At 45.1% G+C, this 69,472-nt stretch overlaps 4 protein-coding genes and 2 non-coding genes across 12 annotated transcripts in view; 3 read left to right on the plus strand and 3 right to left on the minus strand.

The window, feature by feature from the left end:
* Window positions 1–4,681: 4,681 nt before the first annotated feature.
* Window positions 4,682–8,294, minus strand: ITGB1BP2 (integrin subunit beta 1 binding protein 2). The gene is made up of 11 exons (XM_040265718.1): window positions 8,145–8,294; window positions 7,863–7,912; window positions 7,716–7,772; window positions 7,508–7,638; window positions 6,713–6,807; window positions 6,547–6,605; window positions 6,334–6,404; window positions 6,120–6,219; window positions 5,750–5,863; window positions 5,447–5,509; window positions 4,682–5,086 (listed from the first exon to the last, which is right to left on the minus strand). The coding sequence occupies exons 1-11, from the start codon at window positions 8,206–8,208 to the stop codon at window positions 4,859–4,861; spliced, it is 1,032 nt and encodes a 343-aa protein (XP_040121652.1). The 5' UTR covers window positions 8,209–8,294; the 3' UTR covers window positions 4,682–4,858.
* Window positions 8,295–8,815: 521 nt separating this feature from the next.
* On the minus strand, window positions 8,816–22,102 carry NONO (non-POU domain containing octamer binding). 2 transcript variants are annotated; one of them, XM_040265716.1, is made up of 11 exons: window positions 21,742–22,102; window positions 16,573–16,732; window positions 15,390–15,583; window positions 13,829–14,130; window positions 12,941–13,036; window positions 12,546–12,742; window positions 12,120–12,204; window positions 11,590–11,692; window positions 11,038–11,077; window positions 10,707–10,816; window positions 8,816–10,024 (listed from the first exon to the last, which is right to left on the minus strand). In XM_040265716.1, the coding sequence occupies exons 2-11, from the start codon at window positions 16,721–16,723 to the stop codon at window positions 9,890–9,892; spliced, it is 1,413 nt and encodes a 470-aa protein (XP_040121650.1). In that variant the 5' UTR covers window positions 16,724–16,732; window positions 21,742–22,102; the 3' UTR covers window positions 8,816–9,889. The 2 variants fall into 2 exon arrangements, with proteins under 2 accessions (XP_040121650.1, XP_040121651.1); XM_040265717.1 differs by having other exon boundaries at window positions 16,573–16,743; window positions 21,742–21,851.
* Window positions 22,103–31,211: 9,109 nt separating this feature from the next.
* TRNAC-ACA lies at window positions 31,212–31,283 on the plus strand. Its single transcript has one exon. It is a non-coding gene; the product is annotated as a tRNA-Cys (tRNA).
* Window positions 31,284–31,551: 268 nt separating this feature from the next.
* Window positions 31,552–31,658, plus strand: LOC120882738. Its single transcript, XR_005725591.1, has one exon. It is a non-coding gene; the product is annotated as a U6 spliceosomal RNA (small nuclear RNA).
* Window positions 31,659–36,061: 4,403 nt separating this feature from the next.
* Window positions 36,062–51,354, plus strand: ZMYM3 (zinc finger MYM-type containing 3). 4 transcript variants are annotated; one of them, XM_040265720.1, is made up of 25 exons: window positions 36,062–36,123; window positions 37,919–38,604; window positions 39,532–39,575; window positions 39,896–39,968; window positions 40,398–40,692; window positions 40,926–41,103; window positions 41,459–41,677; window positions 41,968–42,118; window positions 42,342–42,457; window positions 42,623–42,709; window positions 42,835–42,985; window positions 43,197–43,369; window positions 43,570–43,735; window positions 44,419–44,516; window positions 44,597–44,762; window positions 45,037–45,149; window positions 45,293–45,467; window positions 45,652–45,798; window positions 46,242–46,345; window positions 46,821–46,989; window positions 47,253–47,404; window positions 47,987–48,101; window positions 48,624–48,878; window positions 49,656–49,773; window positions 49,884–51,354. In XM_040265720.1, exons 2-25 carry the CDS (start codon window positions 37,938–37,940, stop codon window positions 50,074–50,076), a joined length of 4,125 nt encoding a protein of 1,374 aa, XP_040121654.1. In that variant the 5' UTR covers window positions 36,062–36,123; window positions 37,919–37,937; the 3' UTR covers window positions 50,077–51,354. The 4 variants fall into 4 exon arrangements, with proteins under 4 accessions (XP_040121654.1, XP_040121655.1, XP_040121653.1 ...); XM_040265721.1 differs by lacking the exon at window positions 36,062–36,123 and adding an exon at window positions 36,138–36,541; XM_040265719.1 differs by lacking the exon at window positions 36,062–36,123 and adding an exon at window positions 37,042–37,169.
* Window positions 51,355–63,168: 11,814 nt separating this feature from the next.
* Window positions 63,169–69,472, minus strand: part of GJB1 (gap junction protein beta 1) — a 7,079-nt gene continuing 775 nt past the window's right edge. Inside the window, exons 1-2 of one of the 3 annotated variants that reach the window (XM_040265725.1) lie at window positions 67,867–68,216; window positions 63,169–64,687 (exon numbers count right to left, since the gene is read on the minus strand). In XM_040265725.1, the coding sequence (XP_040121659.1) occupies window positions 63,817–64,671 (855 nt within the window). In that variant the 5' untranslated portion in view covers window positions 64,672–64,687; window positions 67,867–68,216 and the 3' untranslated portion in view covers window positions 63,169–63,816. Of the gene's footprint in view, window positions 64,688–65,061; window positions 65,306–67,866; window positions 68,217–69,472 lie in introns of those variants that run through there. The other 2 variants (XM_040265724.1, XM_040265723.1) reach the window with 2 other exon arrangements.

The raw sequence follows: 69,472 nt of genomic DNA on the forward strand, positions 1-69,472 counted from the left end.
TAATAATACAGTGTTCCCACTTAAAAAAAAATAGTAAACTTTTGAGCTCATTTTGCATGCTAGGAAGGTGATGCTCAAAATTCTTCAAGATAGGCTTTAGCAGTACATGAACCAAGAACTTCCAGATGTTCAAGCTGGATTTAGAAAAGGCAGAGGAACCAGAGATCAAATTGCCAGCATTTGCTGGATCACAGAGAAAGCAAGAGAATTCCAGAAGAACATCTACTTCTGCTTCATTGACTATGCCAAAGCCTTTGACTGTGTGGATCACAACAAACCATGGAAAATCCTTAGATGGAATACTAGACCACTTAACCTGTCTCCTGAGAAACTTATACATGGGTCAAGAAGCAACAGTTAGAACTGGACATGGAACAACTGACTGGTTCAAAACTGAGAAAGGAATATGACAAGGCTGTATACTGTCACTCTATTTAACTTACATGCAGAGTACCAAAATGCAGAGTATTTAACTTACATGCAAAGTATTCAAAAGGCCGGGCTGGATTAATCACAAGGTGGAATCAAGATTGCCGGGAGATAAGATGATTAGACAGCATCACAGACTCAATGGACATGAATTTGAGCAAACTCCTGGAAATAGTGAAGGACAGGGAAGCCTGATGTGCTACAGTCCATAGGGTCACAAAGAGTCGGACATGACAGCAACTGAACAACAACAAACTTCTGGGATTTCCCTGGTGGCGCAAGTGGATAAGAATTTGCCTGCCAATGCAGGGTTCGATCTCTGCTCCAGGAAGATTCCACATGCCTTAGAGCAACTAAGCCTGTGCACCACAAACACTGAGCCTGAGTTCTACAGCTACTAAGACCACGTGTTGCAACTACTGAAGTCCATGTGCCTAGAGCCTGTACAACAACAAAAGAAGCCACCTCAGTGAGAAGCCCACATACTGCAACAAAGAGTAGCCTCCACTTGCCACAACTAGAGAAAGCCCATGAACAGCAACAAAGACCCAGTGCAGACAAAAATAAATAATAATTATTTTAAAAGAATTTTTTTTTTAAAGTAAACTTCTAGACGTCCCTAGTGGTTGAGTGGTTAAGACTCCAAGCTTCCACAGCAGGGGGCACAGGTTTGATCCCTGGTTGGATAACTAAGATCCCGCATGGCACCTAGTTAGAAAGGATCTGAAAGGTTCAGTTCAAGGGGAAAACTTTATTTGCACTTGAATGAGAGCAGAGAGCTAAGCCAGAATTATTGAATATCCTGGAGGTCCAGGAATCCCCTTTATTTCTGCTCAAACTTTCCTGCAAGGTAGAGGAAAGCTAGAGGAAACTTTCTTGATGCATTCTCTAACATCCCCTAATCTTGCCTCAGTTTCTAAATCCTCAGCCATGCTATGCTGCAATCCCTCACCTTTGCTGCCCATGTCCATTCTCCCACCTCCATCTTACTCCTAGCTACTAATGAAACCTTATGTTCCTTGAATCTGAACTGAGATAAAAGGGTGCTATGAAAAATACTTGAGATCACCTGAGGTTTGGTAAGCTTCCTAGTTTGATGTTTCTAAGAATCTGAAATCCCAGATTCTTGGCCACGCTGTTGAGGGAGTAAATCTGATTGAAGAGAGACTCCAAAAAAGAGATATCATTCCTCTAATTAAGATCTACATTGAAGGGAATTCCCTGATGGTCCAGTGGTTAGTGCTTTCACTGCCATGGTTCTGGGTTCAATCCCTGGTCAGGGAACTAAGATCCCACAAGCTGTGAGGTGCAGCCAAAAAAAAAACCAAACAAACAAAAATAAACACTACATTTAAAAAGAAAAGGCTGAACTTCCCTGGTGGTACAGTGGATAAAAATCCACCTGCCAATGCAGGGGACACAGGTTTGATCCCTGGTCCCATGCTATGGGGCAACTAAGACTGTGCACCACAACCGAGCCCATGTGCACCTAGGGCCTGTGCTCCACAACAAGAGAAGCCACCACAACAAGAATAGCCCCCGCTCGCTGCAACTAGAGAAATCCTGCATGCAGCAGCTAGAGAAATCCTGCATGCAGCAACAAGGACCCAGTGTAACCAAATAAATAGAATAAAATTTTTTAAAAAGAAAATGTCTATAATGCCTTTTTAACTCTCTTTTAAAATCATATTCAAAATCCTTGATCTAGAATTTTAGGCTCTTCCCAATCTAGCCACACTTCACTTGACCCTTTTGTTCCCTTATTTAAACCTTCTGAGGGAATTACCGGGTGGTCCAGTGGTTAGGGCACCATGGTTTCACTCCAGGGAGCACAGGTTGGATCCCTGGTCAAGGAACTAAGATCCTGCATACCAAGTGGCAAAAAAAAAAAAAAATCCTCTGATATGTTAGCAGTGGTTACAAACAGCAAAAGGACTAAGTTTGGAGAGAATCCAAAGAGGAGTTCTTACTTCTTACTCTACACATTTTTGCGTTGTCTTTTACAATGACAATGTATTGCTTTACCTTCTGAGCCACCAGGGAAGCCCTTTAGAATTTATAATAAAACATAAAAAGAAAAATAGAACACCTTCTTACCCAAGCCTGGCTTCCCCTACTCTTCCATAGCTATCCAAATTTCTTATTCTTCAAATTTCCACTCAAAATATATTTCTTAACCCTCACATTTATGGTTAATTGATTTTCAACTAGGGTGCCAGGACAATTCAGTGGGGACAGAATAGTCTTTCCCACAAACAATGCTGGGACAACTGGATAGCTATAGGCAAAAATATAAAGTTGGACCCCTATCTCATACCACATACAAAAACTTTTAAGAATTCACCTGGCAACGCAGGGGATGCAGGTTTGATCCCTAGTGGGGGAAATAAGATCCCACGTGGCATGGAACAACTAAGCCCATGTGCCACAACTACTGAAGTCTCTGTGCTCTGGAGCCCACGTGCCATAACCAGAGTCTGTGCACTACAATGGAAGATCCCACAAAACACAATGAAGATCCCAAGTGTAGCCAAATAAATAAGTATTTTTTAAAAGATGGATCAAAGATCAAAATGAAAGAGCTGAAACTATAAAACTCTTAGAAAACACAGGAATGAATTTTCATGACCATGTATTAGGCAATGGTTTCTAGGATATGACCTCAAAAGCATAAGCGACCAAAGGAAAGATGGATAAATTAGAATTCCTAAGAATTTACAACTTTTGTGTATCAAAAGACACCAAGGAAGTAGAAAGACAACACAGGGAATGGAGAAAATATTTATAAATGTTTCTGACAAGAGATTTATCTCTAGAACGTATTTTTTAAAAACCTCACTAAAAAGACAAACAATCCTATTAACAAATGGGCAAAGGCTTGGTTTAAACATTTCTCCAAATAAGATACAAAAATGGTCAACAAGCACATGTAAAGATGCTCAGCATCATTAGCCATCAGGAAAAAGCAAATTAAAACCACAATGAGATTCCACTTCACACCCACTAGGATGGCTGTAATTTAAATAAAAGACAAGTAACAAGTGATATCTAAAATGTAGAGAACTGGAACTCTCATACACAGCTGATGGGAATGTAAAATGGTGCAGCCTCTTTGGAAAACAGTCTGGCAATTCCTCAAAAGGTTAAAAGTTATCATTTGACCCAGAAATTACACTCCAATTATATTTGGTATATATCTAAGAGAAATGAAAACATAGGTCCACATAAAAACTTGAACATGAATGCTCATGGGAGCATTATTACAGGAGCATTACTCATAATAGCTAAAAAGTAGAAACAACCCAAATATACCTCAAGTGATGAAGAGATAAACAAGTGTTATATCCACACAGTGAAATATCATTTGGTCATTAAAAGGAACAAAGTACTGATGTCGGATGAGCATTATGTTGGATGAACATGGATGAACCTTGAAAACATTATCCTAAGTGAAAGAAGTCTGTCACAAAAAACCACGTATTGTATGAAATATCCAGAATAGGTAAATCCATAGAGGCAGAAAGTAGATCAGTGGTTGTATCAGTGTGGGGGGAAATTGGGAGTGACTGCTAATGGGTATAGGGTTTCTTTTGGGAATGGCAAAAACTTTTAGAATTGATTGTGGTTGGGACTTCCCTGGTGGTCTAGTGGTTAACACTCTGCGCTCTACTACAGGGGCATGGGTTCAATGTCTGGTTGGGGAACTAAGATCCCACATGCTGCAGTGTGGCCAAAAAATAAAAATAAAATTGATTGTGGCTGCACAACTCTGAGTATACTAAAAAAAAAAAACCCTGAATTTTACACTTACGCTTGGGTAAATTGTATACGATGTGTACTATATTTAATTAAAGCTGTAAAAAATGTACTTGTTCCATGGTGTTTTTCCTTTCTACTACAGTCCACATTAATCACTCCATTCTCTCAACTCCTATAGCTTTTAAAATTGTACTGCACAATTTAGCACCCAGTTAAACTACTTGATAATGTTTATTATTATCTCATATAGATTAGCCTTGACCTGTCAACCACACTACAATTTTCCTAACAGGAATGAATAAGTCTACTGCTTCTCAGATACCTCTAAACCACCTAACATGTAACTGGGCACGTAGTAAGTACTCAGTAAATACTTGGTGGTTGTGAAGAATTGATTGCATGTGCTTGTATTCACACGTGTGTTACACACACACACAGAAGCTGGAGGGAATGAATGCAATCTTAGATAGTGAGGTGAGAGAACGACACTATGTGAAACTGCAGAATACAAGATTTATTTAAGGGAAAAAACAGCATGGTTTGGACACTTTTGTTCTCCCCTCCTTCTGCCTCCTGTTGCTCAGTGACACTCCATGGCCAACCATATCCTGGTCTCTGAAATTCTAAGGGAGTCACTGAGATCCTATCTAGACTTGACTGTCTGGTGTCACTATTCCCCCATTGCTTCCTCCTCTTCCTCCTCCTCTGTCCAGCTCAAGTCATCATCTGAATCCTCAGACTCTTCCTCATCCATCTCTAACCCAACCTCTGCCTTAGCCTTCTCAGCCAGTGCATCGGGGTGCTCCAGCTGGGCCCAGGATCCTGGGTCAGCCTTGACCAGGGAAATTTCAACCCGAGATGGCATCAAGGAGACAGAGCTCTGCTCCACGTCTATGACCTGAGGAGGAGGGAAAGATAGAGGAACACAGAAAGAGAAAATGAGGAAACCAAAGGGATTGGGGTCAGGGCAGGGTGGTGATGAATGACAGGGAGAAAAATAAAAAATGCAAGATGGGGAAAAATATAGGGAAGGAATAAGTAAGGGAGAGAGAGAAAGAGGAAAGAAAAGGGAGTTGGGGGGAAGGGGAGAAAATAGGGAGAAGAGGGAGAGAGAGAGAGAATATCAAAGCAAATGAAGAGAAAACCTCCACTTTCCCACTACAACTTCATCCCTCAAGACACCCTCTATTCATTCCAGTCCGGCCCTTCTTTTTACCCCATCTGCCTCCCCCTCTTGTGCCCCTTTCTCTTCACTTACCCCCCAGAGCTTCATCTGTGCTTGGAACACACGGTTACCATCAAAGACAATGTGGACATGAAGCTGAGAGAAAAGAATTACAGGGGTAGGAACAATCCCAGAAGGTCAGAACACATTATTATGACACAGAAGCAGGCCAGTGGTGTTTTTCCTACATCCACAGGCCAGTCAGATAACCCTGACCTTAGAGCTTTACCAGAGGACTATGGAGCCTACATATTAACTGCATACGACGACTCAGCCTGTAAGATGATAATATCACCCAATTCACTGGCCTCCCATCCAGCATCAGACATTCCTCACCTCAGTTTGACTGGCCTTCACCCAGTTGAATGCAGGAAGTGGAATCTGGCCATATATAGTCACCACTACTAAGGAATCTGTCTGATGCCAATCATGACGGCAAGATGCTGGCAGCTAAAAAGAAGATGTGAAATGTGGATGGTAAGAATGGACTCTTATCCCAAGGGGCGTTCTCATGGTGTATGTGGAGAAGAAACAAGAGAGGGTCAGAAAGATTAACACGACCTCATATCGCAAAACTACTGGGAGCAGAAATCTTATTTGGTCCATGCAAAAGGGAGAAGATACAGAGCTTGGCCATGAGGTACAAGGAGGAGAAATTATTTGGGAACTGGGTTCTAATCAAGGGTTCATTAAAGTCAGGACTTACCTGCTTTCCCCAATCATGTCTACCAACTCTGCATCCTGGCTGTGCCAGGAATGCCCCAAAATCCAGGGTCTGGATGCCACAACAGCTCCAAGATTTCACCCTGAGGTAGGAATAGAATTCACTTAATCTCCTTTCCCCTCCCCACGAGCACTCCAATCTTAAGGTTAATATTGGGAAAAACCTGTCTCACAGCCCACCCAGTCCCCTCCATCACCCTTCATGGAATTGAGGTGCTCCAGGGTGGTAGGTACATGGAGTAGTATCACTCTCTAGGCCTTGGTATACCTAAGAAAGATAAAGGAGAATCAGGAAAAGAATCAGATCAGAATGAATAAAAATGTATGCAGCCTCACATCTATACCCAGCCATCCCTCAGGCATCACATCTCTCAAACACACGCTTGAGTCCTCCAGAAACTCTCACTCACAGCATCACATCCTGGGTTCTGGCAGCTGGCCCCAATCCGGATCAGGCTACTGTCAACTCCTGGGCAAAGAAAACAAGAGTCAGGAACACTATTCATTTCTTCCACCCAACTGCAACTTTCACTAAATTCCAGCCTGTGAAACCTGTCCTACTAAGGACCCACTTACCTGCTCCAGGTTCTTGGTCTAATTCCTTCTGTTCCAGTGCCATTTCCAGAGCTTGGGATATATTTAGCGGAAGCAACTTTGGAAGCAACTCTGACCTAGGGGGTATGGGTGTGGTGATTTAGTCCTGACCCACTAACTGTGACCAACAGTGCCAACCTTCCCACCAATGGTATTGGAATTGAAGAAGTCTGGTAAAAGTAGGGCAGAGTTAGAGAAGATGGATAGCAATCCTATTGCCAATCTTCTTCTCTGTGGATATGCCAAATCCTTGAACCCTGGGGAATTCCCCAGGGCTTCTCTTGCCAATCTACTCAGTTGCTCTAAATCCATATTTTTCTATACAACTGCATCATTCCCTTTTCTCCATCTAATTAACTGTAGACTTTCTTCTGTTGCTCATATTGTTGCCACAAAATTGATTTATTCTTCTTGGCAACCTCCTGGCTGCCAATACTACTACATTCTTTATATATAAAACATATTTTAAAACTCTCCCAAAAAGAAAAAAAACCCAATTCATTCAACAATCACCCTTGTATTATAACTAAGTATGTATTTGTGAGAGGCTATCTACTCTGTTGATTCAAAATACCTACCCTATCATACCCCATACCACCTTAAGAGCAAAGGACGTTATTTCTGGACAAATTTCCCCTAAGGCACAAAACATACACCAAGCCCTGACACTTGGGTCTCCTCGTATCTCTGGTCTCTAGCTCCCAAACCTCAATGACCTATTAATCACTCCTAAAAAGCTCAATGAATGTACGAAAAACCCAGGGACCTCCTCTTTACTTGGGCCTCTCCCGACGCAAAGTCTCTGCTGACTTTGGAATCACATTTGGAGGTCTTTGCTCCTGAAGTGAACTGCTTGTACCAGGGCCCTCAGGGAGCTTCTCAGCACAGTGTGGTCCCACAGTACAGCCCTAGTATAGATAGGGAAAGAAGATTAGGGATGGAATCCTTCTATTGGGGGCAGAATACCCGAAAGTAAAGAATTTACCTTGATGTTTAGAAACTCAGAGAAATCTACAGTTCGCTTCCGGCAGCAGGACCAACCCTGATAACAAAAGACCCAGCTCAGCTTAGATTCCTGGCTGTATTTCTTTTGCAAAATGTTCTTGCTATTCCCCCCTTGCCTATTCCTCACCTTAAGTGCATCATGGAAGATTGGGACCCCAGGGTGATGGTAACAGGAATCTGTGGATACCAGTAACAAGATCAAGGAAGGAAAGGAATTCTTACTTTTCCAGGTTTATATGCTGACAATCTTTCCATATGGTATAAGAATATATATATATCAGTAAAGACTGAAGAACACCCAGACCAATTAAACTAATGCACACACTAAATTTCTGTTCCTTTAAGATTGCCTACAGCTGACAACCCCCTTAGCACCCACAGAGCTCCTGGCAAGGTCAGGCTTACTCACCAGGAAGGTTGGTTTGGGGGTCAAAATGCTGCCCACAGCCTTTGTTATGGCAGAGTAGAGACATGGAGGCGTTGGTAGAATTACTGAAAGGGTATTTCAAGGAGTCTGGCTGCTGAGTGGGGAACACCTCTTAGTCTGGAGGTTTTTAGCTGCCTGGAAAGGCCAGCTGTTTCTATCTTTAGTTCAGGAGGCGTACACCTCCTAACATGGGCAAGGGAACTTCAATTGGTCTTCCCAGCCAATAGGAAAGAACTCAGGAAGATTTCAGCTCTGAGGCTTAAGAAAAAAGTATCAGGCAGAGTAGGGTTTGGAACCTGGGTAAGGTCAGCTAACCATTGCTGAGACTTGTTTTAGATTTACCATGCCAAGTTCAAGCCTGCTCAGAAAGAACCAATTTTAAGCCCCCCTCCCAGTTTGCTGAAGGTACCCCAATTCCTCCAGCCCATTTTCTTCCTCTTTCAAAGCAGCAGCTTTCCTCCCATCCTCATTACTTCTGTGTACCACCAATAGCACCGGATCTTCAACCACTTTGACCATAATATACATCTAACTTTCCCATGTTTGCCTAGATAATATTTTAAGCAAAAGGTCATAAAGGATTATTCTTATAGCCTTGCACTCATCTGAGACAGAACTTCCCTTCCTCCCCCCTTCAAAAATAGCACAGAAAATTAAAAGGCTTAAAATGTATTTTAATAAGTTCATGTTGCATTATTTCATTTCTCAGAAAAACTTCAAAGGTATTAGGGACAAATCAAACATGGTACACCAATAAAAAATGCACAGCATAACTACCTAAGATAGGCAAAGCTAAGAGCTACCGTCTGACATTCAGCATACAGCAACCCTGTTCTCAAGATTGTACTAGGCCTATCAAGAAAAGCTGTGAATGGCAACATCACAGACACAAAAGGGCCATTTTTGGGTTGTCCTTACCCAAGAAAAAGATGGAGGCAAGTTTAACACAAGATTTTTTAAAGATACACTAAATGAAAATCTCTAAGAGAAAATGTCTTCCTTGGGACATGAAAGGGTAATATATGGGACATAACAGAACCGTATGTATGTTGTCTGTGACCTCTGTGGACATGTGCCTGAATTCCCACCTGGGAGTGATTGGAACAGTGGGGCCAAGGTCATTGGGGGATGTTTGGTTTTTGTGGTATATGTGGCAGGATCTCTGGGGTAAGACAGTGCACTAAGTCGTGTCCAACTCTTGTGACCCCATGGACTGTAGCCTGCCAGGCTCCTCTGTCTACAGGATTCTCCAGGCAAGAATACTGGAGTGGGTTGCCATTTCCTTCTCCAGGGGATCTTCCTGACCCAGGAATCGAAACCAGGTCTCCATCATTGCAGGCAGATTCTTTACCAACTGGGGTGGGGGGGGCTCAAGAAAGCAAATAGAACAGGGTGGACAAAGAGTGGAATGATTAAGATTAATGGGGGCTCTAACTGGATCCATTTTGCCATGGCTCCTGGCCCTCACAGGCTCTCAACAATCACATGAGATTTTAGGAATGCACCACACAGAATTGATTAGTGAAAGGATATACCACATAGAACTGATTTGTTAAATATCACCCCTCCCTTACCCTCTGCCTCCAACATACTCCCTAGAGTACTACAGGCAGGGAAGACCTAAACTATTGGGAGGAATCCCTAACACTTTTCCAGAGTAGAATTCGGCTAAGTCCAAAAAGGGTCCTTCTTTTAAGGGTTTTGGGAAACTAGACACTGCAATTTTATTAGTATCGGCGACGTTTGTTTGGAGCAAATTCAGCTCCAGGAGCTGCACGGTTGAATGCAGGAGGGGTTCCACCAATTGCTCCAATTCCTTCCATTGTAGCAGCTTGGCCAAAGCGTTCAGTTGTTGGTGGGGTCTTAAAGAGAAAAGAGAATGACGTTATAATAGAACCTGTGCCCTAGCTTCCCACCCATCCATAGTCCCTCCCCTGGAGGCCATTTCCATTCAACATTCCTGATGGTAGGGGAGACTAAGCCCATTTAGAACTATAGTGGATAACCCTAAAAAGGAAGTTGCTGACAGGTCCACCCAACCATCTTTAACTTTTTATCCTGATTCCTACAGGCTAAGTAACATTATATACTAAATTCCTGGACTGGATAAACGTTAGCCAAGTCCTTTTTCCTGAACTAGGTATATGGACAAGGGCAGGCCATCACTCTTCAGCAAATTTAACTCTATTCAAAGTAAACATTTTGACACTACAACTAAACCACTTCAGGATTGCATGAGCCATAAATCTTTTGACCTCACATGTATTTCATATAATGCCTAACCTTTGTTGCCTTCCCTCCAAAAAGGAACCTATTTACCCAGGGTAGCAAAAACTGTCAATCAAGACTAGCCAGTCAGAGGATAAAATATAATTTAAGATTGGGTTTGCACAAGACTCAAAGAGCTTGAGGTTAACATTTTATAGATAATAGTGATCCTAAAAACTATTTAATCTGTAGCAAAACTGTAGCAGACCCAAGGACCATGAAGGCAAAGTTCTTCCTCCTATCACCATTTAGCTACTATAAAGCTCTGCAGTTTACCAATCCCAAGGTTCCATCTGGCATCATAGTGGCTGGTCCTGGAGGAGCTGGGGTACCAGCTGGCACAGGAGCAGGGGGCATGGCACCTCTGTTGTTTATGCCCATAGCACCTAAAGCAGAATAGTGATCAGTAGAGGAGACAGACATTGACATTCTTTATGCCAAAGGAAACAAGCCAAGACTTCTGGGCTAAGACATGTTACCCTCCCACCAAAATTTGCTTCCAGAAATGTCAAGCCCCCTAAATTTGGACTAGGTAGGAGAAGCTACATAGTTCACCAGAGATGAGACAAAAAAAGAAATCTGTACCATTAATCTCCTAAGCCCTTACCTCCCATAGCCATCTGACCCATCCGTATCTCTTGCTCTCTCTGGAAAACAAAAAAACACTCAAGACAGTCCAAGACAGCACTGCATTCATTCTACCACAATCCACTAAGGACCACATACTAAAGAATATCTGCAACAGCTCCTTAAACTAACTCACTGTAGTTGTACAATGAACTCAAGTTTAGAGCTACTAGGACACAAGTCAGAGTTTCCTATTAGGAACAAATTGAGAGATGAAAGGAGACACATGATTTCTTTCAGGGCTCCAACCTGTACAACAACTGCTGAGGACATCAGAAGCCAGGCAAGGCTGCTACAGGACTGAATCTATCTGATCCTGCAGTCACTGAGATTAAACAGCATACACTAGCCTCAGCTTTTCATCCTAAATTGCCCGTGAGGCAAAAAGAGCTCCTCTTCAAACCTTACCTTTCCTTCCTATGACTGCTTCTTTCTAAAAGAAGTGTCACAGAATGGAAAAATTGGTCATAGCCTATTGTGCTTCCTAATCCTAGTGGTGAGTTTGTCGTATTATGGGCACAGAGAGATATACCGCATCAGGGAAGGTTCCCTTGAATCCTTCCTGCTGTCGTCGCATCATTTCTTCTTGTTGCCGCCGCATCTCTTCCTCTCGGCGCCTGCGCTCCTCCTCCTGCCTGCACAGAGTCACCAAGATATTTAAGCACAGGCATTCCAGAACTTGAACAGATTATCTATCTTAATAAGGGACTCAGCCAAGGAGATCCAAGAGCCCACTGAAAACTACCTTAGTTCTCCAGGCAACTGTTAAGTGGGCCCAGCCCTAAAACAACCCTGATGTGTCCTTTAGGGGAAAAACTTCTTTCCCAAAGGAGCCAGCCTCATGAGACCAATCACTCAGCTGCTTTCCTCTTTAGTGCAGTCCCAAGAATTCACAGACCCATGGGCAGTCAAAACATCTACCTAAAGGGAGAACTTGAGAAGCAGCCAGGAAATATTTGCCAACATATTTACATGCATGAGATAGCATGGTGGTTAAGAAGCAGGAGTAAGACATTACCTTTTAGAGTTGTCGGAGAAAAAGGGTTGGAGGAAAAAAGTTACCTGAGCTCCAGCTGCTTTCGTTTTTGCACTTCTTGATTGTGCAGCTCTTCCATCCTCCGAAGTTCTTCTTGGCGCCTCATCAAATCTAGAAAAACAGACTGATTCAGAGTATTCTTCACCCTCCTCATATAGGCCCATTAATTTTCCACAAATAAAGATCAAGAAAGCAAAGGGGATATTTAATCCCTGAGTGGCCATCTGAGGTATCCAGATTCCAAAAATGAAGTCAAACCTATTATTTCCTTCTCCACAGAATCCAGTATCCTCTGCCACATCTCCAAGCTCATTTGCCTACCAAGATCAACAAAATATTTCAGAGAATAAAAGCTGAAGTTTAGGCCTTTCTCTATTGATTGATACAAAGAAACTCCTGAAAAAAAGTTATTTTGTCCTTCTTCTAGTTTTAAGCCTTAGGTAGATACTCACCCTGCCTCATTAGCATGACCTGGTGCTCATGGCGAGCAGCCTCCATCTCCATCTCCAGCTTCTCACGAGCTTCCTTGATGTTTCGGTCCACTTGGTCCTGCTGCTGCTTTTCCATCTCAATAAGTGCCTTCCAGCGCATGGCATACTCATACTCAAAGGAGCCAGGCTGTGCAAATCTGGGTGGCTGTTCTCGCTCTCTATTGACAAGGTTTCTGGGTTACTAAAACTCTGTCCAAGATTCTCTCAACTAAACACTACATTCCTCCCAAGGGCCAAGACAATGGCTGCCACTGAACACATACAGCAAAGACTTGCCTCTTTTACACAACCCATTACAAGCTTCCTTAAGAATAAATAGGCAAACAACTAACAGGAAATCTGTCAGGATCACATACTTGTGAAATTGCTGATTCTTTATAACCAGCTTCTCTGGGAGTCCCTCTTCATCATCTAACTGGTCCATGGGCTCCACAGTCACAGGTCGAGGAAATCTGGGAGAAAGAAAAACACTCAGTGTTACTCTAAGTACAACCTTCATTAGGCTTCCCTCTCTACAAGTCAGTGGCACAATGAACTAATAAAGGGTCAGCACTGAACAATTAAACATACTTCTGAAGGTGCTTTTACACCTAGTCCCAAGTAACCAAGTTCTTTAAACAGAACTCTGTGGAATCTGGGGTTGACAGGATGGGGTCAGGGTTCAGATCTCTGAACACAGCCTTTAAGTAGGTAAAGTACTTAAGTGTGGGGCTGCCCCATTGCAGCCATCATTCGCCTGCCATGCAGGAGATGCAGCAGGTGCCACAGGCTTGAGCCCTGGGTCGGGAAGATCCCCTGGAAAGGAAACCCACTCCAGTATTCTTGCCTGGGAAAGTACACGGACAGAGGAGCCTGGTGAGCTACAGTCTATGAGTTCACAAAAATGTTGGATACAACTGAGCAAGCTCAGAACTCAACTCAGCTCAGATACAACAACTCAGAACTCAAAATAATGACTTGGAATAAATGCTGAGAGATGTTGCATGCACAAAACAATTTACGAGTTCTAAAACTTCAAAGGGGAGATTTAACACTGACTAAATGACAACTTACTGAAAATGTCTATCTTTTAATCCTCATACCATTTCCATTATTTTAAGATTATACTGAAAACCCTACCAGAGAGCTGGATAGTATCTAGTCTTCAAAATGAACACAAGAACATGGTTCTTAGAGGCTAACTCCCCAGACCACAGAAGGAAGTAGCATTTAAGGTATGTTTCTGAAAATGACCCCTCACTCACGTGGTTAGCAGGAAGGAGCCTTCACTGCATCTGTCCAGAGCTTTTCGAGCAGCTGGCTTCCCTGAGAATTCAACAATGCCTTTTCCTGAGGGCCTGCCTCGATCATCCACAATGACTACAGCCCTCTCCACCTGGCCGAACACAGAAAAGGCCTCCTCCAGCAGTTCATTGGACACATACTGAGGAAGGTTTCGGACTGTAAGGGATGCACTATGGCAGGCAAAGCGCACACGCAGCTGCTTTCCACGGAGTGGCATGTTGTCCAGTTCTACTTTGGCAATCTCCGCTAGGGTTCGTGTTTCCTAGGAAGCAGAGAAAAGTCAGAATAACTCAATAGCTGAACAATGACCACCTACACAGCCATCAAGAGTCTAAAGTACCATAGCTCAATACCTCAGTGTCTAAACAAACAAACAAACAAACCCAAAACCCTTGGCAATAAGCATACAAAAAAAAGGATGGAACTGGAAGAACAGATTCATGTGTTTCAGATAATTCTTTGGTTAACCTAATTGCTCTGATGGCCTTGTAATAAATCAATTGGAAATTCTAGAGTTAACATCACTTACATGGTCATCAGTATGACAAGCTATTCTCTTAAGTGTTAAATCTGGACAATAATGACCAGCATAAAACCTACTCTTACAATACAGAAGTCAGAATTATTTTAGTTTCAGCTAGCTATGTACCAAAGTAATCAGAATCACTACACCCTCCAACAGGCCTCTTTAGAACCACAGACCTTGATGGGACCCTCCCCTCCACATTCTTAAAAAAAACCTGAGCCCCAGAAAAAATGACTTGCCCATACAGTTGAGTTAGTGGTAGATCTGGAATGAAGACTGGTTCTGACCATAACATCCAGTGATCTTTCTAGCACATTATGTTCCCCATTTATGGAGATAGATAATGCCCCAAAAGGTTTCCCCCACACACTTAAACACATTTCCTAAATCAAATCAGACATCTACACTTAAAAATGGTTATGATAAATGTTATATTATGTGGATTTTAGCAATTAAAATTTCTTTCAAAGTAGATTTTAAAAAAGATATAAAACTGTCCCCTCAAGGTTTTGAAGACTCTTAAGTGAGATAATACATGCATAAAGGCTTTGGAAATAAATTATATAAATCTTGATCATTACTAAAAGTCTTTTCCCATTTTTTCAGGAAAAAATCTTAACTTACTAAAGTATTTGTAGGGGACAGTAAACAGGGGAAAGGTACAGAAAAAACAAGATTAACTATGACTTGATAGTTATTGAAGCTGGGTAACAAGTATGTGCAGGATCACTGCACTATTCTCTCCACTTCTATATGCTTGAAATTTCCCAACTAAAAAAAGTTCCAAAGGGCATACTTAAGCCCCAGAGTCCTAGGCAAATAAACCTATGTTGTCTTGAAACAAAAACCTATCAGGAAAAATTAAAATAAAATCTGCATTTTGTCCTGTTCTACCAACTATAAGCTTTTACAAACATCATCTGAGAATTATTTCTACTGCCTAATTTTCCATAGCCATCATTTCCCAGCTTCTCTAAAAGCCCACAGCTGCTTACCAAGCGGATAAAGCCAAAGCCCTTGTCCTTATGAATGAAGACTTCGCCTGCCTTCCCATATTTCTCAAACAGTTTCCTCATCTCCTCCTCAGTGATGTCAGGAGGAAGATTGCCCACAAAGAGCCGACTACGCTGGGTGAAGGTCTTCTCTCCTGGTTTCCTAAAATTCTTCAGGTCAATAGTCAAGCCTTCATCTGGGAGAAGAAACATAGTCACTTAAAAGATTGGGGAGAGATTTACAGTCATATCCTTAAAAAGTTACAACTGCTGCTAGATAAGAAATATAATTGCTATAAAGAAGTCAACACCATTTCCCAATGGAATCTATCCACTAACCACTTATCAGTAAATTGCACTTAGAATGTGAAAGCAGTATGCAGAGATCTGGGGCGGGGAGGGAGGGAGGACGGACTTCTCAACAGCTCTACTATGGTCCAGGAGCCAACCTAGACTAACTCAGAGACAGAAAGACAATATAAGAGCTACTGTCAAAGAGAAAACCAAGCAAGTCAAGGAGCTTTATGTCAGAACTAACTGGATTTTTACATTTAAAACATAATTACAAAAAAAAAAAAAAAAAAAAAACACAAAAACTGCCCCATTTCCCAATCCCAAATCAATCTTCATAACCTTAACAGTTCCCATTCTTTCAGGCTTGGGGTAATGTAATGAAAAGAAATGAGTTAGGAAAGAGTATTCTTTGTAGGAATTTTTGGAAATAAGGAAGATGAGGTTGTTTGTAGTTTTAGACGCATACAAGAGGTGCTCAAAGTTAGCGGAATGGATGAGAATGTATCTTTAAAGATCTTTTACTCTGATTAAAACTAGGGAGGCAGAGGCCCTAGGCTAAAAGTATAATACTCAGTATCAGATTTCTTCTCCATTAAGTCTTGAAAACCTTCTTTATATTTTCTCTACTTACTAGTCATAAAATTACCACAGTGTTTAGCAAAACGATGTGCCAATGCAGCGAAGCAACCTGTATTCAACTGCTATCCTACATATCTGCTCCTTTTCAGAGAATCAGCCTTTTTCTATTCTAAGTATTGAGGTAAATAGGGAAAAGAACAAAGGTGTGCCACAAAAGCCCATTCCTTTATAATCCCAAGAGTCGAATCTAAAAATCAAGAAACTATTCCCAAGACAGAACCTATTTCTACTTCATTACCTAGCATGTACTTACTCTGGCTGCTGGCTTGCTGCCCATTTGCAGGCATTGGTGGAGGTGGTGGCTGCTGCTGTTGCTGCTGGTGGTGCTGCTGATGGTGATGTTGATGATGCTTCCTTGGAGTGTGGTTTTGTTTCTCCAAGTTAAAAGTTTTATTGCTCTGCATCTTTGTACCCTAAAAATAAACTGGAATGTCAGACACATTCAGTGCTTAAAACATATTCAGTCACTAATTTTCTGGTGACTTACATGTCAATTAATCACCTATGGTACTATTTCAAACAGGTATGGTGAAGGAGTACAATTCAACCATCTAAAACCACCAGCACTATCAGTTATATTGCACACAGAAACTAGACAAGTACTAAATAAGAACAGCTTGCAAAAGAATGACTTGAGGAACCTTCCAGTTCAATAACTACATGCATTGAAGTGACTTTCCCAAAATAATCTACTCCCTAAAAAATGGCCCTATCATAATATTAAAGCACACTTTAAAACTACAATGATTGAAACAGATTCTCGTTATCTCAAGGGCTAATAAGTCTTGTTCTTTGGCACCTTGCAGCCCTAGCCTACAGTTGATACTATGGAAAAGTATTGGCTGTATAGATTTAGACATACTTATATTTGAAACATGGTCCTAACACTTACTAGCAAATTACTTTTGAACCAGTTCCTTAAGTTGTTATAAAAGGGATAATAAAAACACCTACCTCTCAAGGTAGCTATGAAGATGAATAAATATGTGAAAATACTAGTTCTGTACTAGTATATATTATTATTATTAAATATCGTTATTAACCACCATAGAAAGATAAATGACTATCAAAGTAATAAAAGCATCCAATACAAACATATACAATCATAAAATCTTAAATTTTGTTGTTTAAAATCAACATAAGGGAGTTCCCTGGTTGCCTAGGTTAGGATTCCAAGCCACTGTTGTGGCTGGGCTTCAATCCCTGACTGGGGAATAGAGATCCTGTAAGCCATCAGGCATGGCCAAAAACCTATAAGATTAAAATGAAAATTCCTGGTATAATCCAGGCTGAATACAAAAGTTGATGGTTTTAAGATGGAAATTTCCTAATGGATCAGCTGAGGACCATCTCCCTTATCCAAGGGCAGTTTTCCAGTAAATTAAAGGACAAAAATCAATCATGAATCTTTTATCCTAAACATAAGACCCTCCAGTCAGATTTAACTGCAAGAAAGATGCAGAAAATGATCTTTTCTCCAAAAACTGTATTATTAACATCATATGATTCCCTTAAAATAAATTATATTTCTCAGATTAAAAAAATGTGACAAAGGCTTGGTAGCTGTTGATTCTGGATGAGGAATATACAAGACACTTATGTGTATAAAACTTTCTTAACATTGATACATTTTTTATATCATATCCTACCAAATCTGAAAATATCAATGCAGTTAAGTTCTGTATAAAATTGTTTTATAAGACAACAGGTAACAAGAGGTATCAAGATGTTCATATTTCTTAACTCAGGAATTCTACTTCTAATAATTTATTCTAAGAATATAATTTAAGATTTAAAAACTACATCCATGAAATAGTCTCTATAACTGGCTTTCCAGTAACATAATGATAAAAATGACTTTTTCTTTTTTACTAATTTTTTACATTAATTCAACAAATATTCACCAAATGCTTATTTGCTAGACACTATTCTAGGTGCTTGGGATGAATCAATGAACAGTCTTGCCTTCAGCAGTGATAACCTTCCAGTGAGAGAAAATATACATAATAATTAAATTACATAGTACTTAAGAGGTTTAGTGCTAGGAGAAAATAAAAGTTGAGAGGAGGGGAAAGTAGACAGGGAGTGGAAGGGGAAGATTTGCAATTTTAAATAGTTGTGAGTTTGGCCTCACTAGAAATCTGACATTCAAGCCAAAACTTGAATTCTCATTTTATCAGTCTTTTGTTCTTCATTAATAAAGTACAAACTACATCTTTAACATAGAAAACAATAAAACAAAAACCCAAAGACTGACCACTGAAAAAGTCACTGTTGACATTTTGATATACCATTTCAGTCACTTATTTACATATTTGTATGTACTCTAAATGGTATACTCCATGTCCCTAAATCTTCTACATTTATTGTTAATGGACTCTGAATTCTGCTGTCAACCAAGCCCTTATAGTGCCAGGACACTTAGGTTATTTATAATTTGTCACTATTATAAACCAATTCTCTCAGCTAAATATTCCTCCCACAATTTCCATTTTCACTTCTTAACCTTTAAAAACATATATTGTCATTTCAAAACTGCAACCATAAATGCATTATTTTATATTCACCCTTTTCTCATTCCTAGTGTCAACTTAATTATACTTTTTAATGGTTACATAAAGTCCAATTGGATGTACACTAATTTACTAAACTACTCCCTATGAGACATTTAGGCTGTTTTCAGCTTTTTCCTATTATAATGCTGCAATAAATATCTCCGTAGGATAAATTCTTATTAAACGCCTTTGTGACTTTTGCCACATAGTTTATAGTTTAACAACTTTAAATACTGTGAATAAGTGCAACAGTTTCAGAGCAAATTTGATACCTTAAAAAAAAGAGAAAATGTTTTTAAAAATAAGACACAAGAAATTAAAACATAAAAATAGAGCTGGGGATAGGTAAGGTGGGCATTAGCATCAGATGTTTTCCCCTATGAGTCCTACATATTAAACACCCCCATTCCCCTGATCCCAAAAGCCTATAGCAGAAACGAATTATTTTCACAGCCATTTCTCCAACTATTTCTTCTTACCTCTGGCTAGAATCCAAAGAGTCTTTCTCGCTTTTTTTTAATCTCCAGCCTTTAATTTAAGAGTCGGTGGCCCCAGCCTCAATACCTTGCATCCCATTCAGGAACCCACAATGTTACATGTTAATAGAAATCCTTACAGAGATTCACTCAAAACTGAAATATTAAAAACTCTATATTTACATCCTAACCACACTTCACCACTCCATACAAAAAGGCCATTTTATAATTTCTTAGTAGAAATTATCTCTTTGATCATAGGGATGTTTTAAACTATTCAGAATTACTTCAATGGAAGTTATTTTTTATTTTAGAAAGTGCAATGTGGTAGTTAAGATGTTAATACCAGATATTTACTGATCACTGAATGTCAGGCACTGTGCTAAAACTATATTATCTCATTTAATACTGACAACTATCTTCTGAATAAGAAAACTGATGTACATCCAAGGTCACACAAATGTGATGAAGCATGGAGTAGAACTCAGGTCTGTTGAACTTTAAAGCTCATGCTCATTGCTATGGTATAAACTGAGTAATCGAACTCACCTTGATTTTAGACTTTAGAATTCAAAACACTTACTAAAATGTCACCTAACCTCTGAGTCTTAGTTTCCTCACTTGTAAGATGGGGGTAACATTTGTCTCACAGGACTGGTTATTTTGACCAAACCAGATAATGGACATAACAGCTACTTGTTCCTGCTGACAATCACCACCCCTATTTCTACATATATGGTGCTCCAGTTAGACAAATTTCATCAATTACATTCTTCCCTTGCTCTTCTGGATTCTAGCAAAAAATATTTTTACAATCAAACTGCCTACCTTTGTGTCGAGTAAATGTCTCCATAATGCCAATCATTATATTCTTTCCCTTCAGTTTATTTCCCAAGAAGGCATTCAACAGTGAACACAAAATAATACTGTATAAATCACCTAAAACAGTGCCCACAAAGTAGCAAGTATTCAGTAAGCATTTGTCCCTGTAATGTACTTCTGATGATGACCACGAATATAATTTGGAAATATGTGCAAATATCTGGGTAATAAATTCACTGCCCCTAGCCACTGGGGCCTCTGAGAAGGGAATAAATCATAAAGATCAACAGTAAGGATTTATGTCTACTTATTTGCCCCAAAGACTAACCCTGATGGACTTTCTTGAGAGCAAATACATATTGCTGTTAGAAAAACTGGGGCTATTTGCAACACAACTGCACAAATCAAACACTACACCACATTATCTGAAACCTAAATAAAGTGTCCCCTTAATTTTCAGGAAAAGGATCAACTTTTAAGTGGAAACTGTGTGTGTGGGAAATCTGGTAAAAATCTACCAGATGCAAATGGCTGCCTGGATGTGGACCAGCCTGAAAGCTGCAGGAGGCACTGGCAAGGTAAGGCCCTTTTCTAAGAATCTCTTAGGACCTTTCATTTAGTAATAAGGAACATGGACAAAGACACAATATAAATCTAGCCAGGATCCCCCTATTAAGAGTGGCCAGATGTATCAAATAAAAACACATTACAGTTAAATTTGAATTTCAGATTTTGAAAAATAAATGATCTTTAGTGTCCCATTCCATGTATACTAAAAAAATTTGTTGTTTATGTGAAATTCAAATCTAATGGGGTGTCCTGTATTTTCTCTGACAACCCTACCCCTACCTCAACTTTGACTGAAGATAACAAAGTGCCTCCCAGTCCTCTTTAACCTCGACTTCTGTTAAGAACACAAAGCGGCAGCTTACGACAACAGTTTTTCCAAAGGTAAAATACCCGATAGGAAATCCATAAAATTAATTTTCATTTTTTAAAAAGTGATGTCATAAATAGGTCGAGACAGGCAACAGGACAAAAAAAGTCTTCAGGAATCTGCCTAGGAAAACAGCAAGGGCAGATGAACTTCCCAGCTCAAGAGTTTGGACAAAGAAGCATCGCTGGGGTAGGGGAGGGGGCCCCCTTTCTCCTCCGGAACTAACGGCCTCACGAGGTCGAGAGGAGGAGCGCCCGACAAAGCGCCTCCTCCTGCAGCCGCGACTTCAGGGCTCTCGGATAATAGACCCCACACCCTCAGGCCCAGGGCGGCTCAACGATTGGGGAACTTACTGACAAGGTTCAGCTTCCAAGATGCGTTGCACAAAAAAACGGCAAGGGAAGAGAAACGGGAATCAGGTTAAAGCAGAAGGCGAGACCAGCGGAGAGCGATGGGCCCCCGCGGGTGGGATGAGGAGACCGTGTGGCCGCGGAGACAAGGCCTCAAGGGGCCGCAGAACGAACGGCCCACCTTCCTTCAAACCCAGCCTCGCCGTCATCTCTTCCTTCACCGATTGTCGCTAGAAATCCTACTCTTCTCTCGAACAAGAACTAAGTCGACCCCATACTCACCCTCACCGACTGTTTTCTGCTCAGAGTAACGGCGACGCTACACGGCCTTTACCGTCCCGAGAAAAGAGCGCGCGACCGCCGGAAACGAGACGGCGGAGATCGGTGCCTCCCAAGGGGTACAAAGTGGAGTTCCCTATTGGTTATCTGATATGCCAATCAACATTTATCTCCAGAGGTGGAATCGGTTTTCCACCATTTCTTCGATCTTATTGGCTACTGAATGTGAAAGACTGGAGTTCGTGTGAACGACAGACGGGGACAAAGAGCGAGGCTTTGTAGCAAGTGCGCTTGCGCAAGTTGCGTCCGCTAGAGGCGGAAAAGGAAGGGGGGAGGGGGATAAACGGGTAGGGAGTGGAGGGTCGGAAGGAGAGACGTCAACTAAGTAATGGAAAGACCGAAAGATCAAGTGATGGGAGGGGCAGAGGAGAGGGGGAAAAAGGGAGAGAGAGAGGAAAGTGGAAAGAGAGGGAAAGAGAAGAGGAGATAATGTGCGCGTAGGCGTGCTCTGAGAATTCCTGTACTGCGCCTGTGCAAACAGCTAGAGTAACAATGTCATTGTATTCAGTGTAGTAGATCTCGCTTTTTTCTACTGAAAAAAAAAAATGCCCCGCCATGTTTCTTTTTTCACATTTCCTCATTAAGACTTACACTCTGACACTTCTTACTTAATCAGATTTTCTAGTTGCTTCTCCTGCTGCCAGGTGGACTCATGAAGCCCAGCTGAAACAGTCATCACTATGGTTATGGTTAAAGAAAGGGATGGAGGAGAGGAGGGGAGATCGATACTTCAGTCTCTGCGTAATTACTCAGAATTGTAACCAGCACTCTTATTTCCATGGTAACCAGGGAACCCAGCAGTCCAAACATTAATTATTGTTCCCGTGCTTTACAGGGAGAATCAACAGGTGTCATCATTGCCATGGATACATTTTAGGCCTCCAGATCAGACTGATTTCTGTACTCCAAAGGATGCCAATTTTTCAATAATGCCTAGCTAGCCCTGTGGCTAATCGAGGACTACAACTGTTCACCTGATAGGTCTTTGTAGTTAATTCCCACTAACTCACACTCAGGGTTTCAGGGTCTTCCCACTGGCGCCACCTTATGTGGGGACACAGTGATCTAAATCTGCATTGTCTAGAACCTCCTGCAATGACAGAAATGTTCTATTTCTGCTCTGTTCAATATGGGTGTACCTACTGGCCATATGTGGCCATTGAGAATTTGAAATAGGAGTGCACCTGAGGAACTGAATTATTAATTCCACTTTTTAATTAGCTAAAATTCAAGCAGTCACACAAGGCTAGTGGCTACCATGTTGGACATATCAATACCAATGATTATCAAACTTTTGGAGAATAAATAATACCTCTATTGGGCTTCCCGGGTGGCACTAGTGGTAAAGAACCCACCTGCCAATGCAGGAGGCACAAGAGACTGGACTTCAATCCCTGGGTGGGGAAGAGCCCCTGGAGGAAGGCATGGCAAACCCACTCCAGTATTCTTGCCTAGAGAATCACATGGACAGAAGAGCCTGGTGGGCTATGGTCCACAGGGTCGAAAAACGTCAGACATGACTAAAGGAACTTGGCACGCAGGCAACACCTCTATAATGAAAAATGAATTAATACCTCTACCCTGAAAAAGACATTTTTCCTGCTTACAGAAAACAAAAACAAATACTCAGGAGTAAAAAGAGAAAAGTCTCTCCTGTTCATCCCAGTGGTTACAATTATGACTGCATTCTTGCATTTCTATTTTCTATATTTATACTGTCCTGGTCAAAGAGAAAAGTTTCTACCTTTTTATACATGAAGGATTAAGCTACATATATTTTTCTGGGCCATGGCTTTCTCATTTTAAAAATACTTTAGCTATCTTTCTATATAAATGCATAAAGATCTATAAGGACTTTTAACATCAAATATTTTACAGACTCTGGCATGATTGTTTTTAGTATATGTTGAGTGAAAAACAAAGTTACAAAAAGCTATGGATTCAATAACATCTTAAAATAACTTTTTAATTACCATAGCTGTTTACACCATTGGAAAACCAAATAAAATAACAAAAGAAAACTTGTACTTTTGTGTATCTTCTTAAGGCAATCACAATATAAGCAGACAAATGTTAATGTAAACAATACTGTAGGCAAATCAAATAATAGTATCATGCTAAAGGTAAAGGTCACAAAGAGTCGGACACAACTGAGCGACTGAATTGAACTGAAAAGGTAAAGGTAACACAGCTCTACTTGAGTGGATCAGGAATGGCTTCACAGAAAAGAGCACCTTTGAATCATCTTAACTAAGAGGTTGAAGTCAGAGACACCAGTGTACAAAGGTTCAGAGACAGAATGACCTATGTTTAAGTAATTTGTCATGACTGAAGAGAAGTGGGGAGACTGAATGATTGGAAATTAGACTGAAGAGATGGATATAGGCTAAATAATTAAGGGCCTGTGCCATACTTAGAATTTTTTACTTGAATCTCTAGATGATGGTGCTCAGTCATGTCTGACTCTTTGCAACCCCATGGACTGCAGCCCACCAGGCTCCTCTGTCCATGGGATTTTCCAGGCAAGAATACTGGAGTGGGTAGCCATTCCCTTCTCCAGGGGATCTTCCCCACCCAGTGATCAAACTCAGGTCTCCTGCATTGCAGGCAGACTCTTTACTGTCTCAGCCACCAAGGAAGACAAATAATTAAGAGCCTGTGCCATGCTTAGAATTTTGTACTTTAATCTGTAGGTGATGGAGAGATTTAAGGGTTTTGTAAAAATAACGTTTTTATTATCATTTTAAAAGTAATAAATGCTTATTGAAGGAAACATTCAAGAATACACATAAATATAAACACCATCCATAGGCTTCCCAGGTGGCACTAGTGGTAAAGAACCTGCCCATCAATGCAGAAGAACTGAGAGACACAGTTTCAATCCCTGGGTCAGGAAGATCCCCTGGAGAAGGAAATAGCAACCCATTTCAGTATTCTTCCCTGGAGAATCCCATGGACAGAGGAGCCTGGCAGGCTACAGTCTATGGGGTCACAAAGAATTGGACACAACTGAAGCGACTAAACACACACACATAAACATCAAAATTCACTATGCAGAAATAGCTGTTGGACTTCTCTAGTGGTACAATGGATAAGAATCCAATGCAGGGGACATGGCTTTGATCCCTGGTCTGGGAAGATCCCACATGCCACAGAGCCCATGCACCCTAGAGGCCACATGTGCAACTGAGCCCACCTGCTGCAACTACTGAAGCCCGTGCTCTTAGAGCCTGTGCCAAGAGAGGCCACCACAATGAGAAGCCAGCACACCAAAACGAAGAGTAGCCCCACTCACTGCAACTAGAGAAAAGCCCACACACAGCAACAAAGATCCAGCACAACCATAAATAAATAATTTTTAAAAAGAAACAACTGTGAACATTTTGGTAGATTTTCTTCCAGGTTATCACAGATACATGCACACACACACACATAGAGAGAGAGACAGAGACAGAGAGAGACAAAGAGACTGAGAGACAAAGACAATTTTTTCCATATATGAGAGGTCTGAACTTCAGAAAGATTACTGTATTAATGTATTGAGGTTGCTGTTAAAAAATTACCACAAACTTGGTGACTTAACAGGAATTTATTCTCTCACAGTTCTGGAATCCAGCAGTTTGGAATCAGTATCACTGGGATGAAATCAAGGTGCCAGCAGGGCCAGGATCACTCAGGAAGCTCTAGGAGTGTTTCTTGCCTCATGCAGCTTCTGGTGGCTGCTGGTATTCCTTGGTTTGTGGCTGCATGGCTCCAATTTCTCCCTCCATGGTCACAGGGCCTTTTCTTCTTCTTTATATGTCAAATCTTCCTCTGCCTCTCGCATTTAAGCACACTTGTCATTACATTTAGGGACCACCTGGAATACTCTTCATCTTAGGATCCTTAATCACATCTGCAAAGTCCTACTTTTTTGCCAAATAAGGTAATATTCACAGGCTCCATGAATTAGGACATGGATATATTTGGGGGGCATTATTCAGCTACCACAGTCACTCTGGCAACAGTGTGTAGTAAAGATTGGGAGAGACAAGCTAGGAGATCAGAACACGGGCTAGAATACAATCATAATTTCAGGTGAAATATGGGGAAGGACTGAACGAAGTCTTTGTAGGGATAGAGAAGAGGAAACCAAATCTAAATAATTAGAAGGTAGGATCAAGGAGACTTAATCAATTAAGAAGGTAAGGAGTAGAAGACTAGAATGATTTGCAGGTTTCTGGTTTGGGTGCCTGATTGTCTGGTTGTGCCAGGACGGGAAGCAGGGGAAGCAGAAGGAAAGTCAATCAGTGCAATTTTGGTCAAGGTGAGTTTAAGGTGAGAAGAGCCAACCAAGCAACAGAGGAAAAAGGGTCAAAGCAAGGCTCTGATAAGTCCTTTTTTCCAAATTATCATTATCAATCACATAATACTTGAATATTTTCAAGGTGCTGAACATAATAATGGGGCTAGTGGTAAAGAACCTACTGGCCAACGCAGGAGATGTAGGAGGCACATGTTCGATCCCTGGGTCAGGAAGATCCCCTGGAGGAGGGCATGGCAACCCACTGCAGGATTCTTGCCTGGAAAGTCCCATGGACAGAGGAGCCAGGCAGGCCACAGTCCTAGCGGGGTTGCCCAGAGTTGGACACACCTGAAGCGACTTAGCACACACACCAAACATAGTGATAGAGGGCTTTTCAGTACTAAGGATGGTCTGCCCTCCACAAATTTCCAAGTCACTAAATAAACAGGTAACATCAATTTTTTTAAAAGGTGGCACTTCCCTGGCAGTCCAGTGGTTAAGATTCCACTTCCAATTCAGGGGCCACGGGTTCCATCCCTCAAGAAACTAAGATTCCACATGCCACGTGGTGCAGCCAAAAAGAAAAAAGTGAATGGTCCAGTGTGCAAGACTGTCTTTTTTTTTTTTAATTGGAAGCTAATTACTTTACAATATTGTGGTGGGTTTTGCCATACATTCACATGAAACAGCCATGGGTGTACATGTGTTCCCCACCCTGAACCTCCCTCCCACCTCCCTCCCCATCCCATCTCTCAGGGTTATCCCAGTGCACCAGCCCTGAGCACCCTGTCTCATGCATTGAACCTGGACTGGCCATCTATTTCACATAAGATAATATACATATTTCAATGCTATTATCTCAAATCATCCCACCCTCGCCTTCTCCCACAGAGTCCAAAAGTCTGTTCTTTATATCTGTGTCTCTTTTGCTGTTCTTTATGTCTGTGTCTCTTTTGCTGCCTTGCATATAAGATCATCATTACCATCTTTCTAAATTCCATATATATGCATTAATATACTGTATTGGTATTTTTCTTTCTGAATTACTTTGCTCTGTATAATAGGCTCCAGTTTCATCTACCTAATTAGAACTGATTCAAATGAGTTCTTTTTAATAGCTGAGTAATATTCCATTGTGTATATGTACCACAGCTTTCTTATCCATTCGTTTGCTGATGGACATCTAGGTTGCTTCCATGTCCTGGCTATTGTAAACAGTGCTGTGATGAACATTGGGGTACTTGTGTCTCTTTCAATTCTGGTTTCCTCAATGTGTATGCCCAGCAGTGAGATTGCTGGGTCATATGGCAGTTCTATTTCCAGGTTTTTAAGGAATCTCCACACTGTTTTCCATAGTGGCTGTACTAGTTTGCATTCCACCGACAGTGTAAGAGAGTTCCTTTTTCCAAGAATCAATATAGTGAAATGAGTATACTACCCAAAGCAATCTATAGATTCAATGCAATCCCTAGCAAGCTACCAGTGGTATTTTTCACAGAACTATAACAAATAATTTCACAATTTGTATGGAAATATAAAAAACCTCAAATAGCCAAAGCAATCTTGAGAAAGAAGAATGGAACTGGAGGAATCAACTTGCCTGACTTCAGGCTATACTACAAAGCAACAGTCATCAAGAGAGTATGGTACTGGCACAAAGACAGAAATACAGATCAATGGAACAAAGTAGAAAGCCCAGAGATAAATCCATGCACCTATGGACACCTTATCTTTGACAAAGGAGGCAAGAATATACAATGGAGAAAAGACAATCTCTTTAACAAGTGGTGCTGGGAAAACTGGTCAACCACTTGTAAAAAAATGAAACTAGAACACTTTCTAACACCATACACAAAAATAAACTCAAAATGGATTAAAGATCTAAATGTAAGACCAGAAACTATAAAACTCCTAGAGGAAAACAGGAAAAACACTCTCTGACGTAAATCACAGCAGGATCCTCTGTGACCCACCTCCCAGAGTAACGAAAATAAAAGCAAATATAAACAAATGGGACCTAATTAAACTTAAAAGTTTTTGCACAACAAAGGAAACTATAAGCAAGGTGAAAGGGCAGCCTTCAGAATGGGAGGAAATAATAGCAAATGAAGCAACTGACAAAGAATTAATCTCAAAAATATACAAGCAACTCCTGCAGCTCAATTCCAGAAAAATAAGTGACCCAATCAAAAAATGGGCCAAAGAACTAAACAGACATTTCTCCAAAGAAGACATACTGATGGCTAACAAACACACAAAAAGATGCTCAACATCACTCATAATCAGAGAAATGCAAATCAAAACCACAGTGAGGTCAGAATGGCTGCTATCAAAAAGTCTACAAGACTCTGTCTTAAGAACTATAAGTCGATGCCACCTGTATTCAACATTGTACTAGAGGTTCTAGCCAGGATAATTTGCAAGAAAAAGAAATAAAAGGTATACAAAATGGAAAGGAAAAAGTAAAACTTTCTCTACTTGGAGATGACATGATCTTATATACAGAGAATCCTATGGAATCCACTAAAAAATGATTAGAATAATAAGCAAGTTCAGCAGGGTTGCAGGATACAATATCAATATACAAATGTCAAATGTATTTCTATACACTTGCAACGAACAATTTGAAAATGAAAATAAGAAACAATCCTATTTGCAATGATATGAAAAAGAATAAAATGCTTAGGAACAAAGTTAACAAAAGAAGTGCAAAATTTATACTTTGAAAGCTACAAAACATTGTTGAAAGAAATTAAAGAAGATCTAAATAAATGGACTTTGATTAATCAGATAACAAGAGTTAGCAAGGATGTAGAGAAACTGGAACTCTGCTGGTGAGAATATAAAATAGTTCAGCTACTTTGGAAGATAGTTTGGCAGTTCCTCAAACAATTAAGCATAAAGTTACCATATGATCCAGAAACGGCACTCCACCTGAGAGAACTGAAGACATTTATTCACATAAAAGCTGGTAAAAATGAATGTTTATAGCAGCATTATTAATAATAGCCAAAAAGTACATCAATTGATGAACAGTTAAACAAATGTGATATATCCATCCAATGGAATATTATTCAGTTATTAAAAAGTAATGAAGTTCTGATACATGCTACAACATGGATGAATCTTGAAAACATTATGCTAAGTGAAAAAAGCCAGTCACAAAAGCCCACATATTTATATGATTCCATTTATATGAAATGTTCAGAATAGGGGAGTCTATGGAGCAAAAAAGTAGAATAGTGCTTGGATAAGGCTTTGGGAGATGGAGAGATGGGGGAAGATAGCTAAAGGATACAAGATTTCTTTTTAAAATGATGAAAATGTAAAATTGACTGATTATTAATGGTTGCACATATCCCTGAATATACTAAAATCCATTAAGTTGTACACTTTAAATGGCCAAATTGTATGGTATATAAATTCCATCTCAATAAAGCTCTTATTTTAAAAAAAGAAGTATAAGTTGGACCCGAAGAAGTAATATTAACCTAAGTTGATTTCTCAAGGGACAGCACCATAGCAGAAAGTCCTGTAGAAATCTTGGGACCCATATAGACCTGAGAGTGTGTGTCTCATAAAGTCAGCTGACCCTCTGTGGAGTAAATTAGGATATGTTGCTTCCCAACCTGGGAGAGATGTTTGGACAGGTCAGAGTGAATGTTAAAGAGTGGAGTGTAGGACTTCCCTGATGGTCCAGTGGTTAAGAATCTGCCTGTCACTACAGGGGACAGGGGTTTGATCCTTGATCTGGGAAGATGCCACATGCTGTGGGGCAATTAAGCCTTCAAGCCCCAGAGCCCATGCTCTGCAACAAGAGAAGTCACTGCAAAGAGAAGCCACAACTAGAGAGTGTCCCGCACTTGGTGCAACTAGAGAAAGCCTGCTCATAGCAATGAAGACCCAGCACAGCCACATATAAAATAAATTAATTAATATTAAAAAAGAGTGTAGTCAAATTTACACTAAGTCAGACGGCCACCATTGGACTTTCTGATTAGGAGGAATAGGTGCCCTTTTGCTACATTTCTCTCCTTCTTTTTCTAAAAAATCTTCAAATAATTTTATTTTGTGTTTTTAAAATTTCTTAACAATACAAAAAGAATTTTGCTCTCAATTGAATATTTTTTTCTTAATTTTCACTGAAGCAATGTTATTGACTCTGCTTACTTTTTAAAATTGAAGTATAGTTGATTTACAATTTGTGTTGATTTCTCCTTACAGCAAAGTGATTCAGTTATAGATAAATATACACTCTTTTTTATATTCTTTTCCATGATGGTTTACTACAGGATATTGAATATAGTTCTCTGTGCTATACAGTATGTATGACCTTGTTGTTTATTCTAACTATGTATAATAGTTTATATCTGCTAACCCCAAAACTTCCACTCCATCCCTTCTCCAGCTCTCTCCCCTTGGCAACCACAAGTCTGTTCTTTATGTCTATGAGTTTGCTTCTGTTTCATACATAAGTTCATTTGCATCATATTTTAGATTCAACATATAAGTGGTATCACATGGTATTTGCCTTTCTCTAACTTACTTCACTTAGTATGATAATCTTTAGGTCCATCCATGGTACTACAAAAGGCATTACTTCATTCTTTTTTATGGCTAAGTAGTATTCTTCTTTTTAAAGATGAAGATGAAGATTCCTTATCTTTGACTGTCTGCCTTTTCTCCCTTTTTGTTTCACTCTTATTTCTTTCCTTATTAACCTCATATTATAGAAATGTTACTGCAATTTGAGTTCACTGAGGCTTTCCCCCTTTCTCCGTAACTCATTTGTCCAGCAATTCATCCAATAAACATACCAGGGACTATGCTAGAGGTTGGAGATAGAGATGAGTAAGAACTGGCCCCTATTGTTGAGGAGCTCATAGTCTAGCATTTCCCCATTGTCTCCCTAAATGCATATTTCCTTTTCTTCATTCCAGGGTACTTTGTGTATGTGTGTGTGCGTGCACGCTTAGTCGCTCAGTCATATCTGACTCTTTGCTACCCCATGGATTGTAGCCCACCAGGCTTCTCTGTCCATGGGATTCTCCTGGCAAGAATACTGGAGTGGGTTGCTATTTCCTTCTCCAGGGTATCTTCCTGACCCAGGAATTGAATTCTCATTACTTCCCTGCTGGCTCAGATGGTAAAGCGTCTGTCTACAACGCAGGAAGCCCAGGTTCGATCCCTGGGTTGGGAAGATTCTCTGGAGAAGGAAATGGCAATTCACTCCAGTACTATTGCCTGGAAAATCCCACGGACAGAGGAGCCTGGTAGGCTACAGTCCATGGGGTCCCAAAGAGTGGAACACAACTAAGCAACTTCACTTTCACTTTCACTCCTGCATTGCAGGCGGACTCTTTGACGTCTGCGCACCAGGGAAGCCCAAGGGTACTTTAGAATGGTATAGAACATTAGGTAAAAATCCATGTCTCCAGAGTCGGTTCTAAAGAGTGAATATCACTCTAGTGCTTGTTTCGGCAGCACATATACTAAAATGGGAACGATACAGAGAAGATTAGCATGGCCCCTGCACAAGGATGACACGTGAATTCATGAAAGTGAAAGTGAAGTCGCTCAGTCGTGTCCAACTCTTTGCGACCCCATGGACTGTAGCCCACCAGGCTCCTCGGTCCATGGGATTCTCCAGGCAAGAATCCTGGAGTGGGTTGCCATTTCCTTCTCCAGGGGAACTTCCCAACCCAGGGATCTAACCCGGGTCTCCTGCATTGCAGGCAGACGCTATGAAGCATTCCACATTTTTCAAACAAGTAATCTCAAAAATATACAAGCAGCTCCTGCAGCTCAATTCCAGAAAAATAAACGACCCAATCAAAAAATGGGCCAAAGAACTAAAGAGACATTTCTCCAAAGAAGACATACAGATGACTAACAAACACATGAAAAGATGCTCAACATCACTCATTATCAGAGAAATGCAAATCAAACCACACTGAGGTACCATTTCACGCCAGTCAGAATGGCTGCAATCCAAAAGTCTACAAGCAATAAATGCTGGAGAGGGTATGGAGAAAAGGGAATCCTCTTACACTGTTGGTGGGAATGCAAACTAGTACAGCCACTATGGAGAACAGTGGGGAGATTCCTTAAAAAACTGGAAATAGAACTGCCATATGCCCAGCAATCCCACTGCTGGGCATACACATTGAGGAAACCAGAACTGAAAGAGACACGTGTACCCCAATGTTCATCGCAGCACTGTTTATAATAGCCAGGACATGGAAGCAATCTAGATGTCCATCAGCAGATGAATCGATAAGAAAGCTGTGGTACATATACACAATGGAGTATTACTCAGCCATTAAAAAGAATACATTTGAATCAGTTCTAATGAGGTGGATGAAACTGGAGCCTATTATACAGAGTGAAGTAAGCCAGAAAGAAAAACACCAATACAGTATACTAATGCATATATATGGAGTTTAGAAAGATGGTAATGATAACCCTGTATGCAAGACAGCAAAAGAGACACAGATGTATAGAACAGTCTTTTGGACTCTGTGGGAGAGGGAGAGGGTGGGATGATTTGGGAGAATGGCACTAAAACATGTATAACATCATATATGAAACGAATCGCCAGTCCAGGTTCGATGCATGATACTGGGTGCTTGGGGCTGGTGCACTGAGACGACCCAGAGGGATGGTACGGGGAGGGAGGAGGGAGGGGGGTTCAGGATGGGGAACACGTGTATATCTGTGGCGGATTCATGTTGATGTATGGCAAAACCAATACAATATTGTAAAGTAATTAACCTCCAATTAAAATAAATAAATTTATATATTTTTTTAAAAAAGAATGAACATGACTCTAATCAAATGGCTGCCAAGTGAAAGTGAAAGTTGCTCAGTCGCGTCTGACTCTTTGTGACCCCATGTAAATAGTCCATGGAATTCTCCAGGCCAGAATACTGGAGTGGGTAGCTGTTCCCTTCTCCAGATCTTCCCAACCTGGGATGGAACCCAGGTCTCCCAAACTGCAGGCAGATTCTTTACCAGCTGAGCCACCAGGGAAGTATCACCATTTGTTTAATCAAGTTGTATGCAGCCTTGCCTGTCATGAAAAAATAATAAAAGTTTGACATCCAGCAGTAGTTAGTTAAGTAAAGCATGGCACAATGCAAATGATGGAATAATCTACAGCTATTACAATTATGTTGTAGAACATACTGTACAAGATAATTCCTACTTTGAAAAAAGACATATGTGAAAAGAAAACAAAGGACTGGAAGGATATACATCAAAAAGAGTAGTTGTATCTCCAGGTATGATGGGTAGGATAAAAGTGATCATTGCTTTCTTCTTCAAACTTTCTATGCTTTTCAACGTTTTTACAGTGAACATTTATATTTTTATAATCAGAAAAGTATATATATAACTAAAATGAAAGAACTCTCATTAAGACAGGGACTGAGTTTTTACCTGTTATGGTGTTTACAGAACTTTAGGACTGCTTTATAAACGGTGAGTAACAAGTAATAGTACTCAGTACTATGTCATAACTGTAACAAGGCTGAAACGAGTGTTGAATTGCAGTCCACAGTCTTACTCAACACCTGCTCTATTGTCCCCCATCAGCTCATTCTATGTTAGAGCCCTTCATCTGTGGCTAATACATACTCAAACCTATTAAATATGGGCAATCTTCGCTTACTCAAAGAGAAATATATATGCATATATATACATATATTTTAACAACATGAAGGCTCGAGGGTATGAAGTCCCAAATCATTCATGAAATCAGCTGTTTCTCTTATAATACTAACAAGTATCTATTAAACACCTGCTATATGTCAGGCAAGTGTACATCTCACTTAATCTTAGTAGCATTGCTATATGAGGTATCATTACATTCACTATTTCTTTCCAGTCATTTTCTTTTCTATATAATTGTATTTATTTATTTATTTTTGGCTGTGCTGGGTCTTCACTGCTGCTTGGGCTTTTCTTCAGTTGTGGCAAGCAAGGGCTACTCTCTACTTGCAGTGCTCGGGCTTCTCATTCTAGTGGCTTCTCTTGTTGCAGAGCATGGGCTCTATAGCACTCAAGCCTCAGTAGTTGCGGCTCCTGGGCTCTAGAGCACAGGCTCAACAGCTGTGGCCCACGGGTTTAGGACTTAGTTGGTCCGCAACAGGTGGGATCATCTTGGATCAGGGATTGAACCCGTGTTTCCTGCATTGGCAAGCAGATTCTCTACCACTGAGCCATCAGGGAACCCCTTTGCAGTAATTTTCTAAGCACACCTATATATAGAATTTTTCTAAAAGTTAGCATCATATTTTAACTCCTTTTGTAAAAAATGTAATATCAGAAGTGTTTTCATGTATCATTTGTTTTTTTTAATAGACTATTTTTAGAGTAGTTTTAGGTTTGCAGCAAAATAGAGCTGAAAGTACAGAGTTCCCATATACTCCCCGCCCTCCCTGCCTCCCAGCTCCACAGCCTCCCTTAACTATCAACCTCCCCCACCAGCGTGGTACATCTGTTGCAATTGATGAACCTACACTGAGGCATTTGTTGTTGTTGTTCAGTTCCTAAGTCGTGTTCAACTCTTTGCCACCCCATCGACTGCAGCATGCCAGGCTTTCCTGTCCTCTACTATCTCCTAGAGTTTGATCAAGTTCATGTCCATTGAGTCGGTGATGCTATCTAACCATTCATTCTCTGCCACCCATTGGAAAAGACCCTCCTGCTGGGAAAGATTAAAGGCAAAAGAAGAAAAGGGCAGCAGAAGATGACACATTAATATCATTCAAAACCCATACTTCAGGTAAGAGTTCACTTTTGTTGTACATTCTGAGTTCTAACATGTCACAAACATGTATTCACCATTACAGAATCATGCAGAATAGTTTCACTGCCTTAAAAATCCTGTGCTCTACATCATTAGTTTTTTCAAAAATGTGTTAATGATTACATTTACTGTATGAATATAACCAAAGTTGATTTGACCAGTCCCCTATTGTAGATTTAGATGGTTTTCTTATCTCTGTTTAAAAGATGAGAAAAATAAGACCTAGTGACTTGACAAGTGATGTATCCAAAGGCAACTGGCTAAAAAGAAGGCAGAGTTGAGATTAGAGTTCTGGTCTGTCTCCAGAACCCACACACTATACTTCTGAATACACCATCAACCCCCTTTAGATTGTCTCCCCTCAACTTGAAACCAGGCACAAGGATCACAACCAGAGCAGCCAAAGATCCAAGCATGTGTTGAGAACGGCTGGCAATACAAAAGAACAAGGTGGCCCAACTGAGATGGAACAAACTGAAAACGCAAAAAGGAGGTACAGGGACAGAGAAATAAGAAAGTGAGAGATGGTTACACAGTATACTGGTTAAGATAAAGAGAAAGCTGGGTTTGGGAAACCTAAAGGGGAAAATTCTTGCTTTTATCTCTGTGTACAGGAGAGAGCAAAGATAACCTCAAGGCCATGAGGGGAGCCAGGAAGGATAAGGTTTCTGAGAAAGTGAATGAGGCAAGGCAGGATAAGACTTTCAAGGACTACAAGGCTAGGAGAGGCTTAGGTGGGAAGGAAGAAAGGCCCAGAGCAAAGAGGCAGGCCAGAGCAGGAACTGGACACCAAACCTAAAAATGTGTCGGGACTTCCTTCCAGCCCGAGCCTCTTCTAGTATCTCAGGATACTAAATACTCTCCAGCCCTTAGAGGGGAAGTAGAGAGCGGGGATTGTAAAGTGCTCTAACTCTAAAGAGGTCTGGGAATGGATCCTGGCACGCATTTTTTTTTTTTAAGCCAGTAGGCCTAATGCTAATACCCCCTCCCCCTCCCCTACTAGCTTCAACCCCAGCCACACCCACATGCTAAGGACCATCCAGGAGGGGGAGTGTGTGTTTGTGTGTGCGCGCGCGCGCGTGCGTGCTCGTGCCTAAGAGAGACAGAGAGACAGAGACAAAAAAGAGACTGGGGGAGAGAGTGCGCGCGGTGGGGGTTGGGGGTGGGGGACAAGGACAGAAAGGAGGGAGAAACAGAGAGAAAGGAGGAAGAAAATCTGTCGGCCTCGGTGAGGAAAACTACTGAAGAGATAACTCAGGGGGCTCTTGGGGGAAGACTCAGAGAGAAGATCCCAGAACTTACCCTAAGACCGTGGAAGGAGTGGGGGAGTGTCTTTGCAGGACCTGGTTTTGGGGTCACCAGGCAGTAACGGTTACTGCATAGGCGTTGTCATTGAGCCAGAGCCATTTAACCCGCCCTGGGTGGCTGGAGAGCAGGCTTAAGACACCCCACAACTCTGAGTCTCAGAATGGTTAGGAGGGCCTGAGGCTGCAGACAAGAGGAGGAGGGGCACGTGAGGGCTGGGTCCCTGCCTCCCCCAACCCTCCGCTGTCACTCATTACCCCAACAGTCGCCCAGGGGGCGGGCTCCGCAGAGGTGGGGTTGGGGGGAGGGTAAGCTTGGCAGGCGCCTGCTGCATGGCGTAGGTAGGGACTGTTGAGGGGGGCGGACGCCGGGGGGTTGAACACGAGTGGGAAGGGGAGAGAGACACGAGGAGGGGGAGGGGACCGGGAACCATTTGAATGAGAGGAGGGGATCACGGGTAGAGTGGGCTCCAGGAGGTAGGGCGGGCGCGGGTGTTGACGAGGGGCCAGACTCTTGAGCCAGGTAAGGGAAGCAGGTGCGTAGATTTGTTTTTTGTGGGTTAGTGTACTCGGCCCTCTGGTGGAAAAGGGGGTGCCTCCTTCCCCAGGGGCAGGCTTCCAAGCTCCGGAGGCTAGCTTTTCCTCAACTAACGGGGCCCCGGGCGGGGGCTCGAGCTCCATCTCCAGTGCCTACGTTCCACTCCGCAATTTCCAGGCGTCCGTTGGGCTGGGAGTCTCGCGCCGGGGGCCGGCGCTGTCTCGCGAGCCCCCTCCTTGAGCCAGCCAATGGGGTTGGTTGCTGACGCCGCCCGCCCGCCTGGTGCATAGCGCTGGGCTCCGTGAGCGGCGCTGCCATTTAAAGGGGCCGCGACCCCTGTCCCGGCTGCTAGGGAGGGAGGTGGAGAAGGAGCGCGGGGCCGTCGCTGACTGCAGTTCTAGGCTTGTAGCGGTTACACTAACCCTGCCGCAGGTAGGGGTCGGGCCTGACTAAGCCGAACCGAACCTGCAGGCAAGAGCTCGCAGTAGCCGGGAGGGGGGTCTAAAGAGAGACCGTAGCTCCAAAATGTCTTCCTGTAAATGCCTGCGGTGGGGGGTGGGCAACAGGAGAAGAAGGACCAGGGGAGCTATAGGAAAGGGGGACTGGGCTTGAGGGAGTGGGCGACCCTGAAAGGTAACTGGGGGGAGGGGTTAGGAAAGGCAGTTGGGGGGGGCGAGGAAGGGGCTGAGGGACGACTATGTAACGCGGGGAGGGGGGGTGGGGCCAGACAGGGTGGGTAAAGACTGGGGAACTGGGGGGCTCTAGGAGAGAGGGGAGGGGAGATAGAAACTGAGACCGCGGGGGCGGGAAAGGCTCCTGGTGGCTACGGCCCTGGGAGACTCTAAGGGGGCGTTCAAGCGGAGTTGAGGGCGGGGAGTGAAAGGTGAAGGGGGAGGGGAACTGGGAGTTGTAATGGGGTGGCGGGGGCTAGGCGGGCGGGTGGAGCGCCTGAAGAGTGGGGGTACAGGGCCAAGGCGGGGAACGCTTCTTCCCACAGGGGGCGCTGTACTGGGGGGAGGAGTGGTCATTCGCACTAAAACCTGTGTTAATGCTTGTCGATAGTGGTGGGGGCGGTTCAAGAGAAATCCAAGTGGATGGTGGGGTGTGTCCCAGAGCCTATATAAGAAGGAATTCTGGCGAAGACCACCTCTTCTGCCCCCTTTTCTACCCTTAATCTACAGCCCACATCCAGTCATCCTCATGGATCCCAGTGATTTCCCCAGTCCGTTTGACCCATTGACCCTGCCAGAGAAGCCCTTGGCTGGAGACCTTCCAGTAGACATGGAATTTGGAGAGGATCTACTGGAATCTCAGACTGCCCCAACTCGAGGATGGGCCCCCCCTGGCCCTTCTCCATCCTCGGGAGCCCTGGACCTGCTTGATACCCCTGCTGGCCTGGAAAAAGACCCTGGAGTCCTGGATGGAGCCACTGAGCTGCTGGGGCTGGGGGGGCTGCTCTATAAAGCCCCTTCTCCCCCAGAGGTGGACCATGGTCCTGAGGGGACCCTTGCATGGGATACAAGCGATCAGACCCTAGAGCCTGGACCAGGGGGCAGGACCCCTGAGGTGGTGCCCCCTGACCCAGGGGCTGGGGCAAATCCCTCTTCACCTGAGGGGCTACTAGAGCCTTTGGCTCCAGATTCTCCAATAACTCTGCAATCCCCACATATTGAAGAGGAGGAGACCACCTCCATAGCTACAGGGAGAAGGGGCTCCCCTGGGCAGGAGGAGGAGCTTCCCCAAGGGCAACCACAGAGCCCAAATGGCCCCCCCAGCCCTTCAGTGGGAGAGACTCTGGGGGATGGAATCAACAGTTCTCAGACCAAACCTGGGAGCCCTAGCCCCCCTGCACACCCTTCCTTGCCAGGTAGGTTGCCTGATCAGCTGGAAAATCAAGGCTGGGGGATGGTAAGGAGGTGGCTGTGTGTTTGGGGAAGAAGTGGGGGTGGAGAGTAGGGATGTGTATGGAGGAGTTAGGGGTTTGGAAAGGAGGAATGGAGATGTGGTGAAGAAGATGAAGGAAAGTAGGGAGGGAGACGCTCTGGAGGAAAAACAGTGGCAAGGTTTCAGGGGGTGGGTTGAGAAGGCTGAATTTTGTGGGAGAGAGTCCCTTTTTCTTCTCCTGGCTTTTGGTACCAGGGTCCTCCTTCCTTCAGGACTTGGGGAGGACACCAGGCTTCTTGGTTCTAAGATCTTTCTGTTTTTTTCTAGACGAGAGTGGGGTTTCTGGGTTTGATGAATGATGCTAGGTTCTGGAGCCAAGTGCAGAGTGCTTTCAGAGGAATGGTAGACATGCAGGGCCTAGGATTGTGTCTCTGATAGAGACTTAAGGGGCTTGCATTTCTTCCCAGTTCTACCTAGCACTGTACCTCTCCCAGGTTGTGACCAGGGTCTTAGGGCTTATATAACTACCTGAGTCCAGGGGAACCTCCCCATACATTATTGCTTCCTTTTCCCCTTGCTACCTTTGGCTGGTTGCATTTGTTTTTGTTGATAAACTATAAATTCTTGAAAGGGATGTTACCTATATTTCCTTAACTCCCAACCATTGGGATAGAAAGCTGGTGGGAAGGTAGGATTGTTTTTTCATGGAGAATAGCTGCAGCCCGCAACCCCCCTCCTTAGTGCAGAGCTCGAGGTAACCCTGAGAGGGGCCTCAAGAAGCCACAGGCACGTGAGTTTTCCCTTTCAGTTTTGAGTAAGTTCTTCCCCAGGAATGGAGGCGGGGGTTGAGCCGGGGAGGGGGTGGTGAGGGCAGGCTCAAGAATTAGGCTGCTTTCTGCTTCCTTTGCAGGAGATGGCCTGACTGGGAAGGCGAGTGAGAAGCCGCCTGAGAGGGTGAGGGGGGAGGGGATTGGAAGGAGTCTGGTTCCCCCTATAGCTCTGGGAAGGGCAGACCCTTCATTTTCCCTCCCAGATGTTGTTCTGTGGAGAGTGTGTGTGAGGAGAGTTAGGAGGAGGGAGGGAGCACTTGTGTCTATTGCTTCTTAAGGAGAAAGTCCAGCCTCCTTTTCTCCCCTGCTCCTAAGGGCTGGGCCCAGGGTCCCTACTCTCTCTTCCCCCTCCCATCTCTATACACCCCCCAAACCCTGTACTAGTGCAGCTGGCCCTTTAGCCTGCCCCTGGTGTCAGCTTTCCTCCCTCCCCATGTTTCCAAGGTGCAGAAGAGAAGCGAGCGCGTTAGAAGAGTAGAGCCTCCAAAACCTGAGGTTGTGGATTCCACTGAGAGCAGTGAGTAGGACTTGAAGTGTGACCGGGTGGGATGTAGCCGGAATGGATCTCCCAGCTCCTGTGGTGCTGTGCACCATGCAAATGGGAAGCGCCTGTCTCTGCCCTGGATTGGCATGGGAACCTGGGGCAGTGGGGGAAATTGAAAACAAGAGCAGTGAGAATGGAGTTTCCTGTTTCAGCTCTGCCATCCCTGTCCCCGAATCTTCTCACTTGGATCCCTACCTTCCCCTCCCTAGGACATTGCAGAGTAACTAAGGGATGGTGACAGCAGTAGCTTGAGATTTCAGTGTAATAGGGGCAGAGTGGAAAGCCAAGAACCATGGGGATTGGGGATCCCAGGATCAGCTGAACTACCTGCAGGTCAGGTGATGGCTGGAGGCCTGGTCCCTTAGCCTTTTCTCCCCACGCACCCCCCCCTCCCCTGCCCAGTTCCAGTGTCAGATGAGGATTCTGATGCCATGGTAGATGACCCAAACGATGAGGACTTCGTGCCATTCCGGCCCCGGCGCTCTCCTCGCATGTCTCTACGCTCAAGCGTGGCACAGAGGGCCGGGCGCTCTTCAGTAGGCACCAAGATGACGTGTGCCCACTGCCGGACACCGCTGCAGAAGGGCCAGACGGCCTACCAGCGCAAGGGGCTGCCGCAGCTCTTCTGCTCCTCATCCTGCCTCACCACTTTCTCCAAGAAGCCCTCTGGCAAAAAGACCTGCACCTTCTGCAAGAAGTACGTGAGGGTCTGGGGCTGTGGGGAGAGCAGGGATCAGGCCGGGAGTAAAGGGTGAGACAGATTCTGTTGGCAAGACCCTAGCACCATATGGGATAGAGCAATTCACTAATAGGAAGGGTGTCTGAGAATGTTTTTGATTCTGTGGTCATTGATCCCAGAGGAGGAAGGTGGAGGCTCATGAAATGAGGGGGTGGTATCAACTAAATGTACAAACCTGTTCCCACCTCCAGGGAGATCTGGAACACTAAGGACTCAGTTGTGGCGCAGACCGGTTCGGGAGGCTCCTTCCACGAGTTCTGCACATCCGTCTGTCTCTCCCTGTATGAGGCCCAGCAGCAGCGCCCAATTCCCCAGTCTGGGGATCCTGCTGATGCCACTCGCTGCAGCATATGCCAGAAGACTGGAGAGGTGAGGAAGCTGGATGGGGGCTGACTTGCAGAGCCTGGCCAGCCCTGAGCCACCCCTGCAATCCTGGGGCTGCAGGGGCCAGGCCCTGTGGATGAGGGATGTGGGGAGGGGGAAGCAGCCATTGTGAGGGAGTGGATTCAAGGCTAGAGCTTCTCCAGGATTGTGTGCGGCTGGCCGTCCTTGCCTCCCAGGACCTCAGCATCAAGTCGACATCCTGATGTGCAGGTTGGGGGGTCCCTGGGCCCGCTGTCTGCTGTAAAGGTCTAGGGTGAGGTGGGGCGGGCCATCCTTGCACCAGGGTGGGTGGTGGTGGCCAGGCCCCAGCTCAGGGTGTATGTGTGTGTGTGTGTGGCAGGTCCTACATGAGGTCAGCAATGGCAGCGTGGTGCACCGGCTCTGCAGCGATTCTTGCTTCTCCAAATTCCGGGCCAACAAGGGACTGAAAACCAACTGTTGTGACCAGTGCGGGGCTTACATCTACGCCAAGACTGGGAGCCCTGGCCCCGAGCTCCTCTTCCACGAGGGCCAACAAAAGCGGTTCTGCAACACAACCTGCTTGGGGGCATATAAGAAGGTGGGGCCGAGGGAGTAGTGCATTAGAGGGCTGTGGAAGGGGGTGCGGTCCTTGGGTGAGAAATAAAGGTGCCTGAAGGGTCGAGGGCTGGGAGAAATAAAACAAATAAAGGGGGTTTCAATTGTATCTGTTATGTTTTATTTTTGAAGCTGGCTGGTGGACACACAGGTGTTTGTTATCTCATCATCTATACTTTTTTGTATGCCTGAAATATCTCATGTTTTAAAAATTTTAAAAATAAAAGTGAAGGGACAAATCCAGCCTCAGCCTCTCCTTCCCCATCCTCACAGAAAAACACACGGGTGTACCCATGTGTCTGGTGCAAGACCCTGTGTAAGAACTTTGAGATGCTATCCCATGTGGACCGTAATGGCAAGACCAGCTTGTTCTGTTCCCTGTGCTGTACCACTTCTTACAAAGTGAAGCAGGCAGGGCTCACTGGTAGGTGCAAAGCCCTCTTCTCTGAGACCCCTGCTGGCCTTCCTTCTACCTCCCATACTCCTTCTATAGTAACCCCTGCTGCCCAACTTCAGCCCCAACCACACTCTCCCATGGATTTCCTGTTCCTTCTCTGCACTGCCTTACACCTGCTGTGTGTTCTCTCTTTCTCTCTCTCTTTCTCTTCCTCTCCTTCTCTCTCTCTCCTTTTCTCTCTGTGCCCCAGGCCCTCCCCGACCCTGCAGCTTCTGCCGCCGCAGCCTCTCTGACCCCTGTTACTACAACAAGGTTGATCGCACAGTCTACCAATTCTGCAGCCCCAGCTGCTGGACCAAGTTCCAGGTACTCCAGACCCTGGACGAGGGATAATGGGTGTGGCAATAGAGAGGGTATGAGATCTGGGGTAGGTAGGCCTGGGCAGAGCAAAGAGCAAGCCTGACTTCCCCTCCCTCCGCCAGCCCACTGCACACATCTTGCCCCTCCCTTGTTTGTCTTCCTTCCCTCCAGCGCACGAGCCCTGAGGGGGGCATTCACCTGAGCTGTCACTACTGCCACAGCCTCTTCAGTGGCAAGCCTGAGGTCTTGGACTGGCAGGTAAGATCCCCACCCCCACCCATATTTTGCTACATGACCAGACGTCTGTCTGAAGGGGTCCTTCCACTTGGCTCTCGCTGGGTCCAGATGTCGCAGCCCTGTTCCCCCCCCATGCCCCATCCCAGGACCAGGTGTTCCAGTTCTGCTGTCGTGATTGCTGTGAGGACTTTAAACGCCTTCGGGGTGTGGTGTCCCAGTGTGAGCACTGCCGGCAGGAGAAACTCCTGCATGAGAAGCTCCGATTCAGTGGGGTGGAGAAGAGCTTCTGCAGCGAAGGTAAGGAGATGGGGAAGGGCCATAGAGTCCTGTACCTTGCAGCTGGGAAGAAAAGCAGATTAAGTAAGGTAGGCTTGCAGGGTGGTCCGTTCTGCTTAGGACACTCTGGAGGCTGTTAGACGTGTCAGGTGCACTGCCTTGAGAAAGGTGGGTTTCATGGCCACATGGAGATCTCATGTCTCTGGACTCTTCTCTGTTGCCCCCTTTCCAGGCTGTGTGCTGCTATACAAACAGGACTTCACTAAGAAGCTGGGATTATGCTGTATCACTTGTACTTATTGCTCTCAAACCTGCCAGCGCGGAGTCACTGAGCAGCTGGATGGCAGCACCTGGGACTTCTGCAGCGAGGACTGTAAGAGCAAGTACCTGCTGTGGTACTGCAAGGTAAGGGGGGCTGCATGTCACAAAGGAAGGATAGGGCAGCAAGGAGCACGGGCTGTTGTGCCACCATCAGGCTGTGGGTCCATCTCCAGGGAGGGGATTCTGACTAGCCCAGCTTCTGTAGAGTGGCATGGATTATCCCAGGGCAAAGGACCCAGCACATTTTAGGGAGGCAGGTCTGACCACCCTGTCAACACCCTCAGGCTGCCCGGTGCCATGCCTGTAAGCGCCAGGGGAAGCTGCTGGAGACCATCCACTGGCGTGGGCAGATCCGTCATTTCTGCAACCAACAGTGTCTGCTGCGCTTCTACAGCCAGCAGAACCAACCCAACCTGGATACCCAGAGTGGGCCTGAGAGCCTCCTGAACAGTGAGTCCTGGGCAGGGGGCACAGTCTGTTAGAACTGGCCTGGACTCCTCTGACCCTGGGCCCAGCCACTTTCTTCTTCCTCTCCTGCTTTCACCTCATCCCTGGCCAGAGCTCCTGTTTCTGTGTTGTTTTTTAGCTTCTGAACTGTGCAGGTACTAGAGAAGTCTCATTTAAAGGTTCCGAGAGCTTTAAAAAAGGGGTTCTGAGAGTTAGATCCTACTGATTTTCTATAAGGGATATATTGTAAGGAATGGGTACCTGCCCTGGTAGAGTGGGGCATATAGGGGTTGTGGTTAGTTTTCAGAGAGAAGGAAATGTCAACACAAGCTCAATGTAAACATCTTTAGGGAGAATGAAGACTATTGTCATTTCTAGAATATCACCACGGACCCTCCACACTCCAGGGGTACTAAACTCCTGATTGCCATTTAATGGAAGGTCTCAAATTATGGGTTATTGGGGAAGCAATGTTTTTAATCCTTCTTGGAAGCCAGGAGCAAAGAATCTTTTTGGCCACTATTGCTGGGACCTAGAGAAGATTAGAGCTGGGGTGGAGTGAAGGGAAAATTCTAGACTTACCATTCACATTCGGAGTTCTCTTAACAAAGCCCTCCTGGAGCAGGGGTGAGGAAAACAGAGAGCTAGTGCCTCAGATGAGAGCATTCATTTGTTTTGATCTACAGGTCAGTCTTCTGAGGCAAAGCCCCAGACACCCTCTCAAACCAAAGTGGAGAACAGAAACACCATAAAGACCCTACAGGAAAATGGAAATCTGGGCAAGGTCAAGGCAAGAGCCAAGGGGGAAGATGGTCTCAAAGGGGTTACTGTAGCAGTGGTACTCATGTTCCTTTGTGTTTGCAGATCCCTGTGAAGACCCGACTAGCCCCTGCTGCTCCTACTCCTCCACCACCACCACCGCCACCCCCAGCAGCACCCCGCAAAAACAAAGCTGCCATGTGTAAACCACTGATGCAGAATCGGGGGGTCTCCTGCAAGGTGGAGATGAAGTCCAAAGGGAGTCAGACAGGTGAGTGAGGGTACCAAGGCGCCACAGGCTGTATTTCATGGTCTTAGGCCTCCTCCTGTGCCTGGGAGCTGGACAAGGGAGTTTCTTAGATGGCTAAAGTGTCCTGCATATTGTCTTGGAATCCCAGGGTCATCTGTCAGCATTTGTTTCAAGGGCAGCTTTGTGATACTGAGCACATGTTAGAGCTTTTAGGGGTGATGAACAAATATCAGGTCCTGGGGTGGATGTGACTCATCTGCCAGGGTCTCTGAGAAGACCCCTTTCCTGTCAACAGAAGAGTGGAAGCCACAGGTGATTGTGCTGCCCATCCCAGTGCCCATCTTTGTGCCAGTGCCTATGCATCTGTACTGCCAGAAAGTCCCGGTGCCTTTCTCAATGCCTATCCCGGTGAGTGTTCCTGCTCTTCCTGCTGGGGGTCTCTTTCACTTTTCCAGGCTGGAGGCCACCACCCCCACTCCCTCCCTCTCACTAGCCGTTCATCTCATGTACTAGTGTGGTTCTTGGCATTTAGTTGGGATTCATGCCTCCAGGTGCCTGTGCCCATGTTCCTGCCCACTACCTTGGAGAGCACAGACAAGATTGTGGAGACCATTGAGGAGCTGAAGGTGAAGATCCCATCCAACCCCTTGGAGGCTGATATCCTGGCTATGGCAGAGATGATCGCAGAGGCCGAGGAGTTGGACAAGGCCTCATCTGACCTTTGTGGTATGCCATGGGCAGCGATGGTGAGGGAGACAGGGTGCTGCCAGTCTGTGTCTGCCTAAGGGGGTGGAGAATGGTGATCTTGTTGCCTGGTGGGATTGGGGAACAGTTGGGATCAGCCCCTGAAAGCCTTTTGGGGGCACCAAGGAGGAGCTGCAGAGACTGAGCCAACCTCCCTGCCACCCAGATCTTGTGAGCAACCAGAGTGCAGAGGGACTTCTGGAAGATTGTGACCTGTTTGGGCCAGCTCGGGATGATGTCCTGGCCATGGCTGTCAAGATGGCCAATGTGTTGGATGAGCCTGGACAAGACTTGGAGGCAGACTTCCCCAAGAGTGAGTAGGATTCAGGGTGTGCCCACTGCATATAGTAGCATGTGCACTGTCAGGAAAGAAGTGTTGCTTGTGACCCCAACAATGACCCTAAACAGAAGACTCTCACAGAGAGCAGTGTCAGATATATCAGGACACTTTTCTACACTTGCGTCTTGTTTTTTTTTTTTCTTTTTGTAGTTGTTATAAAACACATAATGTAAAATTTGCCAACTTAACCATGTTTAAGTTTATAATTCAGTAGTGTTAGGAATGTTCTCAATGTTGTGAATTTTGTGTGTACGTGCCTGTGAGCATGTTCTTTGTGTATAGCTTTGTCCTGTTGACTACAATGAAGATGTCTGGGAGGCTCATCTCAAGTCAAGTGGACAAGTAGTGGGAGTGAGGTGGGAGGACTACAGGGTTGAGGTCTTAAAAAATCGATTTCTTCTTCCTTTCCCTTCTAGATCCTTTGGACATTAACCCCAGTGTGGACTTCCTCTTTGATTGTGGCCTGGTAGGGCCTGAGGACGTGTCTACTGAACAAGACCTTCCCCGAGCCATGAGGAAGGTGAGGACTGGAACTGCTATATCCACAGAAGAGGGATGGAGGCATGAAGGGTAGTGGGGTGGGTGTGGGGCTTTCACAGCCAAATCAGAAGCCTTAGTTTCCCCTTCCCTAGCCTCCTTTCTCTACCACTGTGTTCATTGTGTTGTGTTATTTGCTCAATCATGTCCGACTCTTTGCAACCCCATGGACTGTAGCCCACCAGGCTCCTCTGTCCATAGACTTCTCCAGGCAAGAATACTGGAGTGGGTTGCCATTCCATTCTCCAGGGACTGTGTACATTAAGGTACAGCCAAACTCTAGTTTCTCCCCAGTTCATCAGAGCTCATCAGAGCTGTTCCTGGGGTCCTGTGCTGTGGAAGCTTGCTACGTTCTTACATTGGTCCCACCCTGCCCTGGTGGTGAACACTGTCCTGACTTGCTTCCACAGTGCTCCCAGCCTTAGCTCTGCTACCCACTCCTTTCTCTTCCTCTCCAGGGTCAAAAGCGGCTGGTGCTTTCAGAGAGCTGTTCCCGGGACTCCATGAGCAGTCAGCCTAGTTGTACTGGACTCAACTATTCCTATGGTGTCAATGCTTGGAAGTGCTGGGTGCAGTCAAAATATGCCAATGGAGAAACCAGCAAGGGTGATGAGCTGCGCTTTGGCCGTAAGTACCAGGGGAAGGGGAGAGGGAGCAGGACTGTGATTCAGCTGAAGGTGTCCATAGGGCATCCTGTGCAGATGTGGAGGAGTTGCAGAATAAGGGGAGATGCCATCTAGGTTTCAAGGCTGAAGGCTCTTTGTGTGATTATTGGGTTTGTTCTGGAGCTGGACGTGACTAAGGGATGAAGGGGTTAATGATGGAGCTAAGGGAAATTCTCCATGTGGAGCTGTCTTAATGCCAGCTACCTCCACTGTGTATCTCTGCAGCCAAACCTATGCGTATCAAGGAGGATATTCTGGCCTGCTCAGCTGCTGAACTCAACTACGGTTTAGCCCAGTTTGTGAGAGAAATCACTCGACCCAACGGTGAACGATATGAACCTGATAGCATCTACTATCTGTGTCTTGGCATCCAACAGGTACCACTGACGTGCTGCCTCACTTGTCGTAACTCAGCACAGTAGGCAGGGTCCTACCTGAAATGATTCTGTCCCACTTCCTGTTCCTCACCTCATCTGCTGCCTTGAGCAGGCATCTCCTACTCCAGACAGGACAAGAAATGACAATACTCTACCAAAATCAAAGCTGCACTCCAGGACTGTTGACCAAGGAGCAATATTCATTGCTGTCTGGGTTGCTTTGTCGTCCTCAAACCCATGCTCAGAGGGGACAGATGGGCAGAGCGAGGTCTCCTGAATAGTGGGGTAATGTTTGGTTTCTATGGGGAGAAGTCAAACGTGCCTTAGCTGACAAGGGGGTCTGGGCTTGTGAAGAAGTAGCTGTGATACATCTCTTCTAAACTTTCTTCTCCTCCAGCAGGGCCTCAGCACTTGAGAGCTGTAGGTTTACCTGGGGAAAACCACTCTGGATCACTTAATCGAGCAACTGTTTCCCATGGTCTCCTAACTGTCAAGGTCGCCATGCCTGAGGCCGTTGGCATCATTGTCTTTTCTCTAGGGCCCAGAGTCTAGCTGTATGTATGTCTGTTTTTCTTTTTCCAGTACTTGTTGGAAAATAACCGAATGGTGAACATTTTCACGGACCTTTACTACCTGACTTTTGTTCAAGAACTCAACAAGTCTCTGAGTACCTGGCAGCCCACGCTCCTCCCTAACAGTAAGGGCCAGGGACTTGGCAACCCCTCTGCCCTTTGCTCTATTCTTCCAGTGTACCACTCCGAGCCCTGGACTCTTGGGTCTGCCACTCTTCACAAAAGGGTCTGAGTACAGGAGCATATAGTTGGGTGCCTTGGGGTTTAGAGCTAAGGGAATCAGAGCCCCTGTCCTTGGACATGAGGAGGGGATCAAGAGCTATCTCTGGGACTAAAAAAGTGACCAGGGTTTGAGTGGTAAGTGAAGAAAGAAAGAAGTTGGACTCCTGAAGGTTTACATGAGTGAAGCTCCTAATGCAGGTGGAAACTGTGGGGAAAAAATCCCCCCCAAACCCCACCAAAAGCCAACAAACAAATCCAGTCCTCCTGTGCAGTATAGCAAGGTGTTAGGGTTTTGCACATGGTGATCCTTTAGTGACCAAACAAGTCTGGTGTGCTCAGTGCTTGTGAGTGGCATGTGTGGGAGTAAAGGGGATAGGTGTGGGTAGCCAGTCCCTCCTGACAGCCTCTCCCCCTTGCCTTTGCAGATACAGTGTTCTCCCGAGTAGAGGAAGAGCACCTCTGGGAGTGTAAGCAGCTGGGGGTCTACTCGCCCTTTGTCCTTCTCAACACCCTTATGTTCTTCAACACTAAGTTTTTTGGGCTTCAGACAGCCGAGGAGCACATGCAGCTCTCCTTCACCAATGTGGTGCGGCAGTCCCGCAAGTGTACCACCCCTCGGGGCACCACCAAGGTGGTGAGCATCCGCTACTATGCTCCTGTCCGCCAGAGGAAAGGGCGAGGTATGATGCTGCCCCCGCCTTTGCTTTTCCTCCCCCTCTGCTTTCCCCTTCCCTGCCCCACCATACCACCAGGTTGGCCCTCTCCATTATCTCTAGCTTCCCTATCCTTCCATTCCTGGGTTTCCAGAAAAAAGGAACAGCACCCAGTCCTTCAATCTGGTGGGAAGTGATTGTTGCATATAGGAGGTCACCCAGTTGCCTGTTTCCTGCCTTTCCTCATTTCAGGGCAATTTACTTTTTAGGAGGTGTGGTAGACAGGTGGGAAGCTGTTGGGTGTGTTTGGCTGAAGGGGGAGTTGACAAGAGTGAATGACAGGCTTTCCATGGCTCTGCTGCTGGGCGTAACTGCCACAGTACCTTGGTTTCTATTCTGGCCCTTGAGTCAGTTCCCAAGGTCCCTTCTGGACCTGAGACTCTACCAGGACTAATGTGTGGGGTGCTGGAGCCATGACTGTTTATCCCAGAAAGCAGCCCCGATTTTACAGTAGGGTCTGTTTTGTCAGTTTGTCCATGTGACTTCTGAGATCACCTCTTTAGGAAATCAACTTTGGGAAGATGATAGATAGTGTTTAACAGTGAGAACCAGGGCGCCCTTCAGAGCAGCACACTGCAGAATGTTGAGTTGGTGCAGAGAGACTGACCGACTCTTCTGCCTTTATTTCTCCATGAGCCCATTTTGTGTCCTGAGGCCTTCAACCTGTGCCCTGGACTGTGCTCTTGGAGGTCCTTTGTTGAGACTGCACTTTTAATGAGTCCAGGTCATTTGCCTCCTCCACAGACACAGGTCCTGGGAAACGGAAGAGAGATGATGAAGCCCCCATCTTAGAGCAGCGTGAGAACCGCATGAATCCCCTCCGCTGCCCCGTCAAGTTCTATGAATTCTATCTCTCAAAATGGTGAGTTGGCAGGTTCGCAGGAATGGCATTAGCCTGGGGACCCACAGGCTCTACTTCTCCCAGTTACTGATCTCTGTCCACCTGCCCCCCTCCCACCCCCACCATTGCAGTCCTGAAAGCCTCCGGACACGCAACGATGTGTTCTACCTGCAACCTGAGCGGTCCTGCATCGCTGAGTCGCCTCTCTGGTATTCTGTGATCCCCATGGACCGCAGCATGTTGGAGAGCATGCTCAATCGCATTCTGGCTGTGCGTGAGATTTATGAGGAGCTGGGTCGTCCCGGGGAGGAAGACCTGGACTGAGCCCACATGCTTCCCATATCCATCTTCCACACAACGTCTGTCCCATGGCCATGTCCCACAGGGTGACAGGCCCAGGAACCAATGCTACTCATTTTGAAGGGCCCTGACTGCCCTTTTCTACTCATCCATTCCCTGCCTTCCCTAGGAATCCCTGGCTTTTACCTTCTCCCAAACCACTTGACGACCACAAGGCCCCAGTCGTCTGTACTGAGAGACTGGTCTCCCAGTGGTGGGCAAAAACCAGCTAGGCCATCTTCTTCATGTTTCAGAGTAAACTCCTGGGGCCAAACTCTGAGTGAAGTGTTCATAGCTCTGGTGATCCTGTTGGCTTTGGGTTTCCTGACCCATCCCACGTAGGTCAAGGCCCTTGTTCCTAGGTTTGGCCGAGGGAAGAACCCAGCTGCCTTCTCAACCTTGTGCCCACTCACTTCTCTACTCTTCCTTGGTCACAAACTAAAGGGTCTTGTATGAAAGATATGAAAGAAACTATGAAAGTAATGAAGAGACCATTTACCTAAAACACAGAGCTTAGGCACTCTTCCCTCCCACAAGATAATTGGTGGTTGGAAGCCCCTCACTACCTTGTTCCTCCTCCCGACCCCAGCAAGCACCAAACCTTGGTGCTGCAATTTAAAAAATCTAAATGCTTTTTTTTCCTTCAAAGGCAGAGAATGACTCTTAAGTATGGGGAGAAGACGCCTGTCCCCTTGGTTTATGTGTTTGTCTCTCTCTGCCATCTTAGGTTGGCATGAGCCACGGTGTCAACATGCTTAGCGGCTTTCTGTAACTGCCTCCCTTTAGTTCAGTGGACAGAGTTCCGAAGGCAAAAACCACCTTCTGACTTGGGTTGGGGCTGGGTTCCCCACTCTTGTTCTTCCCCCATTGTAAGAGCCAGGCCAAGCCTGTGGGGGCCCTGAGTCATGCAGGATGGGATCTGTGGTCAAAGGATAGGTGAAGAACTGTGGGCATGGGTCCTGCCCCCACTGCCTCCATCTTTTCTCTTCCCCATCTTGCCTCTGTAGTTGCAGAAAACTCTTAGCGTCCGGCAAAGGGGGTACCTAGTTCTTTCCCTGTTGGCTTTGCTGTTCCCCAGCCTCCTTTTTGTGTTTTTATAACTGTCACCAGTTTAGCCACTGTTTAAATTGTATATATTGTTCTGAGGCACCTGGCCTGTCCCTTCAGTGAGCCATGCCCACCTTGTGTTGTAGTGAGAAGCTGTTGTCACGACTAACCTTCTGTCTTTGAAATTGTTTGTTTCAAATAAAGAGTTAAAATTGTCTTTTGCCTTCTCTTGGGGAGCGAGAGCAGTGTTTTGAGGGGTGAAGGATATAGTGGAGCAATGCTGGACCACTTCAGATCTCTCAGGGTGTAAAATGAGGTGTCCCACTGCAGGCTGAGAATCATTTTTATCCATCTCACTGAATGAATCCACTAGGAATATGGTCCTTGTTATAACAAGTTTACAAACACTCAAGAGAAAGATTTATGCAGCAGCTATCTATTAAGGACCTACTATGTTTAAGGACCTAGTTTCAGATTATACATTTCAAAGAAGACAGATGAACTAGACTGGGATCCTATCCCCAGCAGGTTCCCAGGCTAGACAGGGGAGAGAACAGTGAACAGTTAGCTGTGAGACTAGCAGAATGAAATACAATACCTAGTGCTATGGGAGAGCGAGGAATAAGGAACTCATTTCAGGTTTACAGGGGAGTTGTGTGTAAGTTCACTGAGGGAGGTGGCAGTTGACTCAGGTCTCAGTAAGTAGGAGGGGTTGGGGACCAGCACAATCAAAGGCTGTGATTTCCGATGAGAGGGTGAGGGGATCAGATGTGCTGCTGTAGGGAGGAGATCTCCAGGACAATATGGAGGGTTGGGGGTAGGGTAGATCAGAAGGCCAAGACATCAGTGGAAGGATTGTAGCTAAAATTCTATGAGCTTCAATGGGGACAGAGAAGAAAAAGAGGATGAATTCAAAATGAGTTTCAGACATTTTGAAGGTCAAGTCTGTAAGCTATGGAAGAGAGGGAAGAATCAAACATGAAACCCACGTTTCTAGCCTTCATGACTGGAAAAGTGAGACATCTTTTTTTTTTTTTTAAACAGAACAAATCCACACTTTATTTACTTAATACAGCTTCACACAGATTCTGTGTCCAATGGCCTTAGCATGAAGTTTGCTTCGGAATTTGACACAAGCCCTGCTACTGTTCATTAGGACGAATTACATTTCCCCAGATTCCTCTGGTTTTGTTAGGTTTTTCACCAGGAGTTTCTGTGTTATTCTTTGCTTTCAACACGTAAGCGCATCTCTTGCCTACATATAGTTCAATTTCATCTTGAGCATAAAGACTTTCAATTTTAAAAAGGGCTGTGTGCTCCTTCTGGTTCCAGACACCCTGCTTATAGCAAGCAAAAAAAAAAAATGGCCTTGGACCATAGCCTTCCAGACATGTTTGTCCTTTTAGAAGTCTTTTTCCCAGCAGGCCTCCACAGGCTCCTAGATGGCTGAAACAGTGAAAGTGACACTCCTTTAACCAAGTTGGGAAACAGAGGCAGGTTTTGTTGTTTTATCTTGGGGGTTGGTTTTTTCAGGGGAGTTAGGGTAGGAGGAGGTTGTAACAAGTTGAGGTTTTGATCACATTTGGTTTGAGACTCCATTGACACATCCATGTGGTGGCCTGTGCAATATGGCATAAAAGAAAATACCCAAACTTGAGTTTTAATCATAGTTCTGCCACTAAAACTTGGGCAAGCCTACCTTTTGAGTCTCCTCTAAAAAATGCCCTGACTTGCTCACAGAATTATTGCAAAGGTCAGATGACAAAATGGGTATGAAAGAGCAATAATGATGCTAGATGCTATTATATATACCAGGCAGTTGGAAATGTGGGTCTGAGGCTTAAAAGAGAAAGTGTCTTACTTTGTTCTAGCTTTATTGAGATATAATTGACATATAATACTGCATAAGTTTGAGGTGTACAGTGTTGATTTGGTACACTTATATATTGCAAAATGATTACCACCATTGCATTAGCCAACACCTCCATCCTGTCATTTATTTACCATTTTTTTTGTGTATGTGTGGTGAGAAGTTTTAAGCTCTCTCATAGTAACTCTTTAGTATATAATACAGTGTTGTTAACTATAGTCACCATGCTGCATATTAGATCCTCAGAACTTACTCATATTAGAACTGGAAGTATATACCCTTTGACCAACATCTCTCAATTTTCCCCCACACCCTACCCCCTGCAAACTACCATTTTACTCTCTGCTTCTATGAGTTCAGCTTTTTTGGAGTCCACATACAAGTGATATCACACGGTATTTATCTTTCTCTATCTGACTCGTTTCACTTAGCATAATGCATGAGGTGTCAGTTTAGAAGTCATCTGCAAAAGGCTCCTAGCTGAAGCTATGAGAATGGACAAGATCATTCGGGGGAAATAAGAAGAGAAAAGGATTTTTTTTAAAAAAAGTTACCTTAGAGACTATCTTCAATTAACCAGCAAAATGAACTGAGAAGGAGAGACCAGACAAATAGGTGGAACCCCAAATCTGCCAGGTGCCAAAGGTAAAACCACCTGATTAAAAGCTATCCTTATACCACAGGCCAGGGTGAAGCCTGTTAATTTGCTTTCTCCTCTCATCCTCAGCAGGGCCCAAACCCATGTAGCTCTCCTACCTCCTTCCCCTACTGGAAGAGAGAAGGGTGTGATGTCATTTGCCCAACTAGATTTCTTCCCTGTGCCCAGCCTTGTGCTAATCACAAGTAAGATGAGTAAGAACTTAGAGTCTGTTCTGAGAAGTCCCCAATCTGATAGGACCAAGCCTGGGACAAGAGTGAGCCAATTAAGGCATTTGGGGTGCAAAGTTTAAGGAGGCACTCATGGCTGGGGTCATGCAAATATAAGGTTGGCATTTGAGCCACCCTGAGAGTGACTGCCTCCTTAAGGAGGCGTTTTATACCCTAGGTGCCTTGATTGCCTCATCCTGGTCTGACCCTGGGGAAGACTCATATGTCAATAAAATAACCAAGGTAGAAAGTAATTGTTATTCATTCTGTCCCAGGAAATCAAGATGGACCACAGAGGTGATATGGCAGCCGTGTTCTCACGAAGAGTAGATAGTTTATCAGGTAGCGTAGAGGTGCAGGGATCAATGTACATAAAGGCATGGAGGTAAAAGAGATCTTGGAGTATCTTCAGGAAAGGGTGGTTGGGCTGCACAGGAGGTGGACACTGCACAGGAAAAGGGATGAGGAGTGGTGGGAGGTGTTGCTGGGGGAAAAGGGGATCAGGTTGTGAAAGGCATCTAATACCATGGCCTGCTAAGGTGACCAACCTGTTTTAGCAATGAAAGCCCAGCATCCTGGAAACTCCTTGGTCCAGGCAAACTGAAACAGTCATACCTTATCCTCAAAGCAGTGGAAAGTCATCAAAGGATTTTCACAAAGAATTGACAGGGTAGACTTCATGGTTTTTGGTTTGTTTGTTTGTTTTTTAAATTTTCTTGACCTCACCATGGGGTATGTGGGATCTTAGTTACTTGACCAGGGACTGAACCCATGCCCCTTGCATTGACCACTGGACCACCAGGGTAGTCCTCGGCTTCATGTTTTAAGGTGACTTTAGCATGTCTGGCTGAATGGACAACTGAGTGCTGAAGAAACCCAGGAGGCCAGTTTCAGGGAGCCAGTGGTACAGAAATGAGTTTGTCCTTTGCCTAGGGCGTCTGGCAGACATGAGTTCTAGATCCTTGGCTCAGTCCTTTCTTTCCTAGGGCTGTTTGGTCTGGCCAAGTTACTATATGGGCCTGTTTCCTCATCTATAAAATGGGGACAATAATTATGCTTACCTCCATGAATGGTGAGGATTAAGGGAGATACGGTTTAGCACAGTGCCCAGCACACGTGTAACAAGCACTTAATAAACATTAGCTTTTATTGTCTACATTACCAGTTAGGAGATAATTTCAAGGCCTGAAGGAAGACTGCAGCATAATGAGAATGCTGAGGAGGAAAGGAACTTGAGAAAGATTTGGGAAGCTGACTTACAAGACTTTCTTTGTTGGTGAATTGATTATATTCTAGTGTGAATGATTTTTTGTTGTTGTTGTTGGCATTAATCCTCCAAGGAATCTGCTTTTCAAGACCTTTATCTCTAATTGTGGGATGAGGGGCTTTGCCCCTTAAAGGGAAGGTGAAAGGCAAAGAGAAAGTGGCAAGGGAACTGCTGGAAAACGAAGCCTGCATTTGAGATTTCTAAGCTTAAGGGAGAGAAATAGTAGGATTTAAAAACTTGTCATGATTCACGGTGTTGAAAGGTAGGGGTTCTAAATAACTCTCTCTCCCCATCTTGCCTGCACTCCCCAAATTGCCTTCCTTCCTAGAAATGGACAATTTCTGGATTCTGCTCAAAGCAGAGATCTTGGAAGAAGCACAGGGCAGCCTGTTCTTCAGCTTTCATCATTCCTCTCTCCTAACCTTAGGGCCCCCCAAATGCACATCTTGTTTTCCAGCAACTTAATTTTTTCATATCATACTGAGCTTCCCCCACAACCCCCCTCTATCATGAAAGCCTTCCTAGGGCAACATAGAGTGGTTACTTTGGGATAGAGGAGATAGCACAGATTTTGGATTAGAATAGACCTAAGTGTTCATTCTAGCTCTGCAGTTTTCAGCCAGACATACTACTCAACCTCTCTGAACCTCCATTTCCTCATCTACAAGTATGGGTATAGTAATAGCTATGTTACCATTACTGAGATGATACATATAAGTGCTTAATTTATCACCAAATCTGGTCCATACTGGGTGCTCCATAAGCAATCCCCTTTCTTCTTTCCTTTCATCCACCTAAGTTATTTCCCTTTTTCTTTCTTTCTTTTTTGGCTGCACTGCATGGCATGTGGGATCTTAGTTCCCCAGCCAGGGACTGAACCCACACCCCCTGCAGTAGAGCACAGAGTCTTAACCACTGGACCACCAAGGAAGTCCCACACTTAAGTTATTTGTAAGTCTGGGAATAAAGTTTCAGAATTTATTATGATTGAGACACATTCTTTTCATTAAAACTACATTAAGAATTAAGGCCCTCCCCCCACAACCATCCTTCCACTATCCGAATGTGGCCATATGTACCATTACATGTGTGCAAACATAAAAATTTGCCTACTTCAGCACAAAATTGACAACTAGACAGTCAAGAAAACATGTTAGTTAGGTGAGACAAAGAATTTAGCTCAGTGTTTGAAAGAGCTGGTGAATCTTTCAGTTCAGTTCAGGCGTGTCTGACTCTTTGCGACCCCATGGACTGCAGCCTCCCTGGACTGCCAGACCTCCCTGTCCATCACCAACTCCCGGAGTTCACTCAAACTCATGTCCATTGAGTCAGTGATGCCATCCAACCATCTCATCCTCTGTCGTCCCCTTCTCCTCCCACCTTCAATCTTTCCCAGCATCAAGGTCTTTTCCAATGAGTCAACTCTTCGTATGAGGTGGCCAACGTATTGGAGTTTCAGCTTCAGCATCAGTCCTTCCAGTGAACACCCAGGACTGATCTCCTTTAGAATGGACTGGTTGGATCTCCTTGCAGTCCAAGGGACTCTCAAGAGTCTTCTCCAACACCAAAGCATCAATTCTTTGGCGCTCAGCCTTCTTTATAGTCCAACTCTCACATCCATACATGACTACTAGAAAAACCATAGGTTTGACTAGATGGACCTTTGTTGGCAAAGTAATGTCTCTGCTTTTTAATATGCTGTCCAGGTTGGTCATAACTTTTCTTCCAAGGAGCAAGGGTCTTTAATTTCATGGCTGCAGTCACCATCTGAAGTAATTTTGGAGCCCCCAAAAATAAAGTCAGCCACTGCTTCCACTGTTTCCCCATCTATTTGCCATGAAATGATGGGACCTGATGCCATGATCTTAGTTTTCTGAATGTTGAGTTTTAAGCCAACTTTTTCCCTGGTGGCTCAGAGGTTAAAGTGTCTGCCTGGAATGCAGGAGACCCGGGTTCAATCCCTGGGTTGGGACGATCCCCTGGAGAAGGAAATGGCAACCCACTCCAGTACTCTTGCCTGGAGAATCCCATGGAGGGAGGAGCCTGGTAGGCTACAGTCCATGGGGTCGCAAAGAGTCAGACACGACTGAGCGACTTTACTTACTTACTTACTTACTTTTTCACTTTCATCAAGAGGCTCTTTAGTTCTTCTTTGCTTTCTGCCATAAGGGTGGTGTCATCTGCCTATCTGAGGTTATTGATGTTTCTCCCAGAAATCTTGATTCCAGCTTGTGCTTCATCCAGCCCAGCGTTTCTCATGATATACTCTGCATATAAGTTAAATAAGCACAGTGACAATATATAGCCTTGACGTACTCCTTTCCTGATTTGAAACCAGTTTGTTGTTCCATGTCCAGTTCTAGCTGTTGCTTCCTGACCTGCATATAGGTTTCTCAAGAGGCAGGTCAGGTGGTCTGGGATTCCCATCTCTTTAAGAATTTTCCACATTTTTTTGTGATCCACACAGTCAAAGGCTTTGGCATAGTCAATAAAGCAAAAGTAGATGCTTTTCTGGAACTCTCTTGCTCTTTCAATGATCCAACAGATGTTGGCAATTTGATCTCTGGTTCTTCTGCCTTTTCTAAAACCAGCTTGAACATCTGGAAGTTCACAGTTCACATACTGTTGAAGCCTGGCTTGGAGAATTTTGAGCATTACTTTGCTATCATGTGAGATGAGTGCAGTTGTGTGGTAGTTTGAGCATTCTTTAGCATTGCCTTTCTTTGGGATTGGGATGAAAACTGACCTTTTCCAGTCCTTTGGCCAATACTGAGTTTTCCAAATTTGCTGGCATATTGAGTGCAGCACTTTCACAGCATCATCTTTTAAGATTTGAAATACCTCAACTGGAATTCCATCACCTCCACTAGCTTTGTTCATAGACATGCTTCCTAAGGCCCACTTGACTTCGCACTCCAGGATGTCTGGCTCTAGGTGAGTGATCACATCATCGTGATTATCTGGGTCATGAAGATCTTTTTTTGTATAGTTCTTCTGTGTATTCTTGCCACCTCTTCTTAATATCTTCCACTTCTCTTAGGTCCTTACCATTTCTGTCCTTTATTGAGCCCATCTTTGCATGAAATGTTCCCTTGATATCTCTAATTTTCTCGAAGAGATCTCTAGTCTTTCCCATTCTATTGTTTTCCTCTATTTCTTTGCATTGATCACTGAAGAAGGCTTTCTTATCTCTCCTTGCTATTCTTTGGAACTCTGCATTCAAATGGATATATCTTTTCTTTTCTCCTTTGCCTGTCGCTTCTCTTCTTTTCACAGATATTTGTAAGGCCTCTTCAGACAACCATTTTGCCTTTTTGCATTTCTTTTTCTTGGTGAATCTTTGGACGATGGCAAAGATGGTGGGAGGAAATAAAAACAGACACTTGCATAGAACTTACTATCAACTAGGTACTATTCTAAGTGTCTTTTATGTAGTGAGTGCATTTGATCCTCACTGCAGCCCTGTGACAGACGTACTATTATTATCTCTATTTCACAGAAGAGGAAACTGAGGCATGGAGTGGCCAAACAACTTGGCAAAGGTCATTATGCTGTACTGACTTTTCAGAGGGTCTTCAGTTGACATGGAGAACAGTTGTTCACCATCCTGAATAAATTACCCTTTCTCTTTGAAGTCCACTGTCAAATCACTCTGCCTTTTCTTCCATAGTTCTCCATCAACCTTAATGTATCAAGTTGTTCAAGGTCTACCCTGACCTTAATCTCCTCAGTATCTCCAGTCTGCCTACCATGATGAATACAGAATTGCCTACAAGTCTAGTAGGAGCCTGGGCTTCCCAGGTGGCATAGTGGTAAAGAATCCACCTGCCAGTGCAGGAGATATAAGAGGCATGGGCTTGATCCCTGGGTCAGGAAGATCCCCTGGAGGAGGGTATGGCCACCCACTCCAGTATTCTTGCCTGGAGAATCCCATGGACAGAGGAGCCTGGTGGGCTATAGTCCTTAAGTTTGCAAAGAGTTGGACATAACTGAAGCAACTTAGCATGCACGCACGCTAGTAGGGACCTAACTTTTAAAAAAGAAGCATACCTACCTGTGATGGTTGAGAGTTCAAACTCCTGTGTAAATTTCTACACATAGCATATGGGACCCTTCATGGCCTGGCCCCAGCCTGAATTGCCAGTCTTATTTCCTATCATACCCTGAGCCCCATCCCAGGCATTCTTTGCTCTAGAACACACTCCACTCTTTCAAGACCCTGAGCCTTTGCACATGCCTATATCCTCTTTCCTACTGCCCTTAATTCAACAGACTAAGCACTTACTGTGTGCTAAGATTATGCAAGTAATTACCACACAGTTTGATAAGAACTCTAATCAACACATACTACTACAACATCCTGTAGGAATTCAGAATGGGGGGAGGACTTGTTCTTTCTGAGGGTTTGGGGGGAGGGGGCAAGGAGAAGAGAGTTGAAGGTTTCATATAGGAACTGACCTTTGAGCTGAGTCTTCAATGATTTTAGGAGTCTGCCAGTCAAGGAAGGGGGAGGAAATCTCCAAATGATCTTTGGCTCCTCAGTCTCGCCACACTCAGACATCAAGTCCTGGCATCAATCCTGCATCCAAAGAGTCTCTTACATTTGTGTCCTCTTACTCCTCCTGCCATTGTCCAAGTCCCACAGGCCCCACTTGGGCTATTGCTACAGTCCCATTGCCAGTCATTCTTCCCCTCATTTTTCCAACCACCAATCCACTGTCTCTGCAGCTGCCAGAGTGAGCTCCCACACTGCAAATCTGAAGGTGGCACTCCCCTACTCAAAACTCAACTATAGAACAGTGTTAATGCCTTATAGTGACATACAAGGCCCATTATTAACAGGTCACAGTTTATCTGTCCTACCTCCCCTCTAGCCGTTTCCCTCCTCAAATCCTTCATAGCAGATTGTTTCTCTAACTCTGAAGACAACACCATACCCTTTCAGATATCTGTATGGTTTCTGCCTGCTTTATTCTCCCTCCCTGAAGTGCCCCAATTCTCTCCCCACCTGACAGGTTCAGAGTGGCCTAGTCCAGGAATCAAAGGGAGCCTAGCTTGGTGGGCTTTTATAGCCCCTTCTCTCCCACAGGTCAGGTCTGGAATTTAAGTATTATGGAATCAGTAAATGGAGCAAGCATTCCCCACTAGCCACCACTGTGTGCACCCAGGCTATCTGATTGGGCATCTGAATCAGTTCACGGTTGCCATGCCAATTCTCTATGGAGACTGCAGCCTGCTTTGAAATCCCAACTTAGCTGGCTGGGGCCTTGACTTCTCTCCTAGTTCAACCAGTCCCTTCATCCAGAAGCTGACTCTGTTCCTTTGCCCCCAGCTCCTGGTATCTCTGCACACACAGATGCTCTAAAAAGACCAGAAATGTCTCTAAGAAGTACTAGTACCATGAGAGAGAATGCCAGAAGCTTGTTATCAAGCCTTTTCTACCCTCAGATCACACCCCTTGAATATTTACCCTTAAATGGATCATGCTCAAAAGAAGTTTGTGACATCTCCTGGACTTTGCTGTTTAGACTGCTGTCCATTTCCTGGGGCAACCCTACATTGCCAAGTTCCTTCCACTAGCTCCAACCTGGCTGAACCAGCCTCACTCCTTCCTGGTTCATCGAGTTCTAGCATGCCCTAAGGCTGTGGTCTCAGTGGTGATGATACTATCATCCCTTACTTTTACAGTGTATAACCAGCTTTTGAACATACCTTGTTTGAGTCTCACAAAAGCTCTGTGAAAGAGGTAGAGAGCCTTATATTTCAGATGAGGAAGCTGAGACTCAGAGAGGATAAGTATGAAGTTTCCAGGGGCTAGGTTTCCTAATTTCATTGCCATCTTCACTACTACAGTTGCTCTACTGGGTGTCTTCTGTGTGGCAAGTACTAAGCTCCACTTGCCTCCTGTATAAGAAACCCTTACATGTTTGCGACATAACCTCAAATAAAAAAGTCAGTCCTAGGGTTAGCCTGCTGTACCTGCCTCCCTCTTTGCTATATATATTATGTACACCAGCTGCCCTCAAACTTCCTTTGGCCTGCTCCCACCTTCCCAGGTACTCAGTGGTAAAGAATCCACCTGCCAGTGCACAAGATGTGGGTTTGATTCCTGGGTCAGGAAGATCCCCTAGAGGAAGAAATGGCAACCCACTCCAGTATTCTTGCCAGGATAATCCTATGGGTAGAAGAGCCTGGCAGGCTACAGTCCGTGGGGTCACAAAGAGTCAGACACAACTGAGCAGCTGAGCACACATGCATGCACCTGTTTCACAACACACAAGAGTAAGTGTCCTTTTGTCTGAACACCCAGCCCAGTAGCTTTACTGTCCCACCACTGCCCCCTGGAGAGGAAAGTCTTGATCTGGAGATGGAACCCCTTTCCAAGGGGAATTCTTAGAATCTGAAGAGAAACCAGATTTCTGAGGTGATAGATTTAACATTTCTCAACGTGGGAAGAGTATGAAGTTCCTTTGTTGAACCAGGATGGAATTTTAAAAAGAAAAACTTTCTTTGGCCTTTTGGACAGAAAAGAGGTGTTGTTGTTTGCTGTGCTGTGTTGTGGAGGGAGGGAGAATGTATTTCAATAACAGAAATCTCCACTCACCGTGAGGGGATGGGGACCTCTCCTCTGACAGTAGCTGTCAGTTTACTAAGGAAGGAGATTTCTTGCAGGAAAGAAATGTCTCTCTTTTAAGAGAGGAGGAAACTCTTTCAGGATTGCAGAGTGTGTGGGAAAGGAATACTTGTGCACTCCTTTCTTATCTAAAGGAGAAACCTCCTTGAATGAGGAACCCTCCCAGGCTTTCTGTCTGAAGGAAAAAGACTGTTTCTAGAGAACAATTCTGATAAGATTATGCCTGATTTTCTATTCCTTTCTGACATACTTCCCACAAGGAGTCAGCATTCTCTGAAAGGGAGTAGCAAATAATTTTTTCTTTTAAGAGGTAGGGAAGCTGAAGGGAGAAACCCACTGTGGGGGAAACTTTTACTCCTAGGGGCCAGTGACTCTGCAACAGGGGAGCCCTCATGAGACTGGGGGAGGCTTTGGGGAATCCATGGAGCCCAGAGTGTCAAAGGAAGCTTAGAAAGGTTCTGGGCCAGCCCTTGTTTGGTCATGAGAAAGCTGAAGCTTGCAAAAGGGAATACCTTGCTACTAAGTGACAGAACCAAGACTCGAACCCAGCTTTATCAAGTGCCAGCCTGGGGCTCTTCCCACCACAGCCCAGGGAAAGAGGGGAGGTACCTGCTGCTTGGGTGAGTGATACTGAGGAAACTGCTGCTGTGAAATACTTAACCTGTGTTAGAGACATCTTTGTGGTGGGAGGCATTGATTCCTGAGGGAAGGAAACTGGGGAGAAGGGTAGAATCAGGGCTACATCTGAAAAAAGGGGTCAGAGTCACTGTGCAATCCAGTGGGTGGCTTGGAGAGCATCCATAGGCAGTGAAGGCTGAGTTTTGAGGGAGGACAGGCCATATTTCCTCCCAGGAGTGCAGGGGACGGGCCTCGCCAAGGAGATGTATGCTACTCTCTCAGACTTGTGAACTTTCTCCATCATTTCCTGTCTCTCCAGAGGGAGTTGTCATTTTAATCTTTTTAAAATCAGAGAAAGGGGCCCAAGGAAACTTTTTGAGGGCATGTAGATGTTTTATAATAGATTGTGGTCATGTTTACAAGACTGCACAAAATTACCCAAACTCAATAAACTACATACTTAAAATGGATGAAAAAAATCAATCAGAGAAAGGGATGAGTGAATTAGAGTCCAATAAAGCTGTTATTTTAAAACGGGGGCAAAAGAACCCAAACCAAACCAAACACAGGAGAGAATGGCTCTGGGCCTGGTTGTGCCTGGCCTGTGGGGTAGTGGGGTATGCGCGGCAGTCCCTCCTTGGCAGTTTCAGCTACTCTAATTGCTCTTTTTCTTTTCCCATTTCTTTCTTGATCAGCAAAAAGCCAAGGCCAGCTCATCGAGGGGGTGGTCAGAGATTGTAGGAGAAAGAACTTCACAAACACACAAGCCACCTCTTCGTTTACTGTAAAATCCTGTTTAATGTGTAACATTTCAGGCAGAGAGAGGCCTTGAGGACTAGAGGCAAAGGCAACCCTGACCAACCCCCACTCCAACTTATCTGCCTGCTTCTCCCTCCCTAGCTCCTCCACCCCAGACATGTCCTCCTTTTCCTCAGGGCCGGCAAGCACTGTTCCTCCTTTTCTTTCGTTTGCTACCCTCCCTTCCCCACCCACACGTCCACAGCACCCTCCCTCCACTCCACTTGCCCACATCCCTCCCCACCGATGTGACTCCAGAAATAGGGTATCTGACAGCACGGGGTTAAGATTAGTTTCATAATTGGAGATGTTGTCAGAGCATCCCACCTCTGGTCCCCAGTGGTCCCAGGGAGAGGGAGAGGGAAGAGGAAGGGGTGCAGGCAACGAGAGCTGCCTGCGCCCCCAATAGCCTTGAGTGCTGGCGTGGGTGGCCTCCAGCTCCCCACACCTTCAGGCCCTGAGGCAGAAGGCCCTGAGGAGGAAGAGAAGTAGGGAGGGAAGGAAAGTTTTGATGGAGCAACCCCTAGCAGGCAGAGGCCTGCGCGCCGGCAGGGGAAAAGGAGGGGCAGGCCTGGGGCAGGACAGGGGTGGGGGGCAGGATGGGAGGTTGCCTGGTCTGTGGCATCAGCAGGCCGAGCAGCGGTCACTCTTCTCGGCCAGCCCAGCCCCGGTGCCAGGGCTGCGGCGCAGTATGTCTTTCAGGGAGCCGTCCTGCTCACTCAGCAGCTTGTTGATCTCATTCTGCTTGTATTCAGGTGAGAGGCGATGGCCGAAGCCCCCCGAGCCCTTGCGGGAGGGTGGATTGGAGCGCCGCTGGGCTCGGCGGGCACAAGCCCGGAAGATGAGGTACACCACCTCGGCCACATTGAGGATGATGCAGATGCCTGAGGCGGCCAGCATGAAGACCGTGAAGATGGTTTTCTCCGTGGGGCGGGACACGAAGCAGTCCACTGTGTTGGGGCAGGGGTAGGCATCACACTTGACCAGCCGCACCATGGCGTAGCCAGGATAGAGCAGATAAAAGACATACATGAAAGCGGCCTCAAACAGCAGCCGGAAGACCACGCTGATCACATAGGTCCACCACAGTGTCCCTGAGATGTGGACCTTGTGCCTCTTCACCTCCTCCAGGTGCAGGGGGTCGCCGTGGCCCTCAAGTCGAAGCATTTTCTTTTCAATGTGCTGCTGGTGTGCCACGTGCATGGCCACGAGGAGAGCTGGGGTGGACACCAAGATGAGCTGCAGAGACCACAGACGCACGTGGGAAATGGGGAAAAAGTGGTCGTAGCAGACACTATTGCAGCCAGGCTGGAGGGTGTTGCAGATGAAGGAAGACTTCTCATCACCCCACACGCTCTCGGCAGCCACCACCAGCACCATGATTCTGAAGATGAAGATGACAGAGAGCCATACTCGGCCAATGGCAGTAGAATGCCGATTCACGCCACTGAGCAAGGTGTACAAACCCGTCCAGTTCATCCTGCCTCATTCACACCTGCAAAACATGAGCCACAGCACAAGCTGTCAGAAAGCTGGGGTGGAAAGCCAGGCTCCATAACACTGCCTGACACCTCCCCCAACCCTCCCAAGAGCCAGTGACAAGAAAGGAAGAAGGAGAGTCATAGCTTTCCTCACCACCCCCTCTCCCTTGCCAGCCTCTCCGTCTCTTTCTTTTCCTCCTCACTCATTCACTTGATGACTTGACCTCCCTGAGCCCCATCTCTCTTCTCCACCTTCATCCAACATTCTCTCCTCTCCTGCCCTTCCTTGCCAGGCCCATCTTGTTCTGCCATCAGCCATCCTCTTTAGCTTCCCCTCCCCCAGTTCCTTAAGTCTGGACCTGGGCTAAACCCAACAAAGCCCCGTTACCTTGGGGAGCGCCTATCCCTGAGGCCACCCAGACAGGTCCCCTATGGTCTCATGTCTATGCAGGGGGAGTGGTCCCTGGGTTCGCGCCTGCGTCCCAATTCATCACCGCCCGGTGCTGGGGAGTCATATGCTGCTTTATACCCAGTGTCTGCACAATGGGACCTTTGTGGGGCTCTGAACAACGCCCTTTAGAATTCAGATCAAACGCCCTGACTTCCGCCCACCCTACACACAGAGCACTTGTGTCCCAGCGCCGGACACCCAGCCTGCACCCACCTGTTCTGTGCCCGCCCGGTCCATCGCCGCACCCACCCCATAGCCCCACCAGAAGAATGGCCACAGCGGGGGGGGGAAGATGGAACAAGGACAGGTGCATGTAAGATGGGACCCAGGGGAACCAGAAGCCTCTGGCCTAAGGCACTCTCCCATGACTCTACTAGAAACTTAGATTCAGCAGGATTTTTCCTGGCTTAAATCCCCTCCAGGATATGGGTGAGCCTGAGGTTAGGAAAAGGAGCTCACTTTTATCAAGCTAGGAACTGTGCTAAGTATTTTCCCATACATTCTTTCTTTTGACCCACTTAGCAAGCCTCTAAGGACCCCAGTCTTTCCAGCTGAGGAAGCTGAAGCTCAGATAAGTTAAGTAACTCACTTAAGGTCACACAGCTGAAGTGTCTGAGTAGGATGAAACACAAAAGTGTCTGGAGCAGAATTCTAAGCTCTTTGCACGGTACAGTCTTTGTGCTTTTGCAGATGGTGTTCCCCGAAGTGTAGGCTAGCTGTTAATGATGACAACAACAGCAACAGAAGCAAAGGCTACCCATAAAAACACAAGAAACAAGGAAGTTGCTAACCTGTGAGTGCAATCCGATCCCAAAATCATGGAGCAAAGCCTGACCATCTCTCCTTGAGCCTGTACAGAGGATGGCCAAGTGAAGACAAGCCAGAAGGAAAAAGCAAAAGTTAACCAAGCAAACAGAAGAAGTTTAGGAGATGGAAAAGATAAGAGGCACCTAGCTTTGGGTTTTTTTGTTTTTTATCTACTATGACTTTGGGGTAAGTTACCAAACCTCTGAGTCTGTGTGCGCATCTATAAATGAGGTTCATACCCAGTGTTTTTGTGAGGTTCAATGAAGCAACCTGTAAAAGTTCTTAGCCCAGCTCCAGTTTCATGGTTGGTGATCAAGGGAAGTAAAACCTTATCAGGAAGAGAAAACAATGTGGTTTGGGGGGAACTAAGTGGTTTGCCAAACCCAATATCCCTCTTTATTTCTTCCCAATGCTGCTGTTGACCTATAGTGTTTGTCTGAAATAGAACAGACCATTCCCTTGCTGCCCTGGCCCCGGGTCAAGTATACATTGTAACTCCTGGTTTCCTGAGCTTGCCAGTTGCTCTAGGGAAGAAATTCCCCTCTATCTCTTAAGCAAGGGGAGAAGGCTTCCTTCTACCTCCCACCTTGTCTACCATTAAGTTGCAAGGAGATCGTGCTGCAAGCCAGAAACTGGCTGTGAGAACACAAGGCCTGAACTTTGTGGCAAGTTCTGGGTGGTCCTCTCTGTTGTAGGGGGAAGGGAGAGGGTATTAGTAGCTAGAAAAATTTGTTGTTATTTAGTCATTAAGTCATGATGGACTCTTTTGTGACCCCATGGACTATAGCCAGCCATGGGCTGGGTTTTTCTGTCCATGGGTTTTTCCAGGCAAGAATACTGGAGCAGGTTGCCATTTTCTTCTCAGGGGATCATCCCAACCTACAAATCGAACCCGGGTCTCTTGCATCTCCTGCATTGGCAGACGGATTCTTTACCACTGAGCCACCAGGGAAGCCCAAGAAAAGTTGGGGGAGCGGAATGAAAGAAACTAAGGGGTAAAGGGATAGTCTGTACAAGGTTTCTTCATGCAGCTTAAAAAAAAAAAAAAAAGCCTCAGTCAGTTCATGCTGTGGGCCTAAACCAGTGCGGGAAAAGCAGGAACACAGGTGCCCTTTCTCCCAAGCCTGGGATTCTGAAGGCAGAGCTGGTACAGGAGATACAATGGAAAGAAATGCTTCATCTAATGAGAACTGTTAGAATCAAAATAGGTGGTGGAGGAGCATATTGTTAAGAATAACCGTCTCCCAAGCCCCTGCTCTGTGCTAGGCCCTTGCACACCATCTCCTGTAAACCTGAAAACCACCCTGAGAGGTAGGTGTTATTTGTAACCCTCATGTCACAGATGAGGAAACTGAGGTAGAGAAAGGTGAAGGGACTTATCTCAGTGTCACAAGGTTCATGTTGTGAGTACATGCCAGAGCTGGGATTTTTGAGCCAGATCAAGCTGACTCCCTGGTGGCTCAGTGGTAAAGTCTGTCCACAGTACAGGAGATGCAGGAGGTGCAGGCTGGATCCCTGGGTCAGCAAGATCACCTGGAGAAGGGAACAGCAGCCCACTCCAGAATTCTTGCCTGGAGAATCCCATGGGCAGAGGAGCCTAGCAGGTTACAGCCCATAGGGTCACAAAGAGTCAGACACGACTTAGCGACTAACGTACATGCACACAGACACGCACGCACGCACACACACACACACACACACACACAAACACAAGCTGACTCCAGAGCCCATGTTTTTTCCCCAGAAGCTTTGCTGCCTCAGATGCAATTATCATTTTTCTTTCAGAGTGCTTTTAAGAAACAGCGAGATTGAAGATTGGTCTGACTTTTCTTTTCCTCTAGCCCTTCTCTTTCCTATAACTGACAACTCTTCTCCTCTCCTCCCTTCCCAGGGCTTTCAGTTGCCTCCAGATTTGTTCTGTTTCCTTGTCCTTACCTTTCTCTGGCTGCTTCCTCAAACCCCAAAGTGAATTTCAGCTGTTCTCTTCTCTCTGTCGTTTAGGGATGTCTCACAGACAGCCTGGCCACCCCTGAGTTTCTAGGTTCTTATAGCTCTCCACCTCCCATCTTCTTGAGCCCTCTGGGACATAGCCAGGAGCTCCCTTTGGAGCCCCTAAGGACCCTTGTGTGAGCACTGATATCTCAATTTTTGCTCTCCCTTTGGAAAGAGCTGATCCCTATGTCAACATCAGTACCTCAAGGGTTTCATTTCAAAAACATTCATGGGAGTCACCTGATTTTGAAATCCAAACTGTTTTTGTGACTTTGGGTTAAAGTCCAGGTGTTGATATGCTCTGTGTTGCTCTAGGCATGTTTGGCTCCTGTGTTTAATTAGACAAGATTTCTCTGACCCTGTCTGGCTCTGGTCTTGTCCTCAGATCCAGATTTGCCCAAGCACTCAAGCACAGGTCAAAATCAGGAGATTGTCCTTAGTCCCTCCAACTAATATTATACCCACTTCTCAGACAGAGAAGGTGAGGCTCAGAGAACTTAAACAACTTACCTCAATGACAACTGCACTTCTGCTAAATGGCAGAGTCAAATTTCAAATTTGTTTTCCTCTGACCTCAAAGTCTTTGTACCTTGGCAGCCTCTCTTCCTTTAAGGACACTGCATTCTGAGATCAATTAGATCTCAGAACTCAAAAACTGTTCTCAGCATTCCTTTCCACATGTGCCTGCATGCGTGTGTATGCATGTATACACACACACGTACACGTTCAAGTCTATCTCTTTCTGCTCCTACCTCTTTCCTGTCCCTCCTTTCAACTATAGGAAATCCTTGTATCTTTTTGGTTTGGGAAAGAGGGGCCTGGCTTGGCTAAATGAGGTTATACTCAACCTCAGACTCCATACTCCCTCCCTCATTTCACAGGCAGCCTCTGGCAGGAGAGGACAGGGGGCTTTTTTTCAGATTTTCTTCTGAGTTTCCAGCTGCCTTCATCAGTTTGGTGCGGCTAAGTCCAAACCCCTCCATCCCTCTCCCTCTTCACCCGCTTCCCTTCCCCGCCTCCAGCCTGTGGTCCCAAAGCACCTCAGTCACGGCACTGTTCCCTCCACACTGTCATATGTATTATGCGGCCAGGCTCGGGTCAGGGCCAGTCTAACTCATTCCAGTTTTCTCCTTCTCTCGCTCTGCCATGATCTTTCCACAGAGCTCCTGGTAGTATCAGCTCCCTTCCTCACTGTTTCGACTATACCGTTTTACTCCTCCATCAACTCTCTGACTTCCTGTTGCTCTCTACTTGGGCTTATTATAGCAGCCACCACTTAGGGAATACCTATTCTGTGCTAGGAGTAGTCTGTTCCTTAACTCTCATCCTCACAACAAACCTGTGAGCTGTGAGTTATTGTCTTCAGTTCACAGAGAAGGCAATGGAGACTCAAAGAGGCTGAGTAATTTATCACACAGCTGGTAAGCCAGTGCTGGAACTCATATTAGGGCTCATGCTGGCCCCTCATCAAAGCCGGGGTCCCTTCACCATTGCTCTGCTGCATCCTCCTCTATACTTCTCTCCATTCAAACCCATCTTGTCTCTATTC

This window comes from Oryx dammah, unplaced genomic scaffold (genome assembly GCF_014754425.2).
Source record: "Oryx dammah isolate SB20612 unplaced genomic scaffold, SCBI_Odam_1.1 HiC_scaffold_23, whole genome shotgun sequence".
NCBI lineage: Eukaryota > Metazoa > Chordata > Mammalia > Artiodactyla > Bovidae > Oryx > Oryx dammah.

Bases quoted from the DNA above. Each gene is read 5' to 3' on its own strand.
- ZMYM3 (XM_040265720.1), top strand. From the start codon at position 37,938: ATGGATCCCAGTGATTTCCCCAGTCCGTTTGACCCATTGACCCTGCCA. The intron at 43,736-44,418 runs GTGAGTCCTGGG...TTTGATCTACAG, and splicing joins GCCTGAGAGCCTCCTGAACA to GTCAGTCTTCTGAGGCAAAG. The intron at 49,774-49,883 runs GTGAGTTGGCAG...CCACCATTGCAG, and splicing joins GAATTCTATCTCTCAAAATG to TCCTGAAAGCCTCCGGACAC.
- NONO (XM_040265716.1), bottom strand. From the start codon at position 16,723: ATGCAGAGCAATAAAACTTTTAACTTGGAGAAACAAAACCACACTCCA. The intron at 15,584-16,572 runs GTAAGTACATGC...TTCTTCTCCCAG, and splicing joins GCAGCAAGCCAGCAGCCAGA to ATGAAGGCTTGACTATTGAC. The intron at 13,037-13,828 runs GTGAGTGAGGGG...TCTTTCTCCCAG, and splicing joins GGCTCCTTCCTGCTAACCAC to ATTTCCTCGACCTGTGACTG.
- ITGB1BP2 (XM_040265718.1), bottom strand. From the start codon at position 8,208: ATGTCTCTACTCTGCCATAACAAAGGCTGTGGGCAGCATTTTGACCCC. The intron at 6,808-7,507 runs GTAAAGAGGAGG...CATACCCCCTAG, and splicing joins TTGCGTCGGGAGAGGCCCAA to GTCAGAGTTGCTTCCAAAGT. The intron at 6,606-6,712 runs GTAAGTGGGTCC...TTCTTTGCCCAG, and splicing joins AGACCAAGAACCTGGAGCAG to GAGTTGACAGTAGCCTGATC.